The sequence below is a fragment of the Vulpes vulpes genome, chromosome 8 (genome assembly GCF_048418805.1).
Source record: "Vulpes vulpes isolate BD-2025 chromosome 8, VulVul3, whole genome shotgun sequence".
Classification (NCBI taxonomy): Eukaryota; Metazoa; Chordata; class Mammalia; order Carnivora; family Canidae; genus Vulpes; species Vulpes vulpes.
Genome location: NC_132787.1, coordinates 31,041,467 through 31,111,377, shown reverse-complemented (window position 1 = coordinate 31,111,377; position 69,911 = coordinate 31,041,467). Strand labels below are relative to the sequence as shown.

The 69,911-nt window shown below is 36.3% G+C and overlaps 1 long non-coding RNA gene across 3 annotated transcripts; it reads left to right on the top strand.

Moving 5' to 3' along the window:
• Positions 1-34,907: 34,907 nt before the first annotated feature.
• Positions 34,908-69,708, top strand: LOC112917254 (uncharacterized). Of its 3 annotated transcripts, XR_003234446.2 has the most exons (5): positions 34,908-35,021; positions 63,653-63,752; positions 63,887-63,953; positions 64,555-64,723; positions 67,898-69,708. It is a non-coding gene; the product is annotated as an uncharacterized lncRNA (long non-coding RNA). The 3 variants fall into 3 exon arrangements; XR_003234444.2 differs by having other exon boundaries at positions 64,555-68,724; XR_003234445.2 differs by lacking the exon at positions 34,908-35,021 and adding an exon at positions 62,110-62,466 and having other exon boundaries at positions 64,555-68,724.
• The last annotated feature ends 203 nt before the right edge of the window (positions 69,709-69,911 follow it).

Here is a 69,911-nt window from a genome sequence, read left to right as displayed (position 1 = left end):
ACAACATAAAAAAAAAGAAAAAACTATGAATGCTCCATGAATTCTGAGATCATCATCTGATATTGGAGGGGAGAAGAAATTCCTATGATTTCTAATCCTATCCCATGCCAGTTAAATTTGTTGTTGTTGTTGTTGTTGTTGTTGTTGTTGTTTTAGATTGAATCATTTGAGTAGTTTTCAGAAGAGCCTAATCTTGACAGACCACTTGCTTGTGCCTGCCAGAGTCTATTCACAGTAAGAAGAATGTAGGTACACAGTGTTCGTGAGGCAAGTTTTAGGAAACCATCCTTTCCTGGTGGGTCAGAGTCAGGGCAGCTTCCAAACAAATGGAAGCATTATTGTAGCTACTTTACACACATTTTCTTTCATAGTTCTCCACAAACCTGTGTTGTAAATATTATAATGGTAGAATTTATCATGCCCAGAATTTAATCCCCCACAACTAGAAAGTGGTGGAGCTCATCCTTGGTCAAGTCTAAGTCTAAAGCCTGACATGTTGCCTTTTTATTTTTCCTCTTTCCACTATAACAGATATGCACTTGTGCATAATTGGGACATTTTTTACAATTTTTTACAATTTTTCATGAATGAAAACCACAGAGAACTGATGTCTCATGCAACTTTTTTTTTAATTTGCATTATTTTTCCATTTCAAAAACAGGTATCATGCCATTTCTTAATTTTTCAATAAATTTTATGGCATTGGTATTGATTCCTAAGGAGGTGGCTTAGAGTTTCAGATCTGAAGCTATTGATCACTCAAAAATTCCTCCCTGAATTTTAATGTCGCATTTGTCCTTAGAACTTCAGGTTTCGTATTTGCTCTGTGAGTTGTATTCCATTGGAAGATGGGAGCTTCCTTTACTGTTTTTCTAAAACTATGTGATTTGGAGGTATTTTCTTTAGCAAACATTGAAAGAATATTTATTATTATATGTTTGACGCTAGAGTGCAATTCTTACTGCAATATTACCTAAGACAGGTAATATTGAATAGCCCGACTTATGAATAAGAGACACTGAGGCTCAGAAGGTAATTGTTCAATGTTACTAACTAGACTAGAAGATAGTGGGGCAATGCCTCAAATCAAGTCTATCCAAAGCCCAAAGCCTATTCCCCAAAGCACTAAAATCTATCCCACCATGTCCACTGCATCATACCATCGCCCAAACCTTGACTCAGAGCAACAGTTTATAGAGCACATGCCTGATGCCCTGGTGGTACCATGTGATACCCATAGAGCAATGGTCTAGCTCTGTTGTAATTGACTGTTTCTGTCACCCCAACTTGAGGAGTGACAGGCATGAAGAGGTCTTCTTCACTGTTTCATTGCAACACTTAGCATAGTAAGGAGCACATAGTTGGGATTTAGCAAATATTTATTAAATAAATGGGTGAATGAATTCTAGGCTTGCCAAACATATGCTTAACTTCGCCTTCTGAGCCTATGTCTACCTGGGGAATTTCCATCTGTTCCACCCACCATCAAATCTCCATAAATAAACACAGTCTTTGTCAGGTTGGTAATGGATATTTGTTGTTGTTGACAAAGCTGATTAAGGGATGTGGAGAAGTGACCTCTCCGATTATTTCCAGGAGCAATGAGAAATGTTCCTGAATGGACATTTTGGTAACAATATATTTTACTGAAATTGTATTGGCTGTGTCTTTTTTTTTTTTTTTGTAGCAAGTGGCCAAAACCCAACTGACACTAGTTTAGCAAGAAGTGTATTTATAACTTTTAATATATAGCTGGGAAATAGAGTGTGGGAGCTGGCTTCAGACCCTGATGGGCTACAGAGCTGTATAATCTTGTTTAGACTTCTCCCCACATGCCCCTTCCTTTCTCTTTATTCCATGTCTCTGATTCTGACTTCATTCTACAAAGAGGCTCCCCTTTTAAACCAAAGAGCAAAACTGGGTAGAAGGACCATAAGTCCAGAGGTCTTAGGGTGCTTCCTGCAGAAGCGGTGTCCCCCAGAAGTCGCAACTTCTCAGGCTCTACCCCAGCTCCCATTGACTAAGCAACTGTGAAAGGAAGGACCAGTATTCTATTCTTTGACAAGTCCCCCAAGCTATTATGAGATATACTAAGATTTAAGAACTACTGGAGTAAAGGATGGAAACTGAGTCATGAAATAAATGAGGGCCACCCAGTGACCTTTCATGTACAGAAACAGAAGAACATGGAGGTGGACCCAAAGGAGAAATGCATGCCTGCAATTCATCTGAGGTACAAGTCACTTACTTGAAAAGAGCCTAATTAATCCACCTGAATTACATCTTTTTCCCTATTTGGAAGAGTTTTCAAAAAGAAAAGGATCTGGTGAAAGTTTATTCATGGATGACACTTTGGCCAATTCCATCTTTAAGACTTAGAGAAGAATTGCAGGACAGCAAGGGTCTGTGCTCCACCCAAGAAAGGCATTCAGGGTCAAAATTCCAGACTTCTATAAGAAATTTGGGAACTCTGAAGCTTCTGGACAGTAAGGGTCTGTGCTCCACCCAAGAAAGACATTCAGGGTCAAAATTCCAGACTTCTATAAGAAATTTGGGAACTCTGAAGCTTCCAATTTTATTTTTTATTCAAAAAAATGTTTTTAACATCATTCTTCTATTGTATGGTACTTAATAATAAAATCGTGGGATGAAAAAAGGTTGTTTATTACTTCAGGGAGATAGCACAAAGAGGAAAAAGTCTGAAACTGATCTTGAGGAAAAGGCATCCATGTAGATGAAAACAAAAGCCCCAGCTCAGAGGAGGAGAGGAAAACTAGTCATTGCACTTCCAAGAATAGAGGGCCCCCAGGGACTACAAAGGATTCCCGGGGACCTCAGCTCCCTTAGAAGTAGCAACAACTCACTTTGGAATGCTGTGTTCTGTGCTGTTTGCCCCCTTTATCTGCAGGGGAGACATTCCAGGACCCCCAGTGGTGCCTGAAATTGTGGCTAGTACTGAGCCTTATATATACTAGGTTTTTTTCCTAGACATACACAACTGTGATAGAGCTTCATGTATAAATGAGGCACAACAAGAGATGAACAACAATAACAAATAAACAGAACAAGTATAACAATATACTAACAAAAATTATGTGAATGTGGGCCCTCTCTCTCTCAAAATACCTTACCATACTCACCATTCTTCTTGGGATGCCATAAGGTGATAACAATGCTTACGTGATGCAATGAAGTGAGCTGAGTGATAATGCGCTTTGAGAGCAGACTTATGCTACTCTTGACCATGAGAAGGAGAATCACCTGCTTTCTGACGGTGGCTGACCACTGTTAACTGAAATTCTGGAAGCAGAATCGTGGATAAGGAGCGACTACTGTATTATCTTTCTTTTCAGACAATAATTGTTTTCATTCTCATTTGTTCCTTTAATTTTTTTATTTTTTGATTTTTTTTAGAAAAGATTTCTCCTCCTTTTAGGGTTAATTAGAATTGTCCTGGCTAGGGCCATGGTAGAGGGAAGGTTGTCAGAATGCCTCTTCAGGACAGTAACATTGGAGGCAGCCGCTTGGCCATTCCTGGGCTAAAATTAAGATAGCAAGAGCTAAGAGAGAGCTAAATAATAATTCTAAATAATGTAACGATTTAAAATTGAATGATCCCAATAATTACTCTAAATAAAATAGTTCTTTTTTAAAAAATATTTTATTTATTTATGACACACACACACACACACACAGAGAGAGAGAGAGAGAGAGAGAGAGAGAGGCAGACATAGGCAGAAGGAGAAGCAGGCTCCATGTAGGCAGCCCAATGCGGGACTTGATCCCAGGACCCTGGAATCATGCTCTGAGCCGAAGGGAGATGCTTAACCACTGAGCCACCCAGGAGTCCCTTAAATAAAATAGTCCTAAATAATAACAATAGTAATATATAATGCAAACACTTACTGATTTTTTACGGTCTAACAGGTTCTTCAATTATATTAACTCAGTTAATGTTTTCAGCTAGTATCCATTTTACAAACAAACAAACAAAAACCCCCTGATATAGCTTGTCCAACTCACTTTTTAAAAAGAATTTATTCATTTATTTGAGAGAGAGAGAGAGAGACATCATAAGTGGGGGAGGGACAGGTGGACAAGCTGATTCCTCCCTGACTGCAGAGCCCCATGCGGTGCTCCACAGGGCACTCAATCCCAGGACCCTGAGATAATGACTTGAGTGAAAGGTGATGCTCAACCGATAGAGCCACCCAGGTACCCCCTAACTCAGTTTTGGAAATAAATCCATAAAGTTCTGTCCTCCGGAGGTTATGCAGTTTATCATTACATAATTCTACCTCTCTAGAGAAAATGAGTTTTAGCAAAGTATGTAGATGTCTGCTAACATTTAAGAGTCCTTGGTGTCCAGAAGGCTGTTGCACACCATTTTCCTTAGGAGCCCCACGGTATGAGGATGGGATTCTACTACCATCCTATCTCATCATGACACTGTCATTGACTAAGACATCAGAGTGGACATTAACCTCTGCTCAAGGATTTCCATCCACAGACCCTATATTGGGGCCAGGCGTGCTGCCTGTAGCTTATATTCTTCTTTAACTCTTTGCTGTGAAGGTAAAAGGCTCTTCCCATCTGAATTGTTTTTGATGAGAAAGCCACCTTCCCAAGCTTAACATGGGAAGAAATACATGAACCTGTGGCCGGGAGGAGGCTGAGTAACTTGTAACCTGACTTCTTGACAAAGCAACTGACATTCATGCATTTGTTTTTACTGTAATTTGTCATGGTTCTTGAAGCCTGCTCAGAATGTTCAATTGAGCAGTAGTGGAGTCTGGCAAGATCTTACATCACTCTACGGGAATCAATTTATAAACTTTGTTTACTTCAAGATTCTAGTTGACACATAAATTTAGCAGCTACAGAATTACAGATAGCATTGCAAAAAAGCTATTAGCTATTCTCGTAGAGATAATATTTATACATGAAATATAATTACTGCCCAAACGCACACTATTTCAGAGCTAAAAGCAACAAAGCTAAAGCAGTAAAGAATTCACTATTAGTTCTCCTGGGAGAAGGAGGCCACCAGCAGAATGGGAAAGAGGCTAGGTTGAACCTGGGAAGGGGAAAGCAGAAAGAAGAGAAGGGGATCAAGAGAGAAAGTAGGCTCTTCCAGACAATGAATATGTTCCAAGCTGTTCTAAGGGAGCAGAGACTGGCACCTACAAAGAGCTGAAGTCTTCTACTGTCACTAGGAGAAGATCTGTTAAAGTACTTTTCCAACCTGAGACAAACTTTCTCATGGGAATGCCTTGCTCACAGATGTTTTCCCAGAAGATGCTGTTTTCTTTTCCCAGATAATTGGATTTTAAAAATTAATGAATACAACCCAACAAGCTAGAGCACATGTGGGCTTTATCCTTAGAGTTGAAATTCAATTCAGCAAATATTTGTTGAGCAACTACTATGTGCAAGATACATTTCTAGGGGTTTTGAGAGATACCAAGGTGAATAAGACATGATTCCTATCCTCAAGAAGCTTAAGGTTTAGAAGAGTGAGAAGCCATATAATACTGTGATTACTAGGTACTTGGTGCCAGGCATTGTTCTCAGGACTTTAGACATATTAAGTCATTTTATCCTCACAGTTACTCTGCAAGAATATGTCATCCTTGTTTAATAGATGAGAAAACAGAGATAGAGCATTGTTACAACTTGTCCAATGTTACACAGCAAAAAGTAAATTGAAACTTGGGATATCATATACTTGCCTTAAAGTCATACAGTAAATCTATGTCAGAGCCTGGGCTATAATTCAAACGGAGTCTCCTAACTCTCGGCACAAGGCCCCTTTTATTAAACTATGAAGTCTTTTTGTTTTTTCCTTAATAATGAATGGGACTAGAAGGGATTTCCACACTCCATCCAAGACTCCTGCTTGCTTATTCTGAGAAAGCAATCAACTTTAACTCCAACTTTGTTTTTCTAAAGAGCCTTGAAAAGTATTCAGTAAGGGTTTTATGAAACCTTTAAGCAAAGAACTGTTTGTACAAATACCATTTTGAAAGAGTTTTCTGGCTAGAACTAATATAAACGTACATTGACTGTTGACTTTAGGAAGGCCTAATGTGAATATCAGTTTTTGAAGTTTATTTATTTTGAAAAATCACTCATTTATCTAAGAATGTATGTTTTGGTTTAGCATATCACAATCAAAGTTTGTTAGATGTCTTTATTGGAAAAAAATGGCTTTATTTACATAAAATAAGCGTGCTAATTTTCCTAAATAATTTTGAGGACATCAGCAGGGCTGACTGTAATCAACCTGGACCCTTAGACAAAAGTGAACAGCAGGCAGTCTCGCTTCAATATCGTATTTTTGATCTGTCTTCTCCATCCTGTCTCCTTTCTCTTCATTTCTTGGATTGCTTTATTTGTCCTCTAGCCACTTGGGATGTCTCACTCCTATGCTTTTGGCAGCCACTGAAGCGTCACTATTTTCTATTTCATTCTCCCACATTCTACGCTTTTTCAAGTGTTCAAAGAGATAACTACATGGTTAAATCAATTAGTGACAATGGGCGTATTATTTTCCCAGGGTTGCCATAGCAAAGTGCCACAAAATGGGTGACTTAAAACAGCAGAAATGTATTCTCTCACCGTTCCGGAGGCCAGAAGTCCAAAGTCAAGATATTGGCAGGGTGGCACTCCCTCTGAAGGTCCTAGGGGAAGACAGCTTTCTCGTTTCTTCTGAGCTCCTGGTGGGTCCTGTCAATCCTCGGTGTTTCTTGGCTTGTAGCTGCATCGTTCCAGTCTCTGTTCCTTATGTCTCTGCTATGTCTCTGCGTCTGAATCTCCCCCTCCTTCTTCTCTCTCTCTCTCTTTTTTGAGCAACTCTCAAAAAATTGAGCAACTCCTCATCCTTTGTAAGCTGTGGTTCAGTTTACCTACAACTCATCTTTGGCAGGGTGACAATGTTGAGCCCAAACCCAACCCTCTTTTTTGAGAGAGAGACAGAGACAGAGAGGGTGCCAGCGCAAGCATATGTGAGCTGGTAAGGGAGGGGCAGAGGAAGAGGGAGAGAGAGAGAATCTGAAGCAGGCTCCATGCCTAGTGCAGAGCTAGTGTAGGGCTCTGAGGGGCTCAGGCTCATGACCCTGAGATCATGACTTGCCCAAATCAAGAGTGGGATACTTACCCCACTGAGCCACTCAGGTGCCCTTCCTTCTCCCTTCTCTTAGAGAGACACTAGTCACTGGATTTAGGGTTCCCTCTAATCCAGTATGGCCTCATCTTAACTACTTCTCTTTATTGCCCTATTTCCAAATAAGGGCACGTTCTGAGGTCCCAGGTGGACATGGATTGTGGGGGACATTATTCAACCCAATACAATGGGTTCAATAAAAGAAAGTAGGAGGAAAGGTCTACTCATCCAAGCAAATACTGGTTTATTTTGAGAGGAATTGTAAGGTTTTATCTGCCTAGAATTAATGCTTCTACTATTTTGTCATAGTTTCAGTTTCCTTTTACAGCTAAATGGAAATGACCAATGACCTTGGGTGGGATATCATCTCAAAAGCCATGGTGACAAGTATCCATGTTAGGCGAAGAGGAAGGTTACCGTTGGTCAGATTAATTCATCCACTTCACTAATTATCTTCCAAAGAGCAATAGAATTAGGTATGTCTTGAAAGGAAATGGTTGTTAAAAAGCAAGCAAGCAAGGGAGCAAGCAAGCAACTGGAGCATAGTGTCTTTAGTGTCAGAAAAAACATTTAATTCTCAATACTGCCATGTACTAGTTTCCTAATCATGGGTAACTGTCTTAGCAGCAATCTCTTGGACAATTAAATTTACATCCAGGGCTAGTTATTATTAACATTAAAGAAAGACACAGTAGGGGCACCTGGCTGGCTCAGACGGAAGAACAAGAGACTCTTGATGGGGTTGTGAATTTGAGCCACATGCTGGGTATTAGAGATTACTAGAAAAAGAAATAAACTTAAAAAAAGGCACAGTAGGTATTCAAAAATAAAAGCTAGTGTGTTTCTTATAATAATAATAATGTCAAAAGGGAATGGGATTGCTATATAAGAAGATGCCTTCTAAAATGTATTCTACTTTTTTCATATTTTTGAGGAAGTTAATCCTTTATTCCACACCAAAGAAGGGGACAGTATGCTACCTTAGAAAGCTGAAACAAAATATTTAGTATTTACTGAGGTGGTCAAACCTCCAGAATCCTCATCCTTTGTAAGCTGTGGTTCAGTTTATCTACAACTCATCTTTGGCAAGGTGACAATGTTGGGCCCAAACCCAACCCTTCCCCAACATGGCACAAATTCCATTTTTCTGGCAATAACTCTGTGTATGTGTGTGTGTGTGTAGGTAGGCAGGTAGGTAGGGTAACTCTAAAGACTAAAAGTGGTGAGAAGATGTCACTTAAAAAGAGAAGGTGGTGTGGGGTAGGTGCAATACTTCTAAGTATCCAGCTAGTTCGTTCAGACAGGATTCTGACTGCATATATGAATCTCAAGAGGAGTATCCTTTTGTTTATTTTGTCTGTTTATTACTGCCAACTGGAAATCAACTTCTTGCTCACTGTCTCTCAATTTTTCCCATCAGTCCCTGGTTTGCTTAAGAGAGTGCTTAGGTGATCATTGGACTTGCCCTGGCTTTGGCCTGGTCTCAGTCTGCAAAATCTTTTTTTTTTTTTTAAGATTTTATTTATTTATTCATGAGAGACATACAGAGAGAGAGAGAGGCAGAGACACAGGCAGAGGGGGAGAAGCAGTTTCCATGCAGGAAGCCCAATGTGGGACTCGATCCCAGGACTCCAGGATCATGCTCTGAGCCAAAGGCAGATGCTCAACTGCTGAGCCACCCAGGTGAACCAGTCTGCAAAATCTATTAATGTGGAGATACCTCTGATAAGTAGTCATGTAACACGCAGTTTTGCTCCCTGAATTTCAGGTCTCTGATCTTCTGTCTCAGGCTCCTTGGTAATTTTCTTGTCTCTCCTGATCCCCCTGAACATTGCCACCGCTACCACCACCACCTATCTGGCCTCACAGGTTGGTTGTTGCCCTGCTGGTGCCTGTGGTATAGTTCAGGCAGAGCTGTCTTTTTAAAAATGCTCACTAGGGAGCAGCACACTGAAAGGTTTAAAGCCATATGCACCCTTTCTCTGGGTGGATTCATTTAACTTTCTACATAGTTATTTATTATAAAGTAAGTAAAATGTGAATTCTTACATAAAACTCTTATCTGAGTATTTTTATTAGGGTTTTAGGATGAAAACAGTCAGATACCAATATTTTCCGGACGCTCGTTGGTTATAGAAATTTAACTAGGCTCTGTGGGAAGGCAAAATAATATGGTGTTTGCCTCAGGGAGGTCAAAAAACATCATGTTTTCCTCATCCTACATGACCCCCCCATTCTTCTACTTTGAGGGAAAAAAAAACAAGGAAAATGTTCTATCACATAGTTCTTTCCATTTCCTTCATTCCATCCTCCTTTGAAATACCTACCACTGCCAACAGCAAAGGATTTTCTAAGCAAAACAAAAATTTGTCCTTGCCAAAGGAAAAATAAAGGTCAATCATTGGAAGAAACTCCAATAGTGAATTCAAACGAAAGCAGCCCCAAATCCCTCTTTTCTCAGCATGATCCTTGTACTTTGAATCTTGAAATGAAAGAACAAGGGGAAACTTTTTTCTATAGAACATAACACAAAATTTCCCCTTATTCTTTCATTTCAAGAACTATACTGGGAGTTCATTTCAAGAACTATACTGGCCAATGTCACAGAATCTTATTTATTTTTATTTTATTTATTAATTTTTAGAGGTGGGGGAGGGGCAGAGGGAGAGAGAGCATCTCAAACAGACTCTGCTCTGAGTGTGGAGCCCAACATGGGGATTGATCTCATGACCCTAAGATGTTGACCTGAGCCCAAGTTCAGAGTCAGATGTTTAACCGACTGAGCCACCAAGGTGCCCCACAGATAAAATCTTATTTAAAAAAAAGAACTTCTATCATCTTTAAGTACCTAAAATAATTTCCTACTTTCTTTCTTTTTCTTATAGTCACACACATACCCTCACTGCATGCAGTTTTTCTCAAAATTGTGGAAAGGAGAAACATTAGTTGAACTTAAGCCCATTTATCTCAGTAGATGAATTAGCCTATAACTAGTGGGTTACCATTAACTGGGATGAAAATTCAAAATAAATGTAGTTCTCCACATGTAGTAGCAACTAGAACTTGTATCTTCATGTAGTTCCAATCCTGTAAGTACACATGGCAGGAAAAGAAGTGATGCAAGTGCATATAATGTTCTGGTTACATAAAGAAGCAATGAGATAAAAATCTAGTGTATCTGCATCTGAGGCTGGAAAGTGGTCAAGCAGAGAGCACAGAAAAATGTCAAATGTCAAACCGGGGTCCAGAAATCAGATAATAAATAGTGGACCCTGGATTTAGCTAAATGGGAAGGGAGAAATTCTTGGGATTGAGAGAAATGGACTTGGAAAGTAAACCATTTAAAGAAAATGTTCTTTCAAAACATGTGTTAGAATTAAATGGTGATCACTCATTCAAATATTATAAATACATGCTGTGAACATGAAAGCGGAAGGACAGTGAGGTCAAAGGACATCTTTGTCTTTTGAGCACATCAGGCTAGAGAAGAGGGACCAAGTAGAACAGAGTTGATGTCAGAGAAGGAAGAAAGGAAGCTGTAGCTGAGAGCAAATTGTTCTTTGTCCTTGAGATGAAATGGAATTTTGCACTGTTGGTTAGAAACGTGCATGGCACAGGTCCCAGAATGATTTTTTTTAAAATGTCTTATTCTACAGATGGAATGGAATTAGATGACCAACTGCTCTGATAGATCCAGTTAAGAGCAGAGCCTGGATCTCACACTCAAATTCTCCCATCTGCAATGCGTTCCTCACCATGGGATACTACATTAAAAATATTTTTTGTCCTTTAATCCTCAAGGCTGATGCCCATCACATAATCATCTCATGTGGTTGCTGGTGAGTCATTTGCCAAAAGCTCACATTCAGAAGCAGGAGGCCCAACGCGGGGCATACTCATAACAAACCTTCAGTGTCTCTGAGACAGAGAACCCTGGGGTCATTGGCTTTTCTTTCCCCTTATGACAAGTTTCTGCTATGTTGCCATGGAGCAAACCTGCAAACTTAATGTGGCCTTATGGTGTCAAGAGTTATCAATAAACACAATCCAGGTAAATTATTATTTCCAGGACCTGAATGAAAACACTACCATACCCTTCCACCACCTCTACCTCCTCTGCTGTAACCTGTTATTTTCTCTGACCACCATGGTGATAAAAAGGCTTGACATTGGCTAGTCCTTTTGGGTAAATGCTTGTAATAGACACTGTGGGATGGAATGTATTACTGCTGTAAGCTGTGGCTTTGCAACCTTGGCATTTGGGAAACTATTCACATTTGGCTAGGTATTTCTTCATCTTTGGGGTTGTCCTGTGCATTGTAGGATGTTTAGCAGTACTTGGTCTCTACCTGTTAGATGCCAGTAGTATAAAATATCTCTAGACACTGCTAAAGCTCCCTGTAGGGCAAAATCACCCTGGCTGAGAACTGTTGCACTGAACTATTACCTTCTATTAATCCTGTGTGATTTGGCTCCAAGAGTCTAGCAGAGTATTGAGAGAATGGGAGGTTTCTGGAGCTCAGGAAAACCGGAAGCTCAGGAAGCTGTAGGAAGTGGCTCCACAGTGTAAATGTGAATTGGCTATTACAAGGCAGAGGTAACTTCCAGAGAACCACAGCATACTGAATGAAGGGAAGACAAGGATGAGGGGCAAAAAGAAAAACAACTGAAAGGAAGATGGAATATTGAGAACAATGTGCCTTTCTCTTTGGGGCTTACACAGACAACCAGAAGGCAAAAACCACAACAGACAGAGAACCTAGGTTCTGATTTCCATTTACCCATAGTTTCCTTATCTTTAAAATGTGACTTTGCTTCTGGATCTGATTATCCCAGATTGTTGTGTTAAGGTAATATGTAAGAATGTATCTTGTAATTGTGTTTCCTATAAAAGTGTCAAGAATTGTTATTTTTGTACAGCTGTGCCTCACATAGAAGTTGGAAGGCTGAGGGGTTGTAACTCAAAACTGTGGAGGACCTGGGGGTAGAGGAAGTCAAATCCATCCTAGGGGAGAATCATGTAGGTTAGTAAAAACTGAGGCCATGCTTCATAACCTAACCCCGGATTCCTGGCTTAGGAACAAGGGGCATCCGAGAATGAACAGTTACATCTGAATAGATTGGAGAGCAAAAGTCAACTGTCAGCATCTTCCATATAAAGGAATTTCTGTTAATCTCAATGTGCATGCATAGATCTTCCCAAAAAGGAAATCTTAAATCTTAGTAATAAGATCATCATACATCTATACTGCTTGTGTTCCATGGTGGAAAGAATACTTGCCTGGCAAAAACTTAGAGAGGTATTTTCAGTAACTCTGTACACAGAACAATCATGGATTTTTCTCCCTTATATCGTGTATGGGGAGCTGATAAGATCTTTCTTAAAGCATATATTTTTTTTAAAGACCAAAATAAAGCATATATATATTTTTTAAAGATAACAGGAGAACAAATGAAAACACCAGGTTGAAAACCTAAGGCAACAACACCTTTTGGAACTTCCTAAAAGGTTATGTTGAGGATCAGCTCAAGTTTTAAGGCAAGATTTAGTGCTTATTTGCTCAACCTTAGTAAAAATAACTAAACATGTTTGCCCTCGGCAGTCTAGACTTTTGTACCGGGCCAAAAGGAAAAAACAACATCAGCGAAGATTAACCCAGTTCTTACTGGAATATACCATGTGGGGCAGAATTGAGAAGTGTAGATGTAAGCACAGTGACTGGATGATCCCACCTTTCTCTTTATGTAGAAAGTTAGACATCCTTTCAAATTTTCATTTTCAAACTTTCTGTAGACCAAGCTATAAATAAAAATATGTGGAAATGTGTTTTAGGCTTTCTATATCTGAAATGCTGCTGGAGATTACAGTTGTACTAAGTTGGAAGCTGAGAGCTTAATTATAGTAAAATCTAGTAGTGTGGGAGGTAGCAGCTGAGATGCCAGACTGCTTTTCCTTTGTTTTCGGTGTGTGGGGATGGATTCTAACCCTCCTCTTTTATACTTCTTCTTTTCATTTTCCCAAACCAGACAGCTTAACCTATGTGCACATTGTTACTGCAGCCATCTCATGGGGGGCGATTAATAAGTAACCACAGTTTAATGATACAAGGAACCGAGTGGCTAGTTACCAGAAAGACAAAGGTGACTTGAAGAATGTTGTAAAGCTTTAAGAAAAATAAGTGCTCTAAACTGGATTTAGATACTTCCTGTATGTCAAATTCTAGGATTTCAATAAATTCATCCCCAGAAGAGTACAGAGGGTAGAATATTGTAGATTTTAATGGTGAGGTTTATCGAAAAGTGCAGTAGGCACCCTCAGATTGGTTGGTTCCCTATCACTGAATTATTTCTAATAAGAATAATGATCTCTTCTATGTAAAAATATCCACAAAATGGATGGACAAACCTTCATGATTACTACTTACTTGGAAATTGTATGATGTATGTATGTTGTTGGATTCTTAGAACTTTTGCAAGAAAAACACTGAAATCCTGTTTAAAAAACAGATCTATTTTATATGGTACAACATGGATGAATCTAGCGGCCAATAAGACAGCCACAAAAAAGACAAATGCTCTATGATTCCACTTATATAAGAGGCATCTAAAGTAGTCAAATTCAAAGAAACAAAGTATATAATGGTGGTTGCCAGTAGCTGGAGGGAAGGAGATATAGGCAGCTTCCTTTCAGTGGATGGAGTTTCAGTTTTGCAAGACAAAAAAGTTCAGATCTAGTGCACAGCAATGTGAATATACTTGATAATATGATAGGGAATAGTACAATAGGGAACTCTATGGTTCCCTAATGGGTTCCCAAATGGTTAAGGCGGTAATTTTTATGTGACTTTTTTTTACAATTAAAAATTTTTAAAGTATTTAAAATTTAGTTTAAGCTATTTCACAAAAAAACAAGACTTCGCTATAAAATCCTGGCAAGAATAATTGAGTAGGAACACAGAACATGGAGAGAGTAGCTGAGTGTGGTTGTGTTATCTGTCAGATAAGCTTTTAGATCAGAGAATGAGAATCACTACATTTTAAGTACAGTTGAGAATAAAGAACAATTCTGTGCTGTTATGTGACTTAGAAAAATATATATAGTGCAATCTTCAATAAATATTTACTAGACAATGAGGAGAACCAATCATTGCGCTAGGTGATAGGGATTTAGCAATGAATGGGACTGACTGACATTTCACACTTCAAGTCTATATTGCAAATTCCCCCTTCGTGAGGTTGTTGATGACCTTCTGGTAACTAAATACACTAGAAGCATGTTTGACAGAGCCTCATTGACTAGTTCCTCCTTATTAAAACTTTTTTCTCTATCAGCTTCCATGACATCACCCTTAGCGATGTCAGTGGTTCTTTTTCTGCTAAGGCTGCTTCCCCTGCCTGCTCCCTTAAGTATTGGTACTATTCATTCAGCATTTGATCCTAGGCCCTCCTTTCTTCTCAATGTATACACCTTGGGAAATCTCATCAACTAATTAATAACCCCAAATCTTCTCTCCAGCTCAAATATCTTTTTCTGAGGTCCAAAGTATAACATCTTACATGCTACCAGAGAGTTCTACCTTGAATGTCCCAAACTCAAGACACAATTAAACTCTTTTCTTATGTCATTCTCTTCTTACACATTCTGTTTCAGAAAATGACACCACTATTAATTTAATTTCTCAAGTCAGAAATGGGGGGTCACTCTATATTTCTTCCTCCATCTAATCCTCACCCAACATTGCCCAAGATGCTCTGTTAATTTCATCTCTTTAACACTTTAGAAGTATGACTCATCTTCTCCCTCATCCTACTATCACCTTTTGAGTACTCATTTGAATGATCTCATTTTAAGTATTTCAACAGATTCATTAGTTTCCACCCACCTAGCCTTGACTTACCTTAATTCACCCAACATATTACTGTCAGAAGGACGTTAGCCTACGTTGAGAAGGAAGAATTACTTCTGCCCTTTGAGGTCCTTCTAGCAGGATTAAGAATCAAATTGACAAAAGACAAATTAACAGGAGAAAATGATATTTAATTTCATATGTATGGGAAATTCACATAGATACGAAATTCTAAAGACAGGCAACATGAGGTATATATGCCATCGTGAACTAAGAAGGGAGTAAGAAGTCTGGGACTTCAAAGAGAAGGAATGCAATTCACAGGAAAATGACGAAGACTAAATGGTTGGTAAACAGATATTTGCTAGGCCACTCAGAAACAGTGCAACATAGAAGACTTGGATCAAACAGCCCTTGCTGGGTTCCTTCCTGTCTACCACACCCAGTTCATATTGTAATGTAACTATCTATGGTGATGGTTTTCCTCCTGGAGCAAGTTCTCTAAATTCTTTTTAGCAGCTGAGGGGAAGGTAAAGAGCTTTTCCTGAACCTGCTGAATTTTGATTAGATTACTATTAACTTAAACATGATCTTCATGACGAAGTGGCTCATCTTTGGGGCAGCTTGCCCTTGGCCCCTAAGCACACACACACATCTAATTATGTTTTGCTGTACAAAATTCCTAGCGGTTCTTTATTACCTGTAAGATAAAAATCCTTACACTTTTTCATTATCCTTTGGGTGCTCTCTTGGACCTCCTCTCAAGCACCATCTCTTATTTATATTATCTTTGCATCATATGCTCAAACAAAATTGTTCTTTAATTTGAGACTCTACTATGCTTGCTTTCACATCTGTGCCATTGCATATTATTTCCTTTGGCTGGTTTACTCTCCTAAAAACTTGCCCTGTGTACATTTTTATAAGTGAATGTACTTTTAGCCATACGGAATCTTAGTTCTAGGTGGCTCATAACTATTGTTTTATTATTTCATTGATTTTAACTGTACATAAGTATACGGGAACTCTACTTTCTGCTCAGTTTTCCCATAAACCTAAAACTACTTCTAAAGAAAGAAATACAGTCAGTTATATATTTAAAAAGTACACCTTAATTTCTGAAGACAGGCAAATAGTTTACTTAACATCTATGTATGCTTTATTACGCACCTGATGGTACTGAACCCAAGATCCCCAAGCAGCTAAAGATGATTTTAGTGTAACACAGGCAGACACCTTCTCTTGTTATTGGCTGTTAGTGTTAGCGCCAAGCATTACAGGGGAAGAACTGGTGATTCTCAGGATGCTCATGAAAATTTTATCTTTCCGTGGGGTGGGGTAGATTCTCAAGTAAGCCAGGACCATGCCATTGGAAGCAAATGGATAATCGGCCATTTAAAGAAAAGAAGTATTAGTCAACAGCTGTATATCTTCTAAGAAGAAAATCCTAAATGATCATAACTACTTCTGAAAAAATAGTATTAATGTTACCAATGATGCTGATAATGGTAACAGGAGTGAACATTTGCTGAAAGCTCAGGAACTAACATTAGGAACTAAACATTTTGTCCCCAAGGTACCAAGGTACCATCACTATTAGCCCCATTTTTCAGAGGAAGGCTTACAGGGGTTATATCTTGTCGAAGGCTATACAGCTATAAAATAAGAGTATAATGTAAAAGCCTCTTGGGTATTATAGCCTCTACTGCCTCTAAGAGAATTTAGAAACAGAGAATTTGGAATCAGGAGAAGGCTTTTGGAGGCCTAACTTCTTAGAACCTGACCCACCAAACATTTCTCATTTCTTGACTCTTAAGCTTTCCCTCATTTCAAGAGATCTGTACCACATTAGCCAGGAAGTGTCAGAGAACTTTGTCATGGTTATTTAAAACCCAGATTATATGAGAGCTTTAGCTTTATCATCTCTACATTAAGCCACAGCAGGGGGAAAGCTACATGAAAAATGAGTATCTGATAAGTATTCTCTGCCTTGGGCAATCTCTTCTCTTTGAATTTAAAAAAGAGGGAAAATAGCATATCCCTGTTATGACTGTGGGGAGGGGAAAAATCATAAAACTCAGATGACTTTGTTAGAGAGTCACACAAAACAACAAAGTGAACGGACAATTGCTTTTTACAGAACCGAAGCTCCTTTGCTGGTTTAGGCTGAACCTGAAATGACATTGGAGTAGGATTTGTGAAAAGGAAATTGGATATCTTGATGTTCCTAACAAGATAGAACACAACCAGACTGACACTAACAAAAGCCATTTGGTGCTGGTGGAAAGCTGAAAAAGCCTTGAAGGAGAAGGTTAAAGGGATGACTCAGAGTCTCTCCTTCCTGTAGCCAGTCACAGCAGGGCAGTGGGATTTCAGAGAGAATTCTCCCTGTGAAAACAAAGGTACAAATGTTCTGACTTCACATTTCATCATGCTGTATTCTTTCCCAGCTACTTTCGCATTTTATCCTCATGACAAATTTGTGATGGCATTAGGGCAAGTACTGTTTTATCCAAGAAAAAGAAAAAAAGACCCAGCAAGGTTCTTTGTCTTGGCTGAATTCAAGGAGTTAATAAGGAGTGAAAATTGTACTCGGACCGGGAATACTTGGCCAGGTACTGTAATCATTGCTCACAATTCAAAGCAAATAGAAGAAAAGAATGGGACCTCAGATCTTATACACTTTCATGGGCCAGGTAAGTGCAGAAATGAGAAGTGCAGAAACCAGAGGAGAAAGGAGACCATCTCAATTCCACCAATATTCACTCCTAGAATTGTGAAGTTAACTGTCTTGTCTTGGGTTTTTCAGAAACAGGCCCAAACAGAAGAATTTCAATGAAAGAAGTTAGAGGGTGGGAAATCAAGAAAGGGAAGGGAAACCAGCCAATAAAAAGGATGCATGATCAAAGCCAATTACCACTGTTGGCTACTGGATCTTAATTCTGCTGGGGAACTCCCTGGGAGCTGATAAAGAAAATGTACTTCATAGTTAGCTCATCCAAGGGGTCAGGGTTAAGGGATACTGCAGAGATTGTGCAAAGGGAAACTGATTCCTCAGCACTTGTAGCCAGGTTTAGGCAGGTTTCAGCCTGTAGAGAAAACTCACAGACAGTTAAAAATTGGTTAGTTTTTCACTCCAGTGATAAAATCATAAGGGGTGTGGGTGAGTGCTGACAGTCTGCATAACAGTACCTCCAGCAAAGGTCAAGTGTGGGAGAGAAGTACTCAAAGAATAGGATAGAAAAGTTTTATTCTTGGATGGAGAATAGTATGGTAATTGATTGAGTTTTCTCAGCATCAGAGGTAATATCAGAAGACTTCTTTTTAAAATTTTTAATTAACCTTTGCTGAAAGGTTTATTGAAATTAACCTCCCTCTTCCCTCTTTCTTTTTTTTATATATATAAATTTATTTTTTATTGGTGCCTCTTCCTTCTTTCTTAACCCCTGGCAACCACCGATCTGTTCTCCATCTCTACAATTTTACCATTTTAAGAAATGTTATACAAATGTAATCATTTGGTATGACCCTTTTGGAATTGGATCTTTTTTAATCAGCATAACTCTTTGGAAATTTATTCAAATTGCATGTATCTATAGTTCATTCCTTTTTATTTTTAAGTAGTATGGTACGCATGTTACACAGTTTGTTTAACCATTCAGCTGTCGAAAGACACTAGAATTTTGACAGTTTCTTGCTATTACGAATAAAGCTGCTATGACCATTTGGGCACAGGTTTATGTGTGAACAAAAATTTTAACTTCTCTGAAATAAGTGCCTAGGAGACAAATGTTGGGCTCTGTGGTAGTTTTATGTTTAGTTTTTTTCCCATTTAATTGCCAGACTGTTTTCCAGAGTGGCTTCATCACTTTCTATCCTCATCTGTAAAATTAAAGGGATCCAGTTTCTTCCCATCTTCACCAGTATTTGGTGTTGTCACCATTTTTCATTTTAGCCATTCTTATAGATGTGCAGTGTTGGCTCATCGTAATTTTAATATTTATTTCACTGATTGCTAATGATTTTGAACATATTTTCACATGTTCTGAATATAAGGCCTTTGTCTGATTTAACAAATTTATTCCAGTATGTACTTTGTCTTCTCTGTCTTTTCACATGATATTTTGTAGATCAAGGCTCTCAATTTTGATTAGATCCAATTTATCAATTGTTTACTCTTATGAATTATGCTTTTGGTGTCAAGTCTAAGAACCCTTTGGCTAGTCTTAAGTCCCAAATATTTTATCCTATGTTATTTTCTAAAAAATTTATAATTTTATGTTGCGTCCATAACCCATCTTTGTAGAAGTTAAATTTTGTGTTGTTAATTTTTGTGTAACATGTGAGATATAGGTGAAGGTTCCTTTTTTTTCTTGCCAATGAATACTCAATTGTTCAGCACCATTTATTGAAAAAGCAATCCTTCCTTCACTGAATTGTTTTTGTTCATTTGTCAGAAATTAATTGGACATACTTGTGTAGGTTAGTTTCTGGGTTCTCTATTCTATTCTAGTGATCTTTGTATCCTTCCAGTAGCACTATACTCTCTTGATTATTTCGGCTATGTAAGAAGTAAGAATATTAGGAAAAGTGATTCCTCTACTTTATTTTTAATTTTCAAAATTATTTTCAAAAATAAAGGCCTCTAAAACTTTTCTCTTTCCATATAAATTTTAGAATAAGTCTGTCTATGTCAACATGAAACTGAAATTTCAATAAACAGATAAATTTGGGGAAAATTGATATATTTGCTATGTGGCACTTTTCAACCCATAATCATGGCATATTCTCTCCAAGTGTTTAAGTCTGATTTTTCTCCCCAGCATTTTATAATTTTTACAGATTCACTCTATTTTGTTACATTTATATCTATTTCACTTTCTTTGACCAATTATAAATGGTACTACATGCTTTATTCCAGTTTCTACTTGTTCATTGTCAATCTATAGAAAAACAATTGATTGTGTGCTGATCATGGATCCTGTCACTCTACTAAATTGTCTAAGGAGGTTTTGTTTTAGAGATTCCTTGGAATTTTCTATACATACATATCATTTGCAAATAGATGTCGTTTTCTTTCTTTCCAATTTGTATGTATTTTGTTCCTTTTTCATGCCTAATTATTATAGTGGTTAAAATTTCCAGGTCTGGTTAAGTAAAAGTTGTGAGAATGGACATACCTAGCCTTATTTCTTATCATATGGGGAAGCATTCTTTCACTATTAAAGATGATGTTGACTTTAAGTTATTTGTAGATGCTCTTTATGAGGTTAAAGAAGTCCTCCTCTCATCTTGGTGTACTGGGAGTTTTTATTATGAATCAAAGTTGAATTATGTTAAATATTTTTTCTGTGTTAATTGATATCATATGATTTTTTAGTGGTTGTTGCTTGAATTAGGTTGGTTAAATTTTGAATGTAGAGCCAGCATATATATGTGGTATAAATGCTACTTGGTTATGATGTATTATTTCTTTCATACAATGTTTGAATTGATTGCTAAAATTTTGTTGAGTTCCCAGAATTCTGCTTCCCACTAGGATCAGAGAGTTTCAGATATTTGAAATCTATGAGGAACAGATCCTACGTTTTCTTATCAGAAAACGTAAGAACCCTTTGGCTAGTCTTAAGTTCCAAATATTTTATCCTATGGATAAAATTTCTTTCTTACTTCTATGAGGAAATGTGATTTTAGGGATACTGGGAAGAGTCTTACATTTTCTCTTGTTTGCTGATAATTAAAAAATCTTAAGAGGAAACAACTGATTTCATTCTGTAATTAGAAATAAACCGCTTAAAATGCAAAACACCCAGGGGAAAAATACATCTGTAGATTTTAACCTTGGGAAAAGTAGGTGATACAGACAAGACAATATCTAATTTTGGTTACATGAATGGCAACATGTAGAAATGTCTGGCATTTGCCACTTCTCCTAGCTACCCATTATCCCTGCATTTCTTATCTCCTACTCCTTGTTAACAAACACTACACCAAAGCCCCATTGCCAAACCAATCCTCAAAATGTTTAAAATCACAGAAACCAGTTTTTAAAACTTTTAACACGAATGTGTAACATAAATAAAACATAGAGAGCTGAATTGTGGAAGAAATGGGCTAGCTGGGGAGACTTAAGCCTGTCCAATTGTTCTCTGCTAAAAGTTTAAAAACCACTCTCCTAACCTGTTTTCCCCTGGGGAAAAAAAATGTAGGATGGCTGTTTGAGGGGAGAAGAAATATTCAAATAAGACAATATCTTGTTAAAATTAATAGTTTTAAAAATCTGGACATGGAAGACTGATCAAAATCATGGCCAATGTCAGACTTTTGAATTACCTTTTAAACCAAAGTAAACCGGGACACCTGGGTGGCTCAGCAGTTGAGTATGGGCCTTCGGCTCAGGTTGTGATGAGTCCTGCATTGGGCTCCCTGCAGGGAGCCTGCTTCTCCCTCTACCTGTGTCTCTGCCTCCCTCTGTGTCTCTCATGAATAAATAAATAAAATCTTTAAAAATAAAAAGATAAAAAAGCAAAAAAGCAAAAAAACAAAAACAAAAACAAAACAACAACAATAACAACAAAAAAACAAGCCCCAAATAAAACAGAATTTGTGCAGGACTGAAGAAGGAGATGTCTGTACAGGCATTATATGGATGTCACTGTGATTAGAGATATTCCCCACATCCAAGTTTTGACTGAAGACAGGAATTTCTCTCTGTGAGCCTCCAGACTGCCTTTCCCCACGTTTGCTTCCTTCTGCACTGCAGTGAAGCCTGTATTTTTGGGTCACCCTGGTGTGTTTTGGGGTGGGGAGAGATTTGGAGGAATTCTTGGAGCTCAAGCTTTAGTACTTGTCACTATGTAAATATATATTGTATATACTATAATATTGTATGGAAGTGACAATCTAACAATAGAAGTTGTGGTAAGGTGGTGAGGGATTTTATTTCCCTATGAATATTGGAAATAAGATTCAAATTTAGAATTGGGAGCTTCATAAATTGTATACTTTGTAGCTGTAGTAGGAAAGAGAGGAGATGTAGCTGAGATTTCATTTAGCCCAATGTGCTCTCCTCCAGTGAGAAGGGAACACAAGATTTACTGTGGACGTGGGTCTTCTGCCCACTTCCTCACACTCCTGCATCACCAGAGGGCAATCACAATTAGGGTTCCCTCCCTTCGTCCCCCCCCCCCACCCAAATTAATCTAGGCTCCATGATTGTAAAAAATGTAGGAAAGAAGAGTTCTTGTAGTGAAAGGATGCCTGTATTTTGAGGCAGGATGTTTATGTTCAGTCCCTGGTCTGAGAATAACCAACAATGTGATATTTGAATAAATCACTTCATATCTCTAGCTACAATTTTGTTTTCTGTAGATCAAAATATTTACCTCAAAAGGATACATTGTTAGGTGTTTCAGAGTTGTCCTGGCATCTCTCATGTTAGAGAAGAGCTATTTCCTGTATGCAAGCAAACAGCTATTTACACTTGGTGGAATTAATGTTTGGGCACTACTGATGAAAACATTTTCGACAGTGGTTCCTGAATCTGACCAAGCTTTGGAAGTTTTATTTTATTTTATTTTATTTTATTTTATTTTATTTTATTTTATTTTTTTTGGAAGTTTTAAAAACAGATTTAGGCCCACCCCAAACTAAGTGAATCAGAATTTCCATGGTCAAGATCCAAGACTAGATGTTTTCAAAAGTGCTCTACTGTGATTTTGTTGATTGCCCAGATTTGGGGAAACCAATGCTTTTCAAATTTAAAGTACATGTAATTCACTCAGGCTTTAGCTAGAATGGGGGTTTTAATTCAGCAGATCTCAGGTGGGGACTGAGGCTCTCCATTTCTCAGGAGATACTCTTTAGGTAGCAATATCCTTTGGGTCTTCCTCTCTTTGAGAGGGCAAGTCACACATTGTCAAGAAGCTTCTCTCTAGGAAAAAGGAGAGATGATTTCAACTCAGAGACTCCTTAGTTTGTGAGTATTTCAAATGGCAAAAGACCACACAAATTATTCTTGGCAGGGCCAAAAAATAAGTGGTTGAATGTGTAATTAAAATGTCAACTCTGTGAAGGTATTAAAAGAAAGAAGGCAGTTGATTTTTAAATATCATGCCCTGGGGACGCCTGGGAGGCTCAGTGGTTGAACGTCTGCCTTCAGCTCAGGGCGTGATCCCAGGTCCCAGGATTGAGTCCCACATTGGGCTCCCCATGGTGAGCCTGCTTCTCCCTCTGTCTATGTCTCTGCCTCTTTCTCTGTGTGTGTCTCTCATGAATGAATGAATGAATGAATAAATAAATAAATCTTTAAAAAATCATGCCTTTTTTATGAGATATTTTGGGAGGCTAAGGGAGGGGGTAGCTATGATTTGTTTTGCATGTCCATGTGTAGGGCAACTTGATTATTATCTTATAACAATTTAGAGTTACTTCAGCCAATGATCCAGGTAATAAAATTCATTTTCTATTGGAAGATTCCCTCAACAATGAAAACTTATTGGGAAGTTTCATTTTAAATTATTCAAATTCAGACTCCTCATAAATATTGAAATGGGACTTGGAAACATTTTTTAAAATAAAAAATATATAATTTTTAAAAACAAGGAAACGTAAGAAGCAATCTCATTTTGATGAATTTATCAGGACTTAGGTTCTCATCCTCACCTTTGTATGTTCAGACATTGTATTATAAAAAATTAACTATAACATTGACATTCTTATTTTACACTGAAAAACAAAGCAATTAGGCACAACAGTTACTTCCTTGTTCTGATCGATATATATTTTTCTATAGGCAAGCTAATGATGATGTTACCAGGAGGCCTGGTTTCAGAACAGAGGGATTAATTATATGATCTAAATGCTTACTAATATCCAATTCTGATAATTTGATGATTCAATCTCCAGAATGGAGTTGCCCCAACCCAGATGAATGGATACCATCACCAATTATGCCTCTGGTCATAATCTACCAAAATGGTACATACTTGCTGAATACCAATCCAATCTAGCAAGGTGGATGGGACATTTGAGTCAGTCTTTCAGGATATTCTCATCTTTGGACGGTGAATAATAAAACCGGTGTTTCTGATTTTATGCTTTTATTGCTGACCACCACAGCCTTTCTTCCTAAAATCCCACTGAATAGTACTTTTCTCTTCTTTTAGGAGAATAGAATTGATCACACTTCTCAGTTTCAGGCTAATTATGATCTGCATTCCAAGACTCCGTGTTTATTTTGTGATACTTATTACTTTTTCCTTTACCAGCCCCAAGTGTAATTCCATTTCCTTATCCCCTCAGTAGGTACCCACTCTAGTATATATTTCTTCCAATCCACCTTCTATACCTGTTTTAACCTTAGAAAAATGTAAGGTGTGATTTTGTCAGTTTAATATACATATTAATGTAATGCCGTAAAATAAAAGTTACAATTATATTCTTTTTCCTTTATTTTTCATACAGCACTGTGTTCTTGATGACCAAAAAAGTTAGGAAGTCCAGTTATGGCTTGTGATTGCTATAATAATCCATTCTATGTATATATCAGATGTTATTTGGCCATTCCAGTAGCAATGATCGTGTTAGTTATTTCCAATTCTGCTACCATAAGCAGTACTATGTGAACATTCTGGTGCACTCAATACTTTGATTGAGCTTTTTTCAGCTCATTAAAATATATATACTTAAGTTTTCTTTTGGGTTTTCAGTATTTTTTCTTGCTCATTTTAGGAGTTTCTTGTATATTCTCAATACTAACCCTTGTTAGTTTTAAAAATTACAAATACTTTTCCCAACCTGTCTTCTTTGTTTTGTCTAAGGTGTCTTTAATTGAAGAGAAATTTTGGTTTTGATGAAGTCAAATGTATATATTTATTTCTTAACATCCTAAAAGTTCAAACCATAGAGAAAAAAAATATGCACATTTGACCACATCATTATCAGTTATCTCTCAGGTAACTATCATAAGTTACATGTATACAGAAGTCCATTTATGAATTTTCCACTTGTTTTCCTGGTTGACTTATGATCTTGTTCTAGCACCACACAATTTTAAATATTTGTCTTTGTAATGTTGTTTGAGCACAAGCGCCTTTGCTCTTCTTTTTTTTCAAAATGTATTAGCTATGCAGGGATTTTTATTTACTAATATTAATTTTTTAATTAATTTATTAAGGTTCCTGCTTTCTGAGATTTTGATTGAAATTTAACAGAGTGTATAATTTATAAATTATTTTAGAGATGAACTGCTGTTAACCGATACACACATACATATATATTCTTTTATATCTTCTAGAAGAATATTATATTCTTCTCTATTTTTCTCTATAAAAGTCTATGTTTTCTTTGTTAATTCCTAGGAATGTTGCAAATTTTGTGAAATGTTATTTTATATTGTTGATTATTACTGGGAGAGAGGAATATATGTATATGGCTTGTATACGGCTCTTTGATTAAGTAATTTTTTTTGAATTTCTTATAGTTCTTATAGTTTATATAGTAATTTTCTTAGGGTTTCAGTATAAATGAAATCATTGCTAAATAGTATCTACTTGTTATTATACATTTTCTTTTCGGCGTTTTTTCACTAGGAAGACCTAGAAAATTTTGTTGAGGAATCACTTGTCATGGCAAAAACTCCTGTCAGGTTCCTAAACTTACATAAAGCTTGTCTAAAATTTGTATATTAAAAATGATTGGGAGAAAGTCATAAATTAAGAAAGTTCTCTTCTAATCATAATTTTCTAATAATTTTTATTATTGATAGATCTTGAACACCACAGCAGGCTTTTAAGGAATCTTTTGATATTTTTCTATTTTAAGTCTATAATGTGGTGAATTACTTTGAGAGATTTTTTTTGATGTTTAAGCTCCTCATATTCCTGAGTTAAAACCCTATGTTGCCATCATGCATTAAAAAAGAAAAGAATCATTGAAGTAGAAGGGGATTGATCCCAGTATTACTTCTGTTTTTCTGGAAGTTTGAAAATGTACACCATAAAATTTTAAAATTGAAATTTAAAATATTTCAATAATAACCTGTTCAATTATAAGTACTTAATTATTTTGTTTAGGACTTTTACATCTACATGATTTTTCTTAAATATGTTAATATCAGTAGTTCTTTCTTTTTCATGGCAGGGCCCTCTGTTCACTGAAAGGTTATATTATAGGTTTACTTTATTTTTTTAAGGCTCAGGGGGCAATCTTATTTCCCTGAGTGCAAGCCATTATCATTTCACATGTGCTCTCAAAATCCTGTGAAAATCACATGACATAAAGAATGCCTCCCTCTTTTTGCTTCTGCCTAAGGCAGAGGCTGTGAATTTAGGGAGATATGATAAAGAAAATAGGATAGTTTTGATTTGTTTTTTAGTCTTCCCAATCTCTTTTCCATAAGCCAGACAGACATTCTAGCTTCTGGTATTGGCAAAATAGTTGGGTCAAGTGAACTCTTCTAAGATGACAATTGTAAAATCTGGACACTACATAATACATAACCATTTGAAGGCACTGGAAAGTGATCAGATGCAGGCTGAAGGGAATCAACCCTTCAAAGATGGAAAATACAACATGAAAGATTTGCATATTTTACAGCAATTTCCTAAGCATATTTTCTGCACAACTTGGGATAGCACATAGACATAGCTCATTAAAAATATGTGAACCAAACCTTCAATTCAAAAGCTTAGAAAAAGAACATCAACATTGACTTTGCAAAAGCAGAAGGGAGTAATTGAAAGAAGCAAAAAAAATGAGTTAGAAAACAAAAATTATAGAACAAAGAAAGTATATTTGTGAAATTATCAACAAAATAGAAAGGATTTTTCTAGTCTGGTTAAAAAAGTAGGCACAGATAAACAAATATAATTATAAGTTAGCAAAACAGAATAATTAGCAAAGCTAAATAATTTAAAATTATCATGTAACTACTCTATGTATCTTTTACAAATAAATGTATAAACCTAAATGAAATGAATAAGCCTCTAGGAAAATATGCTTTATTAGAAATGCAGTTGCTATAGCAGATCCAAGCAGATCAATTTCCATTGAAATAATGCAAAAAGTTGTGCAATAGCTTCCCCACACAAAATCATTGGCCCAGATGATTTCATAGGGAAATTCTACTAAAACTTTGAAAATCTGGATAGTCCTAGTGCTATTTATGCTATTACAGCACAGAGAAAAAAAATTCTAAATCTTTTATAATGTAAATATAACAACACTAAGGCCAATATCAGATGAAAACTTCACAAAGGAATAACTAATTTTGCTTATGAATGCTGATGCAAAATAATCAATTATAAAATCACAAAGCATATAGAATTCAATATACATTACCTTTGGATTCAGTAAGACTTATTTCAGCAATGCAAGGATAGTTTAATATTATGGGTTCCACTAATCTAAACTGTATATTGATATTTCTAGGAGAATTATAGGATCATCTCCATAAATTCTGAAATGCATTTCAGAATCAGTTAAAAAATCAATGACTATTCTGGGTTAAGATAAAATCAATGAAATAAAAGTAAAACAATTTAGCGGGCACACTCTGATGCCAGGATTTTACTTAACAGAAGAACATTAAATACCTAACACATTCCTCCTAAAGTCAGAAATAAAATAGATTTTCCCAAATCATCGCTACTATTTAACATTGCATCAGAAGTATTACTAGCAAAATTAGACTGTTAAAAGTTACTGAAGACATAAGATTTGTAAAAGGAAAGGTAAAACTAACTGTATCTATAGATGATATAATTATATATTTAAAAATCTAGAAAAATTACTACAAAATAAGAGTCCCTGATAAAGTAGAAGAATATAAAAACAATACCTGTCTCTCTATCTATTCTTTGTATATACAAACAGTAACTAGTTAGATGATACAATCAAATTGAAGAATCCATTTATAATCACAATAAAGAGAAATAATCTCCTTATGAAGAAAGTTTTAAAACACTACTGAAAAACATAAAAGATGACTTACACAAATAAACTATGTTCTTTTTTAAAATTTAATATCCTGGAAGTCCTCGCCCCAGCAATCAGACAACAAAAAGACATTAAAGGCATTCAAATTGGCAAAGAAGAAGTCAAACTCTCCCTCTTCGCCGATGATATGATACTCTACATAGAAAACTCAAAAGCCTCCACCCCAAGATTGCTAGAACTCATACAGCAGTTTGGTAGCGTGGCAGGATACAAAATCAATGCCCAGAAATCAATGGCATTTCTATACACTAACAATGAGACTGAAGAAAGAGAAATTAAGGAGCCAATCCCATTTACAATTACACCCAAAAGCATAAGATACCTAGGAATAAACCTAACCAAAGAGGTAAAGGATCTATACCCTAAAAACTATAGAACACTTCTGAAAGAAATTGAAAGAGATGGAAAAATATTCCATGCTCATGGATTGGCAGAATTAATATTGTGAAAATGTCAATGTTACCCAGGGCAATTTACACGTTTAATGCAATCCCTATCAAAATACCATGGACTTTCTTCAGAGAGTTAGAACAAATTATTTTAAGATTTGTGTGGAATCAGAAAAGACCCTGAATAGCCAGGGGAATTTTAAAAAAGAAAACCATATCTGGGGGCATCACAATGCCAGATTTCAGGTTATACTACAAAGCTGTGGTCATCAAGACAGTGTGGTACTGGCACAAAAACAGACACATAGATCAATGGAACAGAATAGAGAATCCAGAAGTGGACCCTGAACTTTATGGTCAACTAATATTCGATAAAGGAGGAAAGACTATCCATTGGAAGAAAGACAGTCTCTTCAATAAATGGTGCTGGGAAAATTGGACATCCACATGCAGAAGAATGAAACTGGACCACTCTCTTACACCATACACAAAGATAAACTCAAAATGGATGAGAGATCTAAATGTGAGACAAGATTCCATCAAAATCCTAGAGGAGAACACAGGCAACACCCTCTTTGAACTCGGCCACAGTAACTTCTTGCAAGATATATCCATGAAGGCAAAAGAAACAAAAGCAAAAATGAACTATTGGGACTTCATCAACATAAGAAGCTTTTGCACAGCAAAGGATACAGTCTACAAAACTAAAAGACAACCTACAGAATGGGAGAGGGTATTTGCAAATGACATATCAGATAAAGGGCTAGTTTCCAAAATCTATAAAGAACTTATTAAACTCACCAGCAAAGAAACAAACAATCCAATCATCAAATGGGCAAAAGACATGAACAGAAATCTCACAGAGGAAGACATGGACATGGCCAACATGCACATGAGAAAATGCTCTGCATCACTGGCCATCAGGGAAATACAAATCAAAACCACAATGAGATACCACCTCACACCAGTGAGAATGGGGAAAATTAATAAGGCAGGAAACCACAAATGGTGGAGAGGATGCGGAGAAAAGGGAACCCTCTTACACTGTTGGTGGGAATGTGAACTGGTGCAGCCACTCTGGAAAACTGTGTGGAGGTTCCTCAAAGAGTTAAAAATAGACCTGCCCTACGACGCAGCAATTGCACTGTTGGGGATTTACCCCAAAGATTCAGATGCAATGAAACGTCGGGACACCTGCACCCCGATGTTTCTAGCAGCAATGTCCACAATAGCCAAACTGTGGAAGGAGCCTCGGTGTCCATCGAAAGATGAATGGATAAAGAAGATGTGGTTTATGTATGCAATGGAATATTCCTCAGCCATTAGAAACGACAAATACCCACCATTTGCTTCAACGTGGATGGACCTGGAGGGTATTATGCTGAGTGAAGTAAGTCAATCAGAGAAGGACAAACAGTGTATGTTCTCATTCATTTGGGGAATATAAATAATAGTGAAAGGGAATATAAAGGAAGGGAGAAGAAATGTGTGGGAAATATCAGGAAGGGAGACAGAACATAAAGACTCCTAACTCTGGGAAACGAACTAGGGGTGGTGGAAGGGGAGGAGGGCGGGGGGTGGGGGGGAATGGGTGACGGGCACTGAGGGGGACACTTGACGGGATGAGCACTGGGTGTTATTCTGTATGTTGGTAAATTGAACACCAATAAAAATTAATTTATTAAAAAAATAAAAATAAAATTTAATATCACTCAGTTGCCAAACCTTTCTAAATTTTATGTTTAATGTATTTCAAATAACCATGCCAATAAGTTTTTATTTTCTCAAGCCATGCAAATTGACTAAAAAGTTCATATGGAAGAGTAAATAAACAAGAAGACCTAAAAAGTGCTTTGAGGAGACTAGTTAGTTCTGTTATATGTTAAAACATAACATAAAGCTTCTATAATTGAGGGAGTATGATATTATTGAATAAATAGGAAAGCTAATGGAATAGGATAAATAAATTTAAAAAAATAGACCCATGAATATAGTAATTCTGTATATGATAAATTAGGAAACTCAAATTTATGGATGGAAAGGCAGATTTTTTTTTCAAAAAAGATTTTATTTATTTATTTGAGAGCAAGTGAGAGACTGAGTATGAGCAGGGGGCAGAGACAAAGGGAGAGGGGAGGGAGAAGCAGAGTCTTTGCTGAGCATGGAGCTGGACTCTGGGCTCAATCCCAGGACCCTGAGATCATGACCTGAGCCAAAGGAAGACACTTAACTGACTGAGCTACTCAGGTGCCCTGGAAAGACAGACTTTTTAATAAAAGGTTTTGGAACAACTGATCAGCAGCCATTTGGAAAAAGGCAAAATTCTATCTAGATTATACACTACAACTAAGAAAAATTCTAAAAAGATTAGCACCATACAAATGGAATTGTACGATGTCTAGAAGAAATCACGTGTGAATTCCCCTTTGCACCAAGGTACAGGGGAAAACTTCCTAATTATACCTAAAATTCAGGAGCAACAAATGCCGATACATTTGGTCATATTAAAACAAAAACAAACCTCTGCTAGGCAAAAACCAAAGAGACAAATGACACACTGGGAAAAAACTGTTACAACTTTTATCTTAGAAAAAGCACCAATAACCCTAATATGTAACAATCTTCTGAACATCAATAGGAAAAAACCCCAACAATTTGATTTTCTTTTCTGTTCTTTTTTTTTTTTTAAGTCGGCTCATACCCAGTGTGGAGCCTGATGTGGGGCTTGAACTCACAACCCTGAGATCAAGACCTGAGCTGAGATCAAGAATTGGATGCCTAACCAACTAAGCCACCCATAACAACTTGATTTTGAAAATGGACAAAAATATAGACAGTTCTCAAAAAAGAAAGACAATGACCCTGATGAATAATGAATATGAAAAAATGTTGCTCAATCTTTCCCATAATAAGAGAAATGCAAATTAAATCCACACTGACATACTGTTTCTTACCATCAGTTTCACAGCATGTTCTGTTGGTGTGGCTCTAGAAAGGCAGTCACTCTCACACTTTGTTAGTGAAAATGCAAAATGGGGTAGCTTTCATAGAGGGGAATTTGACTGCAGTTAGTAAAATCCCCTCTAAAATTTCTCCTTTGACGTAGTAATCTCACTTTTGGAAATATATCACAAATATAAATTTAAAAAAGAAAAAGTGACATATATACAAGATTATTCATTGTGGCATTATTTGTAATAGCAAAAGACTCAAAAAAACTTGCATGGTTATCAATAGGCAACTGGTTGAATAACTATAGCATGATCACACCATTGAATCCTATGCAGTGGTAAAAAGGAATTAAGATATTAGAGGGATCTTTATACATTAAAATGTAGTCAACTCCAATATATATTGCTAAGTGAAAAAAATAACAAAGTATGAAGAATATTATAGAATGTTAGCTTTTTTGTATATGAGAGATGGAGGAAATACATACAATTTGCAAAATATATATGTTTGCAAAATGAAACAATGAAGGGAAATGTAGGGTTAACACAAGAATTCTTTGAGATCCCTCATTGAGTTTTGAATCTCGAACTATGTAAATATTTTACATAATAAAATAATTAAATAATGAAGAAAATAATCCTTTGGCATCATTGAAAATTGAAAACAACAAATAAATTAATATAACCATATATTAACTTGGTGGGGGGAAAAAAACCTTACAAAGATAAAATTCATTCTGCTTGACCATAAATAAATAAATAAATAAATAAATAAATAAAATTTATTCTGCTTGACCTGCTGTGACTTTAAATCCTTAGCTATGTTTAACTTAAAGACTAAAAACTGAAAGAAATCTTAAACTTTATTGAATACTTTTATTGTTAATTTAAAAAACTACTGTATTCATTTGAAAGTATTACATGTTTATTGTAGAAGAAAGAACAGAATTGTACTAATATCCTTAGGAGAGACTCAGATAACTAGCATTTTTTATATACGAAGGGAGAGCAGTGAAGGGGACCAGCTGCCAAGAGGCAGCGCAATACAGAGAAATGCCAATGTTCCAGGCAGAAGTTATCACTGGAAACCAGGCCAAAGCTGGTCTCAACAGAGCAGATAATTGGAGGCAGGAAGATAATGTTGGCAAGCTTAACATGAGGCTTGGTCCTTGTTTGATTGTTTCTGGATAAAATGAAATCAATAAACAGTTATGTATTCAATTTATAATTGGAGCAAGTTAACAATTGTTTCGGGTATTCATTCAATGAAACAAAAACATTTATGATTGTTCTCCTCTTATAATAATCTCTTATATATTGAAATACATGACAAATTTACTTCTCAACCCTCTACTTGGATTAAAACAAAAGAATTCTAGCCATTTCTTCTGTTTTATTTTTCTGATCCTTTCATTTGTCTTCTTTTCAAGTCTCAGGATCTAAATTTCAATTACAGAGCTCAGCAAAATACCAGAAAAATATCAGTAAAGCTTCAAGGATAGATACAAGAATTTAGTAAAGGGCAAGAATTGTGCACAGTAGGTAGGAGTCAGAGGAGTCACATGACTGGTGAGGCACAGAATCTGCCTGCTGCTAAAGGCAGTGGCTCAGGATAACACTGACATTTTCAACAAAGCGAAGTTGTCTATGAAGGAGATGTAATGCTATGTCATGTATCCAGAGGTGAAAATGGTTTTCCCAACCCCTGCTTTGCATTGAAACACAGAAGTCTGAAGATGACATTTTTTGCTTGTGAAAAGTCCTTGGGAGACTCAGCAAGGTTTGTCAGTTGAATTGGCATATGGGAACTATTCCTTCCTAATGCGGAGCCTTTGCCTCCATCTCAAACATGACATGATATCTTTCCACTTTCTCAAATCCTAAACCAACTTCCTCCATGGAGTGTTCACCTACCCATCTTGATCTCTATCTCGCCACCCCCCCACCTCCAACTCTTTCTAACCACAAGGCATATTGAAGCCCAAGCAGGTCAAGTTTCCTTGAAGTACATAGGGTTTTCCAGGTGGCTTCCATTTCTTTGCTTCACAAAAATGGAAAAGCATATATAGCTTTCCTTTGCTTAAGAATTAGAAGAATTACACCTACAAGAGAGGGAAAAAATGGGGGAGAAGTGGAAGCCAAATAATCAACCTATCCTTATTTTGTTTAGAATTGAGATATATGCTACCAGAAATGTTTGTGGGTGTGGTCTTAACCAAGAGACCCTCAGTGCTCCACTTCTAGTGTATTTAGGCGACCAATGTGATGTAGTTTAATAAAAACAAAAATTAGGGGCACCTGGGTGGCTCAGTTGGTTAAGCGCCTGCCTTTGGCTCAGGTCATGATCTTGGTTCCGCCCCTGGTGGGGCTTCCTGCTCAGTGAGGACTCTGTTTCTCCCCTGCCCTCCATCCCTCCCTGCCACTCACGCTCTCTCTCTCTCAAATAATTTTTTTTTCTCAAATAAATTCTTAAAAATCTTTAAAAAGATTAGAAAAATGGGTTTCCTCAGTTTTGAATGTGTACTATTGTATATTAACTTTCAATTTTTATTTTAGTTCCTGTACATGGCTTAGAAATTCAGATAGACCCAAATGCTCATATTACACACGTAACCACACCGAGCACATGACCCACCTTTTTGTTCCTGAGTCCTACTCCCCAGGGAAAACTGTTTTTCAAGATTTTTAGCTACTGCTCCTAGTATTTGCTTCCATATTTCTGAGTAGTATGCTTATTGGCTATTTCTTGATTTATTTCAAGTTAGGGTATTGTGTGATGGCTTCCTACTTGGGAAGATGATTTAGTCCTTTAATATTATACCATGGTCTCATGCACTTCCACTTCTCCTTCATTCCAACGTATTTATTGGACACATTTTTGTTAAATCAGTATTAGGCTTAGATTATTAGAATTATGCACATATTGTTTGCTGAGGCACATGGTGTATTATGATTACATTTTTCCTCATATAACTTTTAACTTCTCCTGGAGTTAACAACTGGCTCTTTTTTCCATTTGTTTGGTTTTTTAATGTATCTAGATACTTCAGAAGGTGAGGGAAAGCATTGAACCTCACTGTGCCTCTGAGGGCATGGGCTTTGAAAGCATCACCAGCAACTTCATTTCAAAAGTTGGCTGAGAGTAGTTCTGCATCTGGCATGTATGTGGGGTCAATGGGGAAACTGCTCCTAGGAGACAAGATTCATAGGCAACATATGGCAGAGGACTAGAATGCTTTGGGATCTTACTGGAAGGCAGAAATAGATAAAAAGCCTGCAAAGAAAGAAGGGCAGTAAATGTTTCTTTAGGTTGCAGGTTAAAAATGAGAGGAGTTTACATATAAGAAGCATCAGTGGTTGCATGAAAAATAATTTACACAAATTCCATGCCTAGAGTGCTGAGTACATAAAACTCAAAGGGAAAAAGGAAATTAAGACTTTTTAAATATATGGGATCAAGGGGCAAAAAGAAGGCTCATGGAGACTGGAATGTCTCAAATGCCCTGACTGAGCGATAAAGCGGTGCATATGATAGATTTTTTTTCCCTAGGATAGGGGAAATATGAAAATTTACCTCTCAGTGGGACATTCTTGGAAATGAGTTTCATCCTACAGACTGCAAGCTTCAGACTACTGTTCAGAGAATGAATGACATCCCAATCCATTGAAGGTAAGATATATTTTTCTCCTTTACCTTGTATATTTCCTGTCTACCCTTTCTAAGATAAGATCAAGCTTTTGCCTTGGTACACTTTGGTAGGTAGGCATGGAATAATCTTGTTCCTAGGAATTTAGCCATGGGGCCAAAAATTTGTTTTACAAGTTTAATGGAGATGAGGCCAGTGATATGATAGCCTATATCCTTTTCAGTAGGCCTGGACAAAGATGTACACACAAGCTCTAGAGTTGAAATAACAATTTGGGAGGCACCAGGGAGGGACACCATAGGACACAGCAGCTGGTGAAGAAACCCCAATTAAATGAGTGTCCTCTGAGCTGAGCAACAGAGAAAATGGCTTTTGAACTTTGATTTTTTAGTGCACAAGAAGAATATTCCATCTAAAAATGTAATTTTCTGTGGTAACGTCAGATTTAGAAAATGTACATATTAGTTTTCAGCACGTTGTATTATTTGGAGATAGTATTTATGCTGTCATTGGGGTATCACCTATAATCTTGGATGAGTTATAATGGATAAAATTACCGAGCGTAATCTGGAAATGAGAAATAGAATAAGGTTGACTTTTTGTATAGACCACATAACTTTGAATTAGTTAATGCTTTGTTCTGACCCATATGAAAGTATTTTGGGGGTGACCATTGAGTGGCAATTTCATGAACTTCAGAAGAATGTATCAGGGCATTGAACCTAGTCTGGCATGGCAATGAGAAAGACAGCCAAGAGGGCCATTCACACTCCTAGTTGACCAGATGCATGGCTGTACAGTCTACTGGCTATGATAGAAAAAAAAATTGTGGAATCATAGTAACATTGCATGAAACTACATTGCTGTTTTGGGCCAGAAAGCAGGATATTTCAATTTTCCATCCAACTTGGGAAATAGGAGCAAGTGTTAACCTGTACCTCACATCCTTTTTGCTCTCTTGTTCAGATAAAGGATGAATAATGAGTCTCTGCATTTATGGGCTCATGGCTTTTTACTAGTTTATAGAGTACTTTGCTTTAAAACTGGAAAAAATGGCACCACTCAGCTGAAAAGGCAGTTGACTTGTTTGGTTCTTCTAGTCCCCTGGAGAAAAAAGAAAGATAGGGACTTTACCTGGAAGGGCCAGCTAAGTCTCTGCTTCCTCTGTTCTAGTGTCTTAGCCAGGATCTGTAAATCAAGCCAGGCCTAATATTTTTGATGTAATCAGCTTGGGGTTAGGGAAAAAATGGTCTTTCATGTTGTTAAAGTCCATCTCGTCGAAGGATTACTCTGCACCTTAGTAGAAAAATGAGCACCTGACTGGCCATAAATAAAGCTGACCTTTTGAGTCCAATTAGCTATATTATCATTGTACCTATTCTTTCTTATGGAGAAGGTCAGTCTTACCATCCCTATATTTGCAAAGCTAGAAAGTAACTTGAGCCATTGCACCTGTGGCTGCCATCCACATGACCACATCTGTAGGCACTTCACTGGGTACAGCTGAAGAGCCTATGGTAGAATACGACTTGATTCTCAATTATAATCACCTGGGGCATTTAAAAACATAATGTTCAGTTCTGCTCTCCAGAGATTTGATTTAATTGGGCTGACTTGGCCCTAGCATCAATGTTTCTATAAAGTTCATGGAGTTTCTAACATGCAGCCAGAGTGGGACCTAAATAAAATTAGAAGTTGAACAACAAGGGCTCTTACTTCACCTGAAACTGTCAAGGAACATGGCTTCTTAATAATAAGAATGCTATTTTAATTAAATAGCTTCTTTTTTCTTCTCCCATTCCATCACCCTAGTGTCCTTACAGAAGAACTGGCATTACTAATTTATAGACACTGCAGTTCCTGTTGGCCAGGAGCTGTAAAGGGTATATACTCGGGTGTTTAATCCTTACCATAATAGCTGTATTTTCATCTTATTGAAGAATCAAAAGCTAAAAGTAAAATCATTTTCCCAAGCCCACACTGTTAAGTTTGACAAGAAAAATAGGATTGGAACACTGGTAAGTTTGAATTACTCCATTATTTTATTCTCAGACTTATTTGGTACCTAGTTTTTAAAGTTTATATTTTAGTATTGTCATATATTTATTGAAATTCTTTTTTTAAAAAAGGTTTTATTTATTTATTTGACAGAGAGTGAAGGAGAGAACACAAGCAGGGGGCAGAGGGAGAAGCAGACTCCCTGCTGAGCAGAGATCTTGATGTGGGGCTCTATTCCAGGACCTTGGGATCATGACCTGAGCCAAAGGCAGAGTCTTAACTGACTAAGCCATCCAGACTCCCCTGAAAGTCTTGTTATTTGCAGCTGTTTTAAGAAAGGGGCATGTGTAAAAATATCTTTACTTCATTATCATTAATTATAAGTCAAGGGTGAAATTTCACCATGATCATTACCTCTAGCTCTCCAAGTGCCAGAGGAGGGTTAGGTTGGCAATTTAAAGGGCAAAGGTTTTGAAACCAGGCCACAACACTTCAGGTCTTAGCCCTGTTATCTGTGTAACTTTGAGAAGTTTACTTAATGCATCTGTGCCTCAATTTCCCCAGCTTAAAAGTGGGGATGGTTTCTGTTTTGTTCTGAGAATTTATATTAATATAAATTAAATATTGAGAACATAATCATAATTAACCAAATGTCAGCTATTACCTTGGCGTTGGTGAGTATTTGATGAGTAATATCTGAAAGTGCTCTGTTGCTTCATTGACACCCTTCATCAGAGTGGAAGGCCCAATAAGGTCAATTCTAGACCCCTTTAAAAGGATTTTTTCATTGAAAGATTTATAAGGAATTTGAATTTTTTGAGTATTTGCTCCAATTCTGGCACTAATAGCATTTTGTTTATTCCCTTAACTCTAAAATATATTATTTCCTGGTTGTATAGTGGAGCAAATGTTCTTGCATAATGTTTAAAATATTTAGGGAAAGTGACTTACATAGTTTCTTTTTTACATGATGTTTAAGTGTTAATGGTACTAAGTGGCACTGGGTTATTGGTTTTAGGTGTTGCATACTGTTTTCCACTAATGTACCTATGCTCCTGTCTTTTGCCTTATCCTCATTTCTCAATTTTATCCCTTAGGCAATACTGTTAGAGCCTAGTAGTCTAAATAACATTTCCTAGGCTTAATGTATTGCAAGCTACCCAAATATTTTTACTTTATGGTAGAACACAAACCAAACCTAATTTGACTGCAGGTGTGAAAACTCATGGACTTTGGCAGAATTAACAAATTCTTGCTGCTTGTGGAATTAGCTGAATAGTTGTGATTCTGCCCCTTGGGGATGACTGGCTTAGGAAACTCTAAGCCTATAAAGATGGCCACATGCCAGTGCTTTGAGGTGGAGTCTTTGAAAGTCTCCACAGAACCTCTGTTGGCCAGGTTCATGATTCCAATGACTAAGCCTACAAAATCAGTAAAGAAGTGGCTAATAGAATGTGTTAGTTACAAGTACTATGGCTTCTTTGTTGTGCTAGTTTGAAAAGTAAATAGGTGAGTTCAAGAACTGTAACATAGAATGATGTGAATTCCCTTTGAGTCTGGACTATTGTGAGAGAGTATATTTTAAATGTATCTTGGCAAGAGTACCAATGAGTCCCTGTGATTTGTAAAATTATTCTTCTAATCTACTTTGTTGCAACAAAGGCCACTACTTGGGATCTAGCTACTGATTTACAATTAATCTTTAAATCTTCTGTCACCTTTCTAAGTATTTCATTGTAACTATAAAATATAAAATCATGCATGCTGAGTATCTCTTATTTATAAACTTATAATATCAGTGTTTGAGTCAGTAAGAATATTGAGCCATTACAAATTTACTCTTTCAATAACAAGGTAATGTATAAAATACAGACAATATATACTGCAGAGCAAGTATTCGATGTCACAATTTTCAAAGATGAGGCATACGGTCAGTTAAGTCTTCAAGAGAAAGGAATGGTTTGAAGGAAAAGCCTTGAAGAAGACATTACCGGTTTGGCAACATTATTGTCATATGGGAGTGACAGGAACAAAGGTATTGCCACAGAAATGTTAGGTATGAACCCAAACAATAAGTAGATATGTCAGCTGGAGGAAAGATTTGTGTTCAATTTCAGACCCCTTTTAAGAAAAGCACATTGATAAATGTACTTGCCCTTTTGATGTAACTTTATTCACTGATACAAAAGTCATTTTGAAGATGCTACTTTTGTGACTTTAAGAGCATATCTCTTCTAATTTGTGTTGTCAAATGTTTATAGTACTAGTTAATATCAATTTCTGGAATCGTCCTTTTCTGGTTGTTAATGGTAGAAGGCTGAAGACCACATTTTTACTTGTCACTGTTTGCTTACATCAACCTACTTTTGTGTGTTTTTCTAATGATGCTGGAGAGCTCATTCTGTATTTCACATGGGGTTGCCTACTTCCCTTTGCTGATAAACTCTTGTTCTTTTGGAATACATCATATGTGGCATCTTGTTTTTTAGATATTTTTACTCCTAATAACTGCATAGAAGTAGATGGATATAAGAAGAATTTAAAATAATCCTTAGATTTCTAAGGATGAAACTTGCTTCCTGCCCTCTCAAAAAAAATAGTAGCAGACTTGATCAGTTCAGCCCTCTTCAGCCCCAAGCATCAATATGCTATGGCTAAGGCTATGAATTCTTGAGCCAAGTTGCCTTGCCTAAGCCAAGGAGCCTTAGTTTGAATCCTGGCTCCACCATTTTTTGCACTGCTGACTTGGCCAAAATATTTAGTTTCTCAGGGCATCTCTGTGAAATGGAAATGATAACAAATATCTACTTTCTTGGATTATTCTGAGAGATTTAAATAATTAATGCATGCCTTCTTAAAAAGTGCTAGGCAAGATAGGACCACAATCTATTATGTAACTATAGTTAAGGTTACATTTTTTTTGGTTTTCTAATATTTTTCTACTACTGAAAACTTGCTACTATGCAGGCTAAATATAGTTGTAAAGTTGTAAATGAGCCTTGATATGCTTTTACATATTTGCTTATTTGTTTATTTATTTATTTTTAAATCCACCCTTTTCCATTCTCCCATTCATGGAACTGGGGTAGCTTTACATTCCTCTGAGTAAACTGTGCCCTTATCTTCAGCTATCATGTAGAACGTGTATTCTACTGGCCACTAAGACTTGCTTTGCTGCAGATTTTCAGTGTTCTGCCTTGCTTCCCCATTTGCTGAGGAAGGAGGAAAAACAAAGAAGGATTGTCTCCCCCTTCCTAAATTTCTTTCATTTCTCCCCACCAGACCCCCGCCCCACCACACACACAGACATGTTGGCACTGATTTATCTTCAGGAGAATATAATAAGAAAACATGAATAAGGACTTTTAGTCTTCCACATTTGAACTTTTGGACACAACTTTAAACAAATTTGGCATATGTTAGCCATATGTTTAAATGTCAGCCAAGTAGTTAGATGTCTAATATTCGAACATAAGCTGCAGCGTTTAGGATTGCAGTAGAGATTTTCCTTTTTGTTCAGAGCTGGGCTCAAACTGTTATGTTTTTATGTTGTATGATTTGAAGGGCACTAAGAGCCTTTTCCATTTGTCCGAAAAATTCCTCTTCACCCTCCTGTTCTAAATGCATCTACCTTTACTAATTATTTTTGGGGAAAATAACAAAGACTTGCATGCAAAAGCAAGTTAGATTGCTTTCTGTGCAGGCAGGATTAGCAAGTATGTAAACAGCCAAGTATACTAGAACATTTCAGTTGAGTAAGAGGAAAGATGGGGAAGAAAGGGACAGAGCCTTGAATTAATTTTTGCCCATATGATTCTCTTGCTTAAAGGGTTTCTGTCTTCACTTATTTCTAAAATTCTTTGAAGGAGTATAGACCTCCCTATGTTATTGAGCAAGTAATAGACGGTTGCCTTTTAGAAAATGGAACCACATATATTACCCAGGACGAACAAATATTAGCTAGAACCCAAAACTTTCCTAATACAAGCAAGGATGGGATATTTCCCTTTGAGAAATGACCTAACACTTAGTGTCCATGATGTTGAAATGAAAAAAAATATCCACTTAATGGAAACAAGGGTGGAGTAACTACCCACTGTTTAAGCTAAAATTATCTCTTTGTTTCTTTAAAAGTGATGTGTTTATTTCCATGTCTTGTTATTGCCAAATAAAAGCCATATAGGAGGAAATTAACAAAGTATCTGCAAACCCCTTGGAGCCCTCCTATCCAGCTATGAGATACTGACCCAATTAAATACCATTATTCAAAACATTCACTTTCCATTTATTCCCTATTGTGCCAATCATTAAGAATGGCCACAGATTAATTTTTTTGTTTGTTTCAACTTAGTGTTTGGAACCATCTGTATTTTGGTATACCTGTTAGTCTATAGCATATCCACAAGACTTATTTCTATAGTAACCAGCTCTTTGGGGTTTTAGGACAGAAATATAAGGCAATATACAGTTTGAATCATTATGTTCAAATGCAGGTAGAAGAGCTTTTTAGTCATCTGGTTACATGTGATCCTTCAGTCACATGGAAAAATACATAGGTGACCAAATCCATTAGGGTTGGTTAAGCCAAGGTGTCGTAAGTTACCTTTGCTTTGTGACAATGAATTGTTTATGATGTGGAGAGGGGTAGACTATAAACACTATGGGTGAAAAAACTGAATTCAGTTGTGGTAAAAAACACAACAAACCATGAGCCTTGAAATTTGGCTGACTTAGGTTCAAATCTTGCCTCTGCCCTTAGAGTTATATCATTCTAGGCAAGTTATTTAAAGTTTGAATGTCTATTTTTTTCTTTAAATAAAAAGATAAAAAATATTCCTTGAGGTCTAGCGCAAGGAGGGAAGAAAATAAAGCATGTGAAATATGAGTGGTAGACCATCAGGAAACAATAGATATTAATGTTAAGAATATAGAGTTCTAAATTTTCTCTACTTACTATCACCATCAAACTGATTCTATATACTCCCCACTTTTATCCATGCATCCAATCAACTTGATCTCAAAAATTTGTAAGAAACATAATAATGGTTGATACCCTAAGTGAATGGATCTTAACTAGCCCATAAGGCAAGACAATATCTCTGAAGAGTTTCCATGGGTGTCATGAACCTCTTCAAGGCATTAGGATGTCTGCAGCTTTATTTTGTTTTGTCTTGGAGGAAGAGTCTATCTATACTTGCATTTCCTTATTGACTGGACACATAGCTATGCCTTAGCATTATTCTGGAATTGTGGAAAAGCAGACTCAAACTATTTTGTCAGACCTTTTTGTTTGTAAGCTGTACTACAAATATTATCAGTATAAGGATATCTAATATTCAAATAAAATTCTCTAAAACCCCTTGCTCTGTAAGATATTCATTAGAGATATTGTCCCATTGACTTTGGGTACCTTTTAATAATTTATCTTATTTTAACTTAATAAGTTGGCTGACATGTCTGTTGGAACTTTATTCAATGATTATTGGTTTCCTAAATTCATAGGATATCTCATGACTGGCACTGGTACCCTTTTGGAAAATAAGATCTAAACATAAGTTAAATGTATATAAATACAAATAATGTACCTTTGTCACCTGCATTTACATCAGAAATATTTACTGTATGAAGAAAACAAGCAAAGGCCAAAGACGGGAGCAGTACCTCCATAATTTCACTCTCTACTTTGAAATAGATTCTGTCTCCACCGCTGGCTTATGTCATATCAAATTTATTTAATAAGTTGGTCAGAATTGGAATTAAAAAGGAAAGGTGTCGTCATTAAAATAAAATTTACTCAATTAACTTGAGTGATAAAACTATTTTACAAACTTAATTTAGATCCCACAGAGCCAAATTTGGGAGAATTTGTTAAGATATCTTAGCATGGTGTGGGGCTTGTTTCTTGCATTTTAGATACTAAGTTGATACTTTATTTATTTATTTGTTTATTTATTTATTTAAGTTGATATTCCAATTGAGGTTGAGAGCTAAGTGGAAGTAGCTACTTCTACTTCAAAGTAATGGACTATTTATCTACTATGAGCTATAGATTTAAACCTTTTATTTTCTAACTTTAAACATTTTTTTTTCTCATTAAACTTTTGTTTTAATGGGTGTCAAAATTCTGAGACAGATTTTTGGTCAAGTTGTTTCCATTAAAAAGTACTGATTTTAAAAACTAATAATGTAAAACTGCCACACATGCACAAAAAAACCCCAAATGGTCCACAAAACATTCTCTTTTCCTTCTGAAGTTTTTACCATGCATTATCATTAACCAGTCTTTTACTATTAAACTTAAATGGCCAACTGACACAAACAGTTCTGAGACTGTTCTTCCACCACTGATTAAGACTGGGGTGGCAGGTATTGGGGATAATACTCATTTAGCCTTCTGAGCTTTCTGGGCAGACTTGGTGACTTTGCCAGCTCCAGCTGCCTTCTTGTCCATTGCTTTGATGACACCCATAGCAACCATCTGTCTCGTGTCGCGAACAGCAAAACAGCCCAGAGGAGGATAGTCAGAGAAGCTCTCAACACACATAGGTTTGCCAGGAACCATATCAACAAAGGCAGCATCCCCAGATTTCAAGAACTTGGGACCATCTTCCAGCTTTTTTCCAGAACGACGATCTATCTTCTCCTTCAGCTCAGCAAACTTGCAAGCAACTTGAGCTGTGTGACAATCAAGCACAGGTGCATATCCAGCACTGATTTGGCCCAGATGGTTCAGGATAATCACCTGAGCGGTGAAGCCAGCCGCTTCCATTGGTGGGTCATTTTTGCTGTCACCAGCCACGTTGCCAAAGATGAACATCTTTGACAGATACGTTCTTGACATTGAAGCCCACATTGTCCCCAGGAAGAGCCTCACTCAAAGCTTCATGGTGCATTTCAACAGACTTTACTTCAGTTGTAACATGGGCTGGAACAAAGGGGACCACCATGCCAGGCTTAAGAACACCAGTCTCCACTAGTCCACAGGGACAGTACCAATACCACCAATTTTGTAGACGTCCTGGAGAGGCAGATGCAAGGGCTTATCAGCTGGACGAGTCGGTGGCCAAATACAATCCAGACCTTCAAGCAGTGTGGTTCCACGGGCATTCCCATGTTTACGAGTGACTTTCCATCCCTTGAACCAAGGGATGTTAGCACTTGGCTCCAGCATGTTGTCACCATTCCAACCAGAAATTGGCACAAATGCTACTGTGTCAGGGTTGTAGCCAATTTTCTTAATGTAGGTGCTGACTTCCTTAACGATTTCCTCGTATCTCTTCTGGCTGTAGGGTGGTTCAGTGGAATCCATTGTGTTGACACCAACACTTAGTTGTTTTACACCCAGTGTGTAAGCCAGAAGGGCATGCTCATGGGTCTGCCCATTCTTGGAGATAGCTGCTTCAAATTCACCAACACCAGCAGCAGCCACAATCAGGATAGAACAGTCAGATTGAGATGTGCCTGTAATCATATTTTCAATAAAGTCTCTGTGTCCTGGGGCATCAATGATGGTTGCATAATACTTGCTGGGAGATATCAATGGTGATACTACAGGGAGATATCAATGGTGATCCCACGTTCACGTTCAGCTTTCAGTTTATCCAAGACTCAGGCATACTTGAAGGAGCCTTCTCCCATCTCAGCAGCCTCCTTCTCAAATTATTCGATAGTTCTTTTGTCGATCCCACCACATTTGTAGATCAGATGGCCAGTAGTGGTAGACTTGCCCGAATCTACGTGTCCAATGATGACTATGTTGATGTGAATATTTTCCTTTCCCATTTTGGTTTAGGTTTAGTGGTGGTTTTCACGACACCTGTGTTCTGGCGGCAAACCCATTGCAAAAGAAGTAACTTTAAACATTTAAAAAAAATCAATGATTATTCCTGTCTAAAGAATTTCATATTTTAATTTAGTGTATATATAAAATAAAGTTAAAATGAGTGAGAATAGAACTGATATATTATAGTCCTAGTTTTACCTCCGTTTTTTGTTTAGAACGTTTCCTTTGGATTCATTCTGGGTCAACTGTTCTACTTTAGGCAGGGATTTAAATACTTGATCTTTAAGCTTTTGGTTTTAGGTTTGCTATTTCCCTTGGGAACCAGCTTTAATTGCACAAATGAGTCTTTTCTGGGATCATAAACCAAAGGGGCTGTGTGTAGTTTGCTTTTTAAAATATTCCCTCTCATCTAAGATCACTCATGTTCTTTCATATTAAAAGGGCAGAAATTAGTCTCTGCTATATACAGGATGTGTCTCCAATTTGAAGCCTTACATACATCTTTTTTTTTTTTTTTTTTCCTGTGAGGTGGTTTCTGTTACTTGACCCAGTAACAAATCATAACATTTTTATGCTGTCTTATCATTTGTAAATTACTTTCATATTCTCATTTGAACTTTATCATAAACCTATGAAAGAGTAGTATCACTTATTAAGCCCCTGGCATGTAGTAGGTTCTTAAGGATTGACTGAGTGAAGTGTAGATATCGATGTCTTATTTTTTAGAAAATAGGTACTTGAAGCACTGAAAAGTCAAAATGATATTCTAAGACAGTAGGTAGAGTTTGGACTCATTTTCAGGTTTTCTAGATCACGGGATAAGGTTCTTCACCATATGCTACCACACTGATTATACCTGTGGCTTTAGTTGCCTTTAAGGTGAATTTTACATTGAGTGAAATGTCAGATATTAAGTGTACAAATCGAGTTTTGAAAAATGCATTCACCTATAAAACCAACAAACCAGTGAAGATAATTGAGTTTTTTCACTTCCCCCACATTCCTTGAGGACTTTCTCATATATCCACTACCTCAGGCAATTAATGTTCTGATCTTTTTTCCCACTATAGGTGAGTTTTGCCTAGTCTAACTTTCTTACAAATACAATCATATAATTGATACTTTCTTGCGTCCCAATTCTAACACCCAACACAGTCTGAGATTTACTCACCTTGTTGCATACCTAAGTATTTGATTCCTTTTAATTGCTGAGTACTATTCCATTGTATGAACACACCACAATTTGTTCATCTGTTCTCTTATTGGTGATCATTTGGGTTATTTCTAATATTTAGCTATTATAAGTCAAATTGATATAAGCATTTGTGTATAATAAGTCAAATTGATATAAGCATTTGTATATAAGTTTGTGGATTTCCATTTTTTCTTTCTTTCTTTCTTTCTTTCTTTCTTTCTTTCTTTCTTTCTTTCTTTCCTTTTTCTTTTTTGTGAGAACTGGTAGGTTATAAGACAGATAATGGGACATGAAAAAAAACTGCCAAGGCTTTCCTTGGCAAGGAAATTCACAAAGTGAATCACTTTGTACTATTTTATATTCCCACCAATACTTATGATTATTCCATCTGTTTCATATCTTTACTGATTTTTAATGTTGTCAGTCTTTTAAATTTTGACCACTGTAGTAATATGTAGTGGATCTCATTGAGGTTTATTTTGCATTCCCTTGGTTAATTAATGTGTTGAGCTTTTTTTCTTGTGCTTACATGCTATTCCCCGTATCTTTCTTAGTGAAGTGTCCCAATTCTCTCCCCTGCCACCTTAAAGTAGCATTGTCTTTTCATTGAGTTGTAGGCACTCTTTATATATTCTGGATATACACCTTTGTCAGATATATGTCTTGGGAATATGCTCTCTGAGTTGGCAGCTTGCCAATTTATTTTCTAAGGCTGTCTGGATGAACAAAAATCTAACACTTTTTCTTTTGTGGTTATTGCTTTCTGCATTCTAAGAAGTATTTGCCTTATCCTGGATTGCAAAGATATGTTTTCTCCTATATTTTTTATACATTTAGATATTATATTGTAATTTGTAAGTTTAGCACTTACATATGTCCATTTCCTATTAGTTTTTCAAATAAATGTTGAGATGAATTATTTTCCATGGATAGCCAGTTGTTTTAGCATCTTTCTTTGAAAAATGTTTACCTGCTTACTGAGTAGTTTTATCATCTTTCAAGTCAATTGACTGTGTAAGTATGTTTATTTCTGGGCTCTCTCCTATTTGGTCAATCTACTTGCCAATCCTTATGCCAGTACTACACATTTTAATTACCGTAGGTTAATAGGAAATTTTGAAATATGGTAGTGTCTTCTAATGATTTTTCAAAAATCATTTTGACTAATGTGAGGTCTTTGCATTTTCATTTAAATTTTAGAAATACCTTATTAATTTTAGTGAAATCCTGCTGAAGTTATAATTAGGCTGTTTTCTAATATATATATATCAATTTGGGGAGCATTAATAGTTTAACAATATTGAATGTTTCAATCCATGAATTTAATATATCCTTCATTCACCTATACTTTCTGTGTGCAATTCTTTGTGTTTTCAGTATATAGGTCTTTAGATATTTTGCTAAATTTATATCTAAGGATATAAATATTTATAAATTTAATATAAATTTATATTAGGATATAAATTTAATATATCCTTCATTCACCTATACTTTCTGTGTGCAATTCTTTGTGTTTTCAGTATATAGGTCTTTAGATATTTTGCTAAATTTATATCTAAGGATATAAATTTATATCTAAGGATATAAATTTATATCAAAGAATATCTTAGGATATCTAAGAATTTTCTGTTGGTGTTCTTGTGAATAGAGTTTTAAATTTTGTTTTTTAATTGTATGGTGCAAGTGTATAGAAATAAATCATTTTTGCATATTGACTTTGTATGGAGAACTTACTAAATTCTCTTAATAGTTGTTTCATGAATGACCTCAAATATTCTTACACAAACAATCATGTTATCTACAAATAAAAACTTTACTTTTCTAATTTTTATGTAGTTTGTATTTTTCTTGCTTTGTGGCACTGTAAGGCCTTCTTTTTTTTTTAAGGTTTTATTTATTTATTCATGAGAAACACAGAAAGAGAGGCAGAGATATAGGCAGAGGGAGAAGCAGGCTCCCTGTGAGGAGCCTGATGTGGGACTCGATCCTGGTACCCCAGGATCATGACCTGAGCCAAAGGCAGATGTTCAACAATTGAGTCACCCAGGTGCCCCAGTAAGACCTTCTTTATACTATTAAATAGATATGTTGAAAACTGATATCCTTGCTTTGTTCCTGATGTTAAGAAAAAGGGTTCAGTGTTGCACCATTAAGTAAACCAAGTTTTGTTTTGTTTTTTAAATAAATACTCTTATCAGAGTAAGGAAATTCCATTCTATTCCTATTTGTTTTGAACTTTTATCATGACTAGCACATAATTTTGTCAAATGCTTTCTTATCAGAAAAGATAATCATATATGGCTTTTTCTTTAACTTGTCATTGTGCAGACTTACAGTGATTTTCAAATGTTAAGCTGACTTGCATTCCTAGGATAAACACCATTTGGCCATTAATGTTTTATCTTTTCTATATATTGCCAAATTCAATATGCTAAATCTCTTAAGGGCTTTTGCATGTATGTTTATAATGCACATTGGTCTGCAGTTTACTCTTTGTTATACCTTTGTCTGGCTTTTGGTATCAGAATTATGCTGGACCCAACAATCTGGGCAGTATTCCATCCTCTTTTTTTCTGCTGAAGGGCATTATGTAAAATTGGCATTATTTCTTTCTTAAATATTTAGTATAATTTACTAGGGAAATCATCTAGGTGTGATGTTTTCTTCATGGAGTTTTTTCATTTGTTATTAGTTACCTTCATAGGAATAAGTCTATTCAGATTTTCTATTTCATATCTTCTCAATTTTTATTAAGTTTTGTGTTTTAAGAAACCTAACCATTTCATCTAAGTTGTTGAATTTATCAACATAAAGTTATCCACGAGGTGTCCTTATTCTCCTTTTAATATCTGTGGTATCTGCAGCTATTTTGTCTTTCATTTATGGTTTTGGTAAATTGTGGTCTCTCCATCAGTCCCTCTGTTCTGCTCCTGCTGTTGCTCCTCCTCCTCCTCTTTCCTTTTTCTCTCTGTCTCCCCCTCCCTTTCCCTCTGACTCCTCTCTTCACCCCCACCTCCCCCTCCTCTTCATCTTTCCTTTTGTACTGCTTTTCCTTTTCTTCTCCCTTTCCTCTTCCTTCCTCTCCCCCTCCCCCATCTTCCCTCCCCTTACCTTGATATTCCCTTGGTAGAGGTGTTCCAATTTTATTGTTGTTGTTTTTTTTTTTTCAAAGAAACAATTTGGCTTTTATTTTTATACTGTATGTCTGGTTCTTATTGTATTGATTTCAGCTTTTTATTTCTTTTTTTTCTACCTCCTAGATGAGTACATTGATTCCGAAGGATATTGAGAGATCATATTTTTATTGAATTCTAATAATTTAATTCTGTTGTGCTTAAAGAATGTACTCCATGAGATCTCAGTCTTTAAATTTTATTGAAATTTATTCTGTGGTACAGCATATGGTTCATCTTGGTAAATATTTCATATGCCCTTAAGAGTATATACATATAGGGGTACCTTGATAGCTCAGTCAATTAAGCACTCAATTCTTGGTTTCAGCTCAGGCTGTGATCTCAGGGTTGTTGGATGGAGCCCTGGGTTGGGCTCTGAGCTCAGTGTGGTCTGCTTGTCCTTTTCTCTCTGCTCCTCCTCTCATGCTCTCTCTCTAAAATAGATTAGTATATAAAATCTTTAAAAAAAAAAAGAGCATGTGCATTTATAAAATTTAGTTTTATGTAGTGATGAGTAGGAATTAGGTCAAACTGGTTATAGTGTTTAAATCTTTTTTCTCTTTATTGCTTGGTTTTATATAATTAATTGTTCTATCAATTGCTGAGATAGAGGTGTTGGTATCAAACTATTTTTGTAGATTTCTCTTCCTTTAATTTTGTCAATATATTGCTTCATTTCAAAGCTCTTATATTAGGCAGGCACACATACATTTATAATTTATGATTATAAATAATTTATGATTTATTATGATTTCTATTGAATTGTCTTTTTTGTCATTATTAAATAACTTTCTTTGTCTTGAAGTCATCCTACTTCATCTGCAATTAATATAGCTACTCCAGACTTCTTATGCTGACTGTTTGTAGTAAGCATTGTTTCCACTAATTTGTTTTCAATCTGTCAGTGTCTTTATATGTAAATTGTGTTTCTTAGTGACAGCATTTAGTTGAGTCTTGCTTTTTGATTGAGTCTGATGACCTCTTCTCTTTCAGTTGGAAAATTTAGACCATTACATATGTCATGATTATTGATATGTTTGCATTTAATACTATTTTGCATTTTTAAAATTTTTGTCATTTGCATATGTTTTTTTTTTTTTTTGCGTATGTTTTTTATCCTTAGTTCTTCGTTTCTTGTCTTGTTGTAAATCAATCATTTTTATCCCATCTTAACTCCTCCATTGGCTATTTAGCTATATCTCTTTGTTTATATATTTTTATATTTGTACCATTATAGTTTAGTGTTTGATTCAAGGTCTTCAGAATGCATTCCTTTGAAATGATGTTTAAACCCTTTACATAAAATATAAGAACTTTTAACAGTGAAATTCTATTTACCATCCCCACTTTACTATTTTATGTTTTATATTTATACATTATAAGCTCCATGATAGAAATCTATATTTGCTTTAAATAGTTGTTTGTCTTTATAAAAATATAAAGAGAAGAAAAATATAGTCTTTTATATTTACACTCATATTTACCACTTTTGGTACTTTTCATTTTTCCTCTAGATTCAAATTTGCATTCAATGTTAATACCATTCATCGAATAGAATTTCCTTTAGAATTTATTCTGCTGCCAGAAAATTCTCTTATTATTTCTCTATTATTAATACTTTATTTAGAGATGAAATGTTTTCACTGGATTTACAGTATAGGGTTGCTTCCTCCTACCATTTTTTTCTTAACACTTTAAAAAATTTCACTCCATTGTCTTTTGGTCTTCAATATTTTTGATAAGAAGTCTTTGATAATTCATATAATTTTTTTTCTGTGTGTATTTTTCCCCAGTTGTCTTCAATATCTTCTCTTTATTCTTTACTCTCAACAATTTGCCAGTGATGTGCCTCTCTGGGGTTTTCTTTGTTTTCATTCTGTTCATAGTTTATTGAGATTTTGGATCTCTATGTTACTGTTCATCATCAAACTTGGGAAACTTGCAGTGTGTAGTTGTATCTGGATTTATCATGCTTCATATTGTTTTGGCAGGCGATTAATTTACTGGTAGATAAGTTTGATCTTTTGAGTTTGTTTTTAAGCTCTTTAAGGGTGCTCTTCTAGAGCAGCCATTACTTTAGCTCTATATGTATTTGATGAGGTTTCTCCATTCTGACTGGTCAGAATTTCTGTCTCCCCATATAGCTCTAGAATTTATAGTATAAATTTGAAAATTTATGTGCCTGTCCAAAGTACATATTCCATGGGGCAGGGAGAGCTCTCTTCTGGAACTAAATTCTCACTGTGCAGCAGTGTTGCTCAAGTACTCCCTTCTCCAGAAATATAACCATTATTTATTGTATTCATCTGGGTCTATTGCCCTGACCAGTCCGAGCACAATACTTTGTGACTTATTTAGAAAGAAGACCCCTATTGAGTTGATGATCAAAATATTGTTGAAGAGAATTGCCCTCAGTCCCAGTTTTCTCCGAACAATCATGAAACTTTCAGAATTCTAGACCGATTCCATCCCCCCACGCCCCAAACGGAGTGTCACTGCTGCTTTGGAAACACGTTCCATGTGAATCCTGTGGTTTCGCCGTCAGGAGCTGGACTTGAGAAATTGGGCGAATCGTGCCAGCTTTTTATTGGCAGACGGGGAATGCCAGTGTAATTGCTGCAGTTAGGGTGTAGGTCCTCTACAATTGTTTCTAATACACAAGATGCTTTGGATTTGTATATTTGTAATCTTGGAAAGGGGAAAATGTATATAAAGATGTTTTAATATGTTAAAAAAAACCTAAAATTTAAATTTATAGTATCTCTATAAATTTATAGTATCTCTTTTCTGGAAGACCTCACTTATGATTTTTTTAAAATTTTTATTTATTTATGATAGTCACAGAGAGAGAGAGAGAGAGGCAGAGACACAGGCAGAGGGAGAAGCAGGCTCCATGCACGGGAGCCCAACGTGGGACTCGATCCCGGGTCTCCAGGATCGCACCCTGGGCCTAAGGCAGGCGCTAAACCGCTGCGCCACCCAGGGATCCCCCTCACTTATGATTTTTGTATGCATGTTTTTATTAGTATTCGGGTAAAATCTTAAGAGGCATCATATGAAGATTGATTTCTCCTTCTCCTCTTCCGTCGTCGTCTTCTTCTTCTTCTTCTTCTTCTTCTTCTTCTTCTTCTTCTTCTTCCTCTTTGTAGCCCTCATCTCTCTAGTAAATTTCAACCAATGTGGTTAACATCAAAGTCTGATTTCTGCCTTATCAGTTTATTGAGACCTAATAGGGCTTTCTTGAAGTCTTTCTTCCATGTACCACAGTCAAGAAACTACTCCCAGTTAAGAAGTCATGGTCATTGCTGGGCTCATCTCATCAATTTTCCTCTCTGATCTCTGAAGGATCACAGCCCTATGTCCATCATCTGAAAACAGATTCCTCATATTTTTTTTTATCCTATTTTACAATGGCTTACCTTGGAAACATTAGTTGGATACCAGTTACTTCCTCATGAGCAGAAGTGGAAATCTCTTATGGGCAAAACAGGAGTTTTATTTTTTATTTTTTTTTAGAACAGAAGTTTTAATTATTGTTTTGGAGGAACTTTGTTCCTATTAGCTATTCATAACTTAAAATAGATGTTTAATTATACTTTCTACTTATCTTTCCCATATCACATAACTTAATAAACTTCTTGTTCTTTTCCTTTTCTTCCTCCTCCTCCTTCTTCTCCTTCTTCTTTAATAAATAAGCTTAAACTTCTAGGAGAATTTTCTTGCTTCCCTAGAACAGTGGTGCTCAAAGTAAGTCTTAGGAAAGCAGCATCAACATCATTGGGGGAATTATTAGAAATAAAACTTATTGGCCCCATTCAAGACCCACTAAATAAAAATCTGTGGATTTGGAGATTATCAGTATTTTTCTTAACAAGCCCCCAATTATTCTGATGTGCCATGAAGTTTAGCTGCTACCCTGTCAGGTATCCTCCTATATGCCTCCATGTAGTATCCTTTGTTTTAGTTACTTGACAGATTGTTGGCTTTTCCCCTAAGTTCCATGAAAGCAGGAAATGTGCCTCATATTTATCTGATTCACAAATTGATGTTGATTTTAAAAAATTGAATATATGTGCTGTAGAGGAGTCACTTGCTTTGTTTCTAAATTTAACTAAAAAATCTGATAATTTCCTTAGGCAGTAAATCTGTTTAAAGAAGCATTATCTCTGTAGTTTTAAATTTGATTAGGCCCGTTAGGTTGAAGTAGGCAGGGAAAAGAGTTCCATTTCAATGGGACTCTGATTTTGGGAGTCTTATTAGTTGAGTTCTGTAATTAGATCAGGACCTGGTGTAGAAAAGAATGCTTCCAGATATAGTTGCCTTTCTGCTCCAGGAGTAGGGTCATAACTTCGTAATGTCACAGGGACTGAAAAGGTAAGAAACTTTTTGCTCACTATTACTGAAAGCACATTCAAATAAAGGTAGTATGGTGAGAATTTCTGGAAGTAAGTTAAATTACATGAGGAACTTATGAAACCTTTTTAACCTCAGTTTCATTATCTGTAAAATGAGCATGATGTTTTGGGTCCTTCCTATATGAAAACTGTTTACTCTCAATTTTCTTGCATCTTCATTACCACTTCTGCATTCTAAATTTCTTTTTCTTGCCTGGAACATTCCTGTCACCTTGCAGATTTTTCAATAGCTCAGTGTTTTATCTTTTTTAAATTTCATATTTCCCCACTACTGTAAGTAGATTAGATCACTTTTCAGTAAAATAATCTTTATTCTACCAAGTATTACATTAAAACTAACTTAAAAGAGGAAAGGATGCAAGCCTTTGAATTCGTAGCATGACCCTTGTCATGAATCCTCATCATGAATCCTAACTGATAATAAATGTGTTCTAAGTTACATATTTAGTATCCTTCTGCTAACCCTATAGCCTCAGAATTTCATGCTTTGCTATGTCATTTATCAGCCCCTGTCTTTATTAGTGGTAAAGATATATATGTATATATATGTGTGTATAAAAATTTATTGATATAAATTTATTTTTATAATTTCATATATATATAAAATTTGTAATTAAATCATATTTATAAATCAATTATATAGTTATATAAATTTTATTTGTACTTTATATATTTAATTTATTATTTTTAACTATTATATATTTCAATATATAATAAAATGTTTTAAAATATATGTTAGGTGCCATTAGAATTTGCGAAGATTACTGTTTTTTTCTATGTGGCCTGTCTGCCTATCCAAATCTCTCTTTCATCTTTTGTCTTTTCTGAATCCAGCAAGAAGGCTTTGTTTTATAGGTAGATGCATTGACATTGCAAATTTGCTTATCATACCAGCAGATTCAGAAACATAGGTTGGGATCTTTGTTTAGAAAGATTATGCTTTGAAACTGAGTATATACATATTTTCCACTTTGATAAAAACAACCAGAGTATATCATATTTAACCAAGTGTTTACCATTGCTAAACATCCTAGGTATCATTTTCTTAACAGCAAATATTGAAAATGTTAGCAGCAAAACTTGTTTATGCCTGTTTTTTCTTGTATGAGATCCAGGCTATATAAATAAAATAAGAGCTTTTCCTTTCTCAGATGAATCTGTTTTCAGTACTGTTACAGAAAAATCAGTTACCATGACTGCAAGATTAGTGCCCATTCATTCATTTATTAAATTACTGTCTAACAATAGTCATTCCTACTTGCTGGCCCAGGGACACGATTTGACCTTTCATTTTGAATTGCTAAGTAAAATTATAAATACATGTATTCATTTTCCTATTTGAAAAGGCTGTTTTTTATGTTTCCTTGGTTATAGAAGTTAATTTTTTTTTTGAATTGATTAAACTCAGTCTTGTTACATGAACTCTCAGGAGTGGAGTCATAGGTTTTATTGGTATCACAAGAGCTCATAAAAGATAATTGACTGCCTACAATGGAAAATGAAGTTTCTTTTCTATGAAAATTATAACACGCCGATAAGTGTCTGATGCTGACATTACTACCACTCACATATAGGATTTTGCATATTTCTTAAAATTAATTCGATCAAATCAGCTAGCAATAACCAGATACATTGTACTTATTGCTAAAAGAACTCCCCTCCCAAATTAGGTTTGAGATAAGATTGTATTAGCTATTCATTTTTGGTCTGATGGTAAAATATATTTATATTAAAAACAATGCTTTTTTAAAAAAGAGATATATTAAATATTTTTCACATTATTTTTATTACTTAATACTTTTACTCTCCTGTATGGAGTTCTGTGAAATATTTAAAGGTATTGGAATCTTTTCAGCTTCTGGGAGAAGATGTAAAATAAATTCACTAAAAAGAAACATACTACAATGCAATATAGCTCTTGCAAACACTGAAAGAATGACTGGAATAGAATTGATTTAGGTGATATTGGTTACAAAGGAAGTAAGGAACATTTGGTATGATTGCCTTTATATAATTTAAGTCTATTTTTTTGTGTCTGTTAATCTCCTCTGTAAAATCCCTGTGTATGTCATTGGACCCTTCAGAAGAATTGGAAAGGAAATGATGAATGAGTAAATTTGGTGCTAATTATTACTACTAACCACCACTACTAGTAAACTGGTGCTAGTCTAACTAGCTCAAGGATTAGGTTAAGGGATCATCCAACATTCTGACATCTTTAGGAATGTCACATATCGTTTCGGGTCTTGGTTTCCTTGTCTATAAATGAAGGATGTTGATTAAATACTTTCTGATATTTAATCTTATATTTTGAGTTTCACTGATTAGCTATAGCCCTTCTGGTACAGCTGTGATCATTTGAATATGGCATTTGATTACATATATCTTCATGATAACTAACTTCAGAAATTTCAAGAACATTTGAATAAAAATCTAAATATGTTAGATTTCAAATGTATCCTGTTCCTTTTCTAATTTTGTTTAAAACAACAAACTTCAAGGCAGAAGGAAGACATAAACCAATTCTGAAAGTGTAACTGTCATTTTTCTGTTAGATGCAGTTAATTATAGATATAAAATTTAACTAAGAACTAATTCCACTTGGAGCTCATGATTATGGTAGAGGAATTTACAGACAGGGGAAATAAACTATTTTTTATTACACTAGCCAGCAGTGATGACTAATATTAAATAGTAGTGTTTGATCATCTTTTTAAAAGCAATTATTTATTTATTTGAGAGAGAGAGAGAGAGTAGGAGGAGGGATAGAGGGAGAAGGAGAGAGAGAAACCTCAAGCAGATTTCCTACTGAGTGCAGAGGCTGATGCCGGGCTCAACCCCAGGACCCTGAGATCATGATCTGAGCTGAAATAAAGAATTGGACTCTGAAACAAACAAACAAACAAAAAAAGATTTTATTTATTTATTTGAGATATATAGAGAGAGCAAGAGAGAGAGAGAGAACATGAGTGGGGGGCAGTAGGGACAAAGGGAGAGGTAGAAGCAGACCCCCACTGAACAGGGAGCCAGAAGCAGGGCTTAGTCCTGGGACCCTGGGATCATGATCTGAATTGAAGGCAGATGCTTAATTGATTGAACCACCCAGAAGCCCCATTGATCATTTTAAAGTATAAAATATCTCTTACTTACTCCTGCCCTAATCCAATGCTCTTCTGTTACTTATTTGTTCTGGCATTTTTTGTTTTTGTTGTTTTACCTGACTAATGAGTAAATTAAGATTGAAATAGGAATGGAAGGGACATTATGAGTAAAAATGGCTGACAGTTGGGAGGACTAGGTGGCTCATTCAGTTAAGTATCTGACTCTTGACTTTAGCTCAGATTTTGGTCTCAGGGTTGTGAATTGAAGTCCCACAGTAGGCTATATGCTGGGTCTGAAGCCTACTAAAAAAATTTTTTTAGGGCAGCCTGTTCAGTGCTCAGCAGTTCAGTGCTGCATTCAGCCCAGGGCCTAATCCTGGAGACCTGGGATCGAGTCCCGCGTCAGGCTCCCTGCATGGAGCCTGCTTCTCCCTCTGCCTGTGTCTCTGCCTCTCTCTCTCTCTCTTTCTCTGTGTGTCTCTCATGAGTAAATAAATAAAATCTTTAGGGCAGCCCAGGTGGCTCAGGGGTTTAGTGCCACCTTCGGCCCAGGGCGTGATCCTGGAGACCTGGGAGGTAGTCCCACGTCAGGCACCCTGCATGGAGACTGATTCTCCCCCTGCCTGTGCCCCTCTCTCCTCTCTGTGTTTCTAATGAATAAATTTAAAAAAAAATTAATGGCTGATAAGTTGCATTGTTTCTTACTATTTTAAGAAAGCAATGTTTATCTTCTCCACACTGTTTAGTAATAAAATAGCTTTCTGTCAAGTTCAAACATGCATATATGACCCTAATATAAAGTGGTTTAAGACATGGGGAGAGTCTGTGGGAGTTGTGTAGTTTTCTGTTGTTAGCCAGACCCAAATGGAGCTATATCTTGATTACTCAGGAGAATGACAGAGGAAATTGATATCTCCTTGGCTCTCAAGAGACACAATCCTAGTGACTGTAGAGAAATAATAATGCCAAATACTTCCTTCTAAACACTTATGATCATCAATATCTGTATCTCAGTAGTGGATAGGATACCTGCAATACTCTTCCTTTGGGAAGGAGTGTAGTTACAAGTTATTAGTAGACAAAAGGGATATTTATCATGATTTGAGGCAAAATCTCTATCACAGGTTTCTTTTTTTTTTTTTAATTTTTATTTATTTATGATAGTCACAGAGAGAGAGAGAGAGGCAGAGATGTGGGATTCGATCCCGGGTCTCCAGGATCGCGCCCTGGGCCAAAGGCAGACGCCAAACTGCTGCACCACCCAGGGATCCCTATCACAGGTTTCTTAAAGAAGATAGATTGGAAAAAATTTCCAAGGCAACTGAAATTTTTATTAATTGAAAGATATTGTGCTATAATCATATTATACTAGACTTAACAGTTTTGTTGGTTGACAAGTCTGTATCATTTTAGGAATAACTATTTGTACCTAACAATGATAAAATTCTTTTTTTTTTTTAAAGATTTTATTTATTCGTGAGAGACACAGAGAGAAAGGCAGAGACACAGGCAGAGGGAGAAGCAAACCTCAGGCAGGGAGCCTGATGTGGGACTCGATCCTGGGTCTCCAGGATCAAGCCCTGGGCTGAAGGCTGCGCTAAATTGCTGAGCCACCCAGGCTGCCCACAATGTTAAAATTCTATGCCAAACCAGCTTTGTTTATATGTCCCATAATTTGTTCCCAACCCATACAATGTTATGGGTGCCCTGCCATTCTGATTCTGCACATTTTTTTGCATGATCCTCTTGAACCATTTACCCTCTTTTCATCCTCCTAACACCCATACTAAGCTGACTTTTGTTTGGCCTTCAAGATGCATTCCCAGTGTTCATTCTCTGCCATGAAACTCTGAGTCTCTCTCATACCTGTCCCACCACGTGGATCAGGTCTTTTATTTATAAATTACTTCTATCAGAGCATGACATTACATCAATACTAAGAAAATGTTATAATTTATCTTTCTCTTTAAGTAGACTCTGAATTCTAAGGGCAGAAATTTGTCTCATTTATCTTTTACCCTGTAGGGCATTGTGGTCAACATAATACATGGTAAGAGATTTATAAACAAAATTTAAAAAAATACCAGAAATAACACTTTTGTGCAGGGGAAATATCAAAATGGTGAAATTGTTAGAAAGTCAAACTTTCAGGATGCCTGGGTGGCTTAGTGGTTGAGGGTCTGCCTTTGGCTCAGGTCATGATCCAGGGGTCCTAGGATCAAATCTCGCATCAGGCTTCCCATGGGGAACCTACTTCTCTCTCTGCCTGTGTCTCTGACTCTCTTTATATGTCTCTCATGAATAAATAAAATCTTTAAAAATTATATTTAAAAAGAAAGAAGGTCAAACTTCATTCCACTCATTTTCTTTTTTTTTTTCTTTTTTTTTATTTATTTATGATAGTCACACAGATTGAGAGAGAGAGGGGCAGAGACACAGGCAGAGGGAGGAGCAGGCTCCATGCACCGGGAGCCCGATGTGGGATTCGATCCCGGGTCTCCAGGATGGCACCCTGGGCCAAAGGCAGGCGCCAAACGGCTGCGCCACCCAGGGATCCCATACCACTCATTTTCTTATGTATATAGCTGTGGTACTTAAAGTACATAGAAGTATATTAAGTATCTTTGAATAGAAATATCTGGTTTAAAATAAATTAAGATGATCAGAGAAGCAATATAATTAAAAGCTAACAGTGAGTTAGTGTGACATAAATTTTCAACTTAAAAAAAAAACAACTGGCTACATAGTTTGTTGGGGGAGGAATGCCATCTTAGCTTTAAATAAAAGGGAATCCTGGGCTGATTCTAAGATTACATTTGGGGCATCTGGATGGCTCAGTAGGTTAAATGGTCAAATCTTGATTTTTGGCTCAGGTTATGGTCTCAGGGTCCTGGGATTGGGCACCATGTGGGGCCCCATGTTCAGTGGGGAGTCTGCTTGAGGATTCTCTCTCCCTCTGCCCCTCTACATGCTTGCATGCCCCCCTACTCAAAATCAATCTTCTAATTCATTAATTAATTAATTAAAAGATGACACTATAGTTTCATCTACCGAAATTTAAACCAATGTATTCTCTGTAGTAGTTCTAAATTTAGTGAATATGATAGGGATTACTCTAAGAGATACCCTCTGATTGCTAGTTATAATACTGCTACTAGATACTACTAGCATGAGATGGTGAAACATCCTTTTCTCTGATATTCATGCCATTTGTGTTTGACTCTATTTAAAATTAAGTGTCCAAATTATGTTTTCTAGTGATGTTTTCTTAACCCCTACTGTGTGAGGGCAAGATCAAAGAACATTACAATACCATGAGTAGAACTTCAATTTAAAATTATTCTGCTATTCCACATCCCCCCCCTCCTCATTTTATATTTTAACTTTATTTTTTAATTTTTAAAAAAGATTTTACTTATTTAATCATGAGAGACACACAGAGAGAGGCAGAGACATAGGCAGAGAGAGAAGCAGGCTCCATGCAGGGAGCCTGATGTGGGACTCGATCCTGGCACTCCAGAATCATGCACTGAGCTGAAGGCAGGCACTCAACCACTGAGCCACTCAGGCGTCCCTACATTTTAACTTTAAAGAATGTGCCTTGCCAAGTGATTTGGCTTAAGATAAAAGAATATTATAAAGCAATTTCAAATGTATGGCAATATACCCAGAAAACAATTTTCCTTGCTTGAAATTTGATTGTCTAGAAGGATAAATTATAAAAACCTGATTTTTAGAAAACTGAATTTTATAATATTTGCGAGTACCTAAAATAAAGTAATAATTTCCATATCAGACGTAATCTTATCAGGAATCCCAATTTCTCTCTCAAGGCTTTCTGAATGTTTTTATGATATTTATAAATATTGCTTGTGTTTTTATGTTTAAACAAAATGTTTTTATTTTTATTTGTTTATTTTTTTAAAGATTTCATGAGAGACACAGAGAGAGGCAGAGACATAGGCAGATAGAAGCACAATGCGGGTCTCAATCCCAGGACCCTGAGATCACTCCCTGAGCCAAGGCAGATGCTCAAGCACTGAGCCACCCAGGCATCCCTAAACAAGATGTCTTTAATGTTAAATAATGTTTAATAATATATTCCTGATTTATAGTAAAATTTGCTTCCATAATTTTTTGGTCTATAGTCTGTTAAATTTAGATTTCAATATTTTATCATTCATTCATAATTCAAAGTCTGAGTGAATCACTGCTATATGGCACACACTGTTCTAGGCACTAGGTAGATTGCCATGGCAAAGTAGATAAGATGCTTGCTTTTGTGGAACCTGCTGTAATCTGGACAGAAACTTTCTGGCCCAGAAGTATTTCTTTGCTCTTGTCATTTTTTTTGTCTGTCTTTGACAAAATCCTTTAAATTGGGGGCCTATCAAGACAAATAATATCAGAGAATTATTTGCTCATGAAATAATGGGAAGTGCCAGTCTGTCCAGCATATGAGGAGGTAGGAAGGAAATAAAATTTGGGGAAAGTCAGTCATCTTAGAGGACCTTTGAAAGTGCTATGTCTCTATTCCTGGTTGCTTTTAAGGTTTCCTTTTTGTATTTGATTTTTAGCAATTGATTATAGAGGGCTTAAGTGTGATTTTGTTTGTATTTGTCCTGTATAAGAGATCAGTGAACTAGAATTTGTAGGTTGATATCTCTCATCAGATATGAAAAATTCTCTGCCAATATTTCTCAGATATCCCTTCTGTCTCATTCTCTTGCATCTCCTTTTGGAATTCCAGTGGAAGGTGTTTAGACTTTTAGAGAAGATCTGCATATTCTATTGTTTCTTTCCTTGTTCTCTCTTTACTTCAGTGTCAATACATCCTATTGAAATATCTTTGCACTCACTAATCCTGTCTTCTGTGCTGATCTACTGTTAGGCCTATCCAATAAATTCTTCATTTCAGATATATTTCAGATATTACAAGTTGCAGTTCTAGAATGCCCATTAAGTTTTTTAAAAAATTCTAATTCTGTATTTAAATATTTCATTTTTAAAATCTAATTTGTCCATTTCCTCTATTTTCTTTATACATTGATTATGTTACATGCTAACTTCTGCATGTGAATCATCTCTGGATCTCATTAATTTTTAAATCTCTTTTATTAGCTTTTTCCTGCTTAATCACATTTGGATGATACATGATCAAGCTCTACACTATGATGTCTTCCTCTAAAGAGCCTTGAGTTTTGTTCTGACAGTCAGTTAAATTACCTGCAGTTAACTTTGATCATAGAGAAACTTGATTTTAGGCTTTGTTACAGCAGGCCTGTTTTGTTTTGCACCTACTCCTAGGATGTGACATTTTCTGGGCTTGGAACCCAAAGACAAGATTGTTCACCAAGGCCTCTCCACACTGGTTTAGCACAACTCCAACTTCTGTCTTTTCAGAGCCATGTAGTCTTCTCTGCTGTGCCTCTTAGAATTTTGTTCTAATTTTGTGGGTGTACAGCTTGGGATCAGCCAAGGAACAGAAGAGATTTCTGAACACAGATTTTTAGAGTTTTTACCTTATTGCTCATTTCCAGGACCCTCCCCTCAAATCTTACCTGCCTTGGCAACCCCAAATAATAACCTATATCTTCTTGTTAGCAGGCAACACTGCTCTTTGCTTGGACTCCATATCTCTGCACTGAAGTTTGGAAGATGCCCTCAGTGAGACCCAGGAAGAACACAGGGTTCACTTTGTGTTGTCTACTTCTCTCAAGTTTGGAGCTCTGCTCTAGTTGTAGTTCAAGTGCCTACAAGAATTGTTTATGTGTTTTAACTCTTAACTATTTATAACAAGAGGGTAAGCCCAATGCTAGTTAATCCCTCTTGCCTTTTGATAGTAGGAGTTCTTTCAAATTTTTTTATCAAGGAAGTTCTTTTAATGTGAAATTCCTTATATTTGTGTTTTAGTTAATTAAATTATCACCTTCTCTCCCAAGAATGTTGAAATAGGGAATGGGGCAAAATAGTTAGTTTGAGTTTTGTTTTTTTTTAATTTTAAGTTTTTTATTTCCAGCCCATTGACCCACCAGTCTGATTTTCAACCCCTTCATTCCACAGTATCTTCTAAACAAGTTCAATGACTCAATTCACTTGAGACAATAAATATATCTCAACTTTCAACCTCCTTCACCTCTGAAGCATTTATTAGTAACAACCATGCTATTCTTTTTTTTTTTTAAGATTTTATTTATTTATTCATGAGAGACACAGAGTCAGAGAGAGAGGCAGAGACACAGGCAGAGGGAGAAGCAGGCTCCATGTAGGGAGCCTGACATGGGACTCGATCCCGGGTCTCCAGGATCACGCCCTGAGCTGAAGGTGGCACTAAACCACTGAGCCACCCGGGCTGCCCCAACCATGCTATTCTTAATATTCTTCTCCATGTATTCGTTTGTATTTGTATCTCTAATAATATTTGACTCCTTTATTTCATGTACCTTGTAGATATTTACAGTTACTCTTATCAGAAGATATTCTTTCTCTATTCTCCCTAGTGATTCTAGTCAATTCCTGTGGCTTTAACCCCTAAACAAATGGTCTCTTTGGTCTAGAGTTGTAACTCTAAACTTTCAGGGTCATGCCTTAAATGTTGACTTCTTTGAAGTTATGGAATTATTGAAGTAGTATTGGGATGAACATTTCTGCTGTCATTTCATAGAAAATTGAAAGCAATTTACCCAGCTCTGTGGGAATCTCTCTCTTCCTCCCACATCTTTCCCTGTCAAGAACTTACTAGTTCACAAGCTCTGTAAAACCAAAGACAGTTCATTCCTCTGTGTAGATTTAACAGTTCTCTGGACACAGCTGATAAAGATTTTCTTGAGTAAATGCTTATCATGCATATGCTATTGAAAGTCCTGTTAATATCTCAAGTACAAATTGTTCTGCTAGTCACCAAGGTTTTGAGTTATAAGAGGTGAATATTTTTTTTTACAAACATTTACTACAAATACATCTCTTAGAGAAGATTTATTTGTTTACAGAAAAAAGAAAATGCTGCATGGGATTAGGAAATGGAATTCCTGATCATGATGGCAAGCAGGAAAATAAGCAACAGAGACCTTTTCTTCTGCAAGAAATGGGGTAAGAGTGAGATGAGAAGTCAAGGGATTGGAGGGCTGGATGCTGTGAGGGATAAAGTCATAGGGAAACTGTTAGGACTTTTAAGGGACACAAAGAATCCTGTCTCTGACTGGAATCCTTTTGCCTTCCTTCAGGATAGAACACTTTTTCACGACCCTTGGAGTTCCAGTTGAAACTGACTGTAATTCCTTAATAATTTAGGTGAGTGTTTTGTATTTTGTTTTACTTTGATCTTTGGAATTTGAAAAAGACTGTGTTTCACATTAAGAACAAAAAATTAAGGATGAGAGAGATCAGCCATCAGAAGACAGACGTGGCTGCAAGAACAATTTGCGTTAATCTTGGGAAAGAACTGTAGACTTCCAGAGGCTATAGGAATTCTAAAGTGTTTTACTTGGATCTGATGGCTGGAAGGGTCTCAGTTAATTACTAGTTAATAGTAGCACTTACCAAGTACCACTTTCAAAATAATGCTAAATGCAGTTTCTTATTTTCTTGGTATATTTGAGCTCCTAAAAGATAGAATCATACCTTAAACATTCTTTGTTTCTTCTTCCATTCTGAAATAGATTTGTAGGATGAAGTTTACAGTTGATCAGTTTGAATGAATGAAATAAATAAATTAATAAACTTACGCTATTTTCTCACCCATAAATGATCAGATTTTGAACCTAAAAGATCAGATTTACCTTGATTTTGTGGTACTTTTTTAAAAATTAGGTGAAGAGAGGAAATATCCTAAATGTGTTGCCAATCATATAGACTCTGGGAAACAACTAAATCAGTAGTTCTTATATTTTAGCATTCTTCAGATTGAGCTGGAAGATTTGTTAAAACGTTTTTGGGAGCTCCACAAGTTTCTGATTCAGTTGATGTGGGGTGGAACCCAAGACATTTGCAATTCTGACAAGTTCCCAGGAGATGCTGATGATGCTGATCTGGAGACCATATTTTGTGAACCACTGATGAAGGTAATATAATAAAACATATGGAGTGCTCTTTGCAGGTAACATTGCAGGAACACTATATTCTTGAAATGCCTCAAATATCCTTCACTGCCCTGTCGTATAACAAAGCATAAGTTCCCATATTGTACAACCTTAGCTTTGCCACCTACTAAGGGTGACCTTAGGTAAACCATGTCTATTTGTATTTAAGCTTCTTCTCATGAAGGGGCACCTGGTAACTTTCATATTTTGCAGTTTTTCTAGTATGAAAACTCTACAGGATTGAAAGTACATGCCCTTATGTGAAGAGCATTGACTAAACCCCAGTGATTCACTTACATTTCCCCCCGCCCCCAGAAGCTTTTGTTGTAATATTCTATCGTAGCCAGACTCTGCAGAAGTGACATACTAAAAATAAGAGTAACAAAAACCAGAACTTGATCTTGATTAATCTTTTATACCATTTATAGTACAAAGATATTGAATGTGCTTGATTTAGACTGGGATTGAGTCTCACTCCCTCCATAACACATGAGGACAGGCTACATAGGAGAATGGATCAGTGGAGTTCTTTGTCTGTACCCAAGGAGCCCCTGAGCTCTTGGTGCCTTGCACATTGACACAGAACAGTCATCTCAAATGAGTGAAATAACTACCTCCTTCCCCAAGTTCTCAAAGCAAAGCATTTCAAATTCAGTATCTTTTCTTCTGTTATAAAACAAGATCCATGTTTGAAAGTCAGCCGTATGGGATAAAGATATTTTTATTCTATTTCCTTTCCAAAAAGATTCAAATTCTCTAGAATCAGAACGCCTTTCTGGGGCTCTTCATATGCAGAATTGGTTTGAGGATATATAATAGTCACATAATTTGAAAGTGTAAACAAGGCCTAAACTATTAATTTTGAACTTCTCTATATGATGATATGTATGTAATTTAGTTAATTGTGAGCATTTCAAGTTTATTTTCTCACCTTTAATCTCCATGCTTGTTCATTTTCCAGTGGTTGACATTGATTGATACTGTCTAGACAAAATTGATTATATTTCTCACTCTGTTGTGTGGTGTAGGATAGACAGAGCTTTGAAAGGAATTGAGTTGCAAGTTTGGCACCCCTTATCTGTGAACTACCACATGCCTTGCAGAAGGGACTCATGTAGCATCCAGGAATCACATCTGATGTTAGCTCTAATTTTGAATTTTCGGTTCTGCATCCTTGTAAGTTCTATATATTGAAATGATGTTTGGATTCCAGCAGGCAGAAGAAAATGATGTAGACAGCAACAGACTGCAAAATTTTAATGAAAATCATGGTACTTTTAGAGCAATGATGTACTTTTAGATACAAAGTATGTTTCCTTGGTATTATGGCAAATGTGTATTTGTGAGTAGGATGAGTATAGAGAGCATTTTGCCTGGGACAGTCTTGGTTTATGTCTGTTTCTTTGGCAAACTTATTAATAATGTTCCTTTTTGATACAGAGTGCTTCACTTTGGATGGTAAACATCTTATCATCTTATTTATTACAAGTGTAAATCATACTCAAAAAACCACTTTCTTGTATGCTTATTGAAGAAGTAAGTTGTAAACATCTTCTGATTCCTTGCATGCTTATAATTTCTACAACACTGGGGTAACAACAGGCATTGACTTCAGCAAATAATTAGTCTCTGATTCATAGAGAGTTCCCAGTAGACACACTGAAGGTATAAGGGACACGAAATGCAAGATGGGACAACTTGGTGACACCAGTACTTTTATCAGTGACAATTGGAAATTATATTGTTTATATATCTGGAAAAAATGACTTATCATCATACTAAACATATTTTGAATTGTTGTTATTGCTGTCTATAGTGCAAATAAATTTTAGAAAGTATTTTTAAATTATTCAGGAAAAAGGAAGGAATTGTAGTGGATGATATTTACAGATAAGAGGTTCCATTATGTATAGAGACCAGAAAGTTTCCCCATAAAAGGGGTCTTCTCTTTGCTGTTCATTATCTATTAATGTTTATTATTATCTACTTATGCTCATTATCTATTTAGGTCACAGATACTACCTCCAAGTATCAATAGACATCATAAATTTGTCATAAAGTTATATTCTGACAAGTGCATTTCTGCTTTCAAGTAAATGAAATATTTACTACCAACTTTGTTCTTAGTATTGCCTTAGGCCCTACAGTTTATAAAAAATAATTTAAAGTTCAGGAAAGAAGCACAAGACAATTATATAAATGTAGGTTTCCAATAAATAGGATAGATGGTTGTGCTGAGGAACGCATGACTTATAATATTTTAAAGGCATTTAACAGGTGCCAACTAGAATTTGCCTGCTATTTGGGCCTTAAAATGATGTACAAAATGCCTGTGCTCAGTGCTTCTGTGCCAAATGTCAACTCTTCAGCAGCATTTGTGCCAAGCGCTTTGAGCAAACTGCTGCCAAATCTGCAGTGAAATTAAACAAATGGCACAATAAAGAATCTCCTTTTTATTTACCAGTCTGTTTATGCAGACTTAGGGGCCATTTCATTCTACATGAAATAAGGTTGCTCTCTAGAAATTCCAGCCATGGGGACAAAGGGAGGAAGAGATCAAAGTAACTAATCCTCTGAGAATATTAGAATAAATTGTGATCGATACAACTAGCTTTAAATAATGCCATTCTGGAAAATCCAAATAACTATCAATTTTAGAATTGCCATTCTTAATGTTGAATATTCCATTAAAGAGCAAGCAAATACATGCTGGGAAGTTTTAAAATCCCCATTACCTTCAGAAAGATATTATAACAGAGAAGGGCATGGAACTGTCGGAATCTTTGCCCTCCATATTTCTGGCAGGCTGAAGGTAGCTACCTAACCTTGGCCATTTAAGTAACTTAGCATCAGCAGAGGGACAGCTTCTAGTTTTCTTATCCTCTCTTCCTAGATGGAGTAATCTTTCTTTTTTTATTTTTAAGCCTGATTTATTTATTTTTGCAAGAGCATGTGTATGCAAGTAGGGGGAAAGGCAGAGAGAGATATGGAGAGAAAGAATCTTAAGCAGACTCTGTGCTTAGTGTGGAGTCCAGCTTGGAGCTTGATCTCATGACCCCAAGATCGTGACCTGAGCCAAACCAAGATTTGGATGCTTAACACATTGAGTCATCCAGGTGCCCTGTAGGAGTAATTTTTCTATTTCCATTTACCCAGGCCAGAGTAGAAAGTATTACATTTCATGCATGCAACTGTCATTAAAAGTTACTCAAAATGGATGAAAGATCTAAATGTGAGACAAGATTCCATCAAAATCCTAGAGGAGAACACAGGCAACACCCTTTTTGAACTTGGCCACAGCAACTTCTTGCAAGATACATCCATGAAGGCAAGGGAAACAAAAGCAAAAGTGAACTATTGGGACTTCATCAAGATAAGAAGCTTTTGCACAGCAAAAGAAACAGTCAACAAAACTAAAAGAGAACCTACAGAATGGGAGAAGATATTTGTAAATGACATATCAGATAAAGGGCTAGTGTCCAAGATCTATGAAGAACTTATTAAACTCAACAGCAAGGAAACAAACAATCCAATCATGAAATGGGCAAAAGACATGAACAGAAATCTCACAGAGGAAGACATAGACATGGCCAACAAGCACATGAGAAAATGCTCCGCATCACTGGCCATCAGGGAAATAAAAATCAAAACCACAATGAGATACCACCTCACACCAGTGAGAATGGGGAAAATTAACAAGGCAGGAAGCCACAAATGTTGGAGAGGATGCGGAGAAAGGGAAATGTGGAAAACACTTACACTGTTGGTGGGAATGTGAACTGGTGCAGCCACTCTGGAAAACTGTGTGGAGGTTCCTCAAAGAGTTAAAAAGAGATCTGCCCTACAACCCAGCAATTGCACTGCTGGGGATTTACCCCAAAGATACAGATGCAGTGAAACACCGGGACAACTGCACCCCGATGTTTATAGCAGCAATGTCCACAATAGCCAAACTGTGGAAGGAGCCTCGGTGTCCATTGAAAGATGAATGGATAAAGAAGATGTGGTCTATGTATACAATGGAATATTCCTCAGCCATTAGAAATGACAAATACCCACCATTTGCTTTGACATGGATGGAACTGGAGGGTATTATGCTGAGTGAAATAAGTCAATCAGAGAAGGACAAACATTACATGGTCTGATTCATTTGGGGAATATAAAAAATAGCGAAAGGGAACAGAAGGGAAGGGAGAAGAAATGGGTGAAAATATCATAAAGGGAGACAGAACATGAGAGACTCCTAACTCTGGGAAACAAACTAGGGGTGGTAGAAAGGGAGGTGGGCAGGGGGTGGGGGTGACTGGGTGATGGGCACGGAGGGGGGCACTTGATGGGATGAGCACTGGGTGTTATTCTATATGTTGGCAAATTGAACACCAATAAAAAATAAATTTATAAAAAAATGGGTAACTCCATCTAATCATGAGAAAACATCAGACAAACCTAGATCGGGGGACTTTCCATACCAGAAGTGACCTGGCCTCTTTACAGCTGTCAATGTCAAGAAAGGTGAGGAAGGCCGAGGAACTGACTGGAGAGATATCTGTAGTACTCCTGGATTGGGTCCTGGATGGGGAAAAAGTGCTTCAAAGGACATTACTGGGACAGTGGGGAGAATCTCAACATGAATTGTAGCTTGGATAATAGTATATCAACATTAGATTTCCTGATTCTTGTGATTGAACTGTGGTTATATGAGAGAATGTTTTTTATTACTGAGAATTACACTATGAAGTATTTAGGAGGTAAAAGGGCATGAAACACTCTACTAAGGATCAAAGTTATCTATCTGTACATATCTGCATCTATCTACTATCTAACTACTACCTATCTATTGAGAAAATGATAAAGGAAATGTAGTCAAATGTTAACAATTGAATTTGGGTGAATATGGGATTTCTTTGTACTACCTTTGCAACTATTCTGTAAGTTTGAAATTATTTCACAATAAAACAATTTTTAAAAAGTTACTAAAATAATGATTTTTCTTAAGGCATTCAGGAGATAACTAAAAAAGATTCATACGTGTAGAATTTAAGGCAAGAAATAGAAATACAAAGTTTCCTTACTGAAGGAAGCAACATGTTTGTTGTGAAATTCAAGATAGGAAATTCTGAGGCTGTGTTCAATGATTTTAGGACAATCATAGAAGTCTATCCCCAAAGTC